General features: G+C 36.1%; 1 protein-coding gene, 4 long non-coding RNA genes and 2 pseudogenes across 5 annotated transcripts; 1 reads left to right on the forward strand and 6 right to left on the reverse strand.

The window, feature by feature from the left end:
* Positions 1-21,440: 21,440 nt before the first annotated feature.
* On the reverse strand, positions 21,441-23,234 carry LOC147548527 (uncharacterized). Its single transcript, XR_015238158.1, has 2 exons — positions 23,063-23,234; positions 21,441-21,748 (listed from the first exon to the last, which is right to left on the reverse strand). It is a non-coding gene; the product is annotated as an uncharacterized LOC147548527 (long non-coding RNA).
* Positions 23,235-29,995: 6,761 nt separating this feature from the next.
* On the reverse strand, positions 29,996-31,119 carry LOC147548528 (uncharacterized). The gene is made up of 2 exons (XR_015237765.1): positions 30,827-31,119; positions 29,996-30,315 (listed from the first exon to the last, which is right to left on the reverse strand). It is a non-coding gene; the product is annotated as an uncharacterized LOC147548528 (long non-coding RNA).
* A 7,004-nt stretch (positions 31,120-38,123) lies between these two features.
* LOC147548529 (uncharacterized) lies at positions 38,124-42,491 on the reverse strand (annotated as a pseudogene).
* Positions 42,492-46,287: 3,796 nt separating this feature from the next.
* Positions 46,288-47,100, forward strand: LOC147548530 (glyoxylate/hydroxypyruvate reductase HPR3 pseudogene; annotated as a pseudogene).
* A 2,339-nt stretch (positions 47,101-49,439) lies between these two features.
* Positions 49,440-49,859, reverse strand: LOC147548531 (putative NAC domain-containing protein 94). Its single transcript, XM_086668069.1, has one exon. It carries the CDS (start codon positions 49,857-49,859, stop codon positions 49,440-49,442), a length of 420 nt encoding a protein of 139 aa, XP_086524195.1.
* Positions 49,860-57,866: 8,007 nt separating this feature from the next.
* On the reverse strand, positions 57,867-58,693 carry LOC147548532 (uncharacterized). Its single transcript, XR_015237567.1, has 2 exons — positions 58,397-58,693; positions 57,867-58,266 (listed from the first exon to the last, which is right to left on the reverse strand). It is a non-coding gene; the product is annotated as an uncharacterized LOC147548532 (long non-coding RNA).
* Positions 58,694-63,215: 4,522 nt separating this feature from the next.
* Positions 63,216-64,314, reverse strand: LOC147548533 (uncharacterized). The gene is made up of 2 exons (XR_015237691.1): positions 64,045-64,314; positions 63,216-63,535 (listed from the first exon to the last, which is right to left on the reverse strand). It is a non-coding gene; the product is annotated as an uncharacterized LOC147548533 (long non-coding RNA).
* Between the last annotated feature and the right edge of the window lie 7,775 nt (positions 64,315-72,089).

Consider the following 72,089-nt stretch of genomic DNA (forward strand, 5'->3'; position numbering starts at 1 on the left):
CCTTTTTTTGTTGAAATTTTCAAAGCAATTAATAGAATAAAAAAAGTGTAACATTAAGTGTTTAAAATTCAAAATCTATTTAAAAAGATTAAGAGAAACCTGTAATACCTCTATTTTTTTATATATCAAATTGGGTAGAAATAACAAAACTCTAGGTCAGTTTGATTAAGATGAAATATGGGATAGAAAAGAGAGATGGTGCAGCCGCTCTTTAGTGAAAGAAGGATGCATAAAGAAGAAATTAAAAGAGATAGAGATAGAGTTCTCTAGAGAGAGAGAACAAGGCATGATTGTGGTCTTGAAGTCATCTGAGGCGAAAAGAGGTATATTTCCTATCTCCTAATTCTTTTGTAGGCTTTTTCAATTTATTCCGTGATAGGTTTAGTATTATTAATCACATAATTTCTACAAAGAACGATTAAATGGTTTAGATATTAGTTTTATCTAGAATTTCATAAAACATCTGTAAAGGATAGTATTTCGGGTCTAGATTAAAATTAAATCTGGTATTGATAGATGATGAATCTCGATGTGATTCTTATATGGTTGGAAAGGTATGTTTGTCTACTTTCTAGTAGTTCAAACGGTGCATTAATCAGAGTTCCGAGTGAGGAGTTATAATAGTTTTGGTACAAAGTATCAGAATAGTCCCTACTGTATTTCGCTCAAGATTAAAATTGAATCTGGTTCTGATAGATGATGAATTTCGGTGTGTTTCTTATATGGTTGAAAAGGTTTGTTCGTCTAATTACTAGTAGTTCAAACGGTGCATTAATAGGCGTTATAGTTATAATAGTTTTCGTACAAGGTGTCAGGACAGTCTCCAATGAACGAATTTATTGAGATAATTCACATGGTTTCCGTTCTTTAGTCAATGCATCTCCTAGGTAGATACCTTCTAATAGTGAGTCTATATTTATTAACCATTAATGTTCTTTGCTTGTTTGAGGTTGCGGTCAACGTGAGGATCTATTATGAGCATCATCCCTTCTGACTTGTCATGTGTTGTTGGCTTGAATTATTTGGTGAACTTGTTTGTAATTCTTTGTAAGAGTTAATACTTGTTGTGTATTGGCCTAAGATACCCGAACGATGGTTTGATGAATGTGTCTTTTGGCATAATATTTGTTCTACTTAAATGTCAAGTTTGGTTCTATAAATGTTTACCTTAGTTAAAAGCATGATATTTTATATCTGCTGGAATAAGAGGAAACATTATTGTAATATGAAGGTTAGTATTGAATTATACCTTGAAAATCTTGAAAACCTAATAATCAAGAACATAAATTATTAGTTTCTACAAGCGCGAGGTAAAACTCGTTGTATGATGTTAGTTGTCACAGTTGAATTTCCGATAATGACAATAATTGATATTCAATGCTTCCTTAATTAGGGACTGAGCTTGCCTACTCGGGACTTAGGTTTGGGGAAATCTACAGTAGTTGGGTTTTAACCCAGCTATTTTGTTTTTCAGGTATTGATTGTAAACTCATGGTAGGCGTTGCTCGTGGATCTAGTTTGAAGGTCTCAAATCTTCAATTTCAAGGTGGTTAGCTTGAGATTTGGGATTTAGGGCAACACAAAACATCCAAGCATTATGTAATTGTTCTTGCAACCCTTTCAAATCAATTGAAAAAATAATTTGCAAAACTTTTGCAAGGCACTGCAAGAAGTTTGCAAAGCACTGCAAGGTCATTGCAAGACTCTGCAAGGTGTTTGCAAGGTACTGCAAGGTATTGGCAAGCTAATGCATACTAAATAATTAACATATATGAGAACCCACTATCATAAAGGAAATCAACTTCCATATCACAATCATTCATCAAAATATTCACAAACAAATTCATTCATTTATCAAAATATTCACAACAAAAAACAAATTCAAAACGTATTTTTTCGACTTAGACCAAATTATTTATCATTTGAAAACACTTGAGCAACTATCTTTCCCCTAAGTTTCCTCATTTATTGTGGTTCATCCTCTATTTCTTGATTATCCTCACCTTTTGCAATATTCGAATTGAATAGGCATATGTACTACGCACAATCAACTCTATAAAGAAAAAGATAAGTAATTTAGCTAATAATCAATTCAACATATATTTTACAAGGTGTTTGCGAGACACTGTAAGGTGTTTGCAAGGCACTGCAAACTCATTCAAGCATTTCGTCAAACAGGTCTTGTGCATTATCTGTCCGACCGGATTTCAGCAAAACATCAAGAATGCATGGTATTGTAAATATGAGTTGTTTTTTATGAAAATTTGATTTCCTGAAACAAATTAACTTCAATTACATATAAGAAGGGATTTGAATCGACATAGATGTTGAATACAACAAAACATCGATCTAGAGATAGAAAAAAATAGATTTAAAGTTACTGAAATAAATCGAAAAGATCATTACAATAGCTCAAATGTGTAAGTTACTGAAACAAATCGATAGGTTGCCATGAACAATAGATGGTGTAGAACACTTTAATAAGAAGTAATTGATTACCTTTAATCATAAGAGAGATTGGTTCAAGTTGCAACGTCTCTGAGAAAGAAATAGGGAAATCGTCGGTTTTTTTCTACTTTTGGCTCAACACTCTTAATTATCTAACTTTTTTAGAGGACAAAACAGCCCCTTAACGTCTAACTTGCTCATTTTTTCTACTTTTCGTCTATAATCTTGTCCAAGGATGATCATAGTGCTTGAAAACTCCTTTGACCTTTTTATCTTCTATTTGACACTCTTAGGTGCAAAATCACCAAAATTTCCTTGGTGATATTTTCTTCCGATTTTACTCTTATTGTTCTTTTACCTCCTTCGCTCTCATTTGTTTCATATGGCCTTGTTCTTGATCTTTTATACTTTTGATTCCTGCCTTTCATGCTCATGTGATAGAAAAATGTAACTTTTTGTTTCGTTTTATTCCAAACTTGTGCTTAGCTTTTTTCTAGCACGTATTAAAAACATAAAAGTTATCAGAAAATCAACATGAAGTCGGACTAACTTGTCTAAGTTAAGTCAAATAAAGTTCACGTTTTCATGTCTCCTAAATTCAAAGACTTTTACTTTTAGGGTTGTCATCAAATGACAAATTCATACATAAAGGTGTGGTCATCCCAAATTCTTGTCGATAGTCTCGAAGACTCTTACGGGGTTGATTACCCTCATGCTCATAATCTCTAAAACCATGTTCATGACGAGTCTGACTGACTCTATACATCCGTCCATATTCACCCATGGTCATCCTAGGTCGGTCAGACTCAACTCGCCTATTCCTATCACTAGTCGTAACATTCCTATATAAATTTGAGTAGTTCTGATGACTTGTAGATGGTCGACTAGTGTTGGAAAGGGTTCGCATAAGGTCATTCTCATCAAATGACCAACTTGCGATGATCTCACAATGTTCAAGGATACTAACACACAATCACAAAATGGGAGCTAACACTTAAAGAACTAAACAATCACACACAAGTAAAAACGATGAGATAGAATGCGATACTATCGAGTGCTCCTCTCGTTTCGTTCGCCTTTCTTCGTAACTTCTCGAATCCTTCCAATTCCTTCGCTTTTATGTTTCTTTTTGGCTCTTTTCTCGAAACAGTACCTAAAAAAAATAAAAAGATAAGAAAGAAACTACAAAACAAACAAAACAAAAACGTCTAAGAAACAAATAACACAAGACTAATGAACAAAACAACAAACGCTATCCTAACTACTAAACCTATCCCCGACACCGGCGCCAAAAACTTGATGCACCCGAAAAGGTTGCACACCCAAGCGGAGGTATCAAGTAGTAACCGGTAAAACCGGAGTCGATCCAAGGATAGGAAGGTGATTTGGATAACGAAGGAGTCTCGTTCGCCGGCCTAGGTATCACTAGCTAACTTAGACTAAAAAGGAAAGGACAAGGGTAAATGGGGAGTTTAAAGATTGATTTAAGAGGGAATAATGAAAACAAACATCATAATCGGTTAAACCCGAGTCATCGAGGGTGTTGTCTAGTCACCTAACTATGTGAAGTGCATGACAAGACAAATGAAATTATGACTTAGACTACGATCGAAATTGAATACTTCGTTTCGTTTATTAACTATGCGAAGTGCTTGACAAGACACATAAAAATACGATCGAAACGATAATCGAAATGAATGAACATCAATTTGTAATCAACACATCAAATCATATTAAACATAATCACGAAGTCATCACATTTCATCTCATATAATCGACACACTAAAGTTAGCTAACATGGTGATTGAATAAGAAATGGAAAGAAAATGTTGAGAGAATCCCCCTTTTTCGATGTGGTTCGAGGCTAAGATAGTCGGAAAATATGAGTCTTTAAGGTTCAGCCGATCTCCCCTTAGCAAATTCTGGGTTCCCCAAAGCGACCACTATCATCTTCTCCATTTAGAACACAACCTCCATTAAAGCTAACCCTAGCTTTCTCTCTAGAAATTTCTTGTCCAAAATCAAATCAAACTACATGGGAAGCTAGCCAAGATGATGGGGAGCAAAAGCCCTAAGGTTTCTGGCCAAGAAGGTGGCCGGAAACCCTAGAAAACTCCGGCCAAAGACAAGAAGAAATCCGACCAACTGGTGAGATCCGGGCAAATGAGGTGCTGTCCGGCCTTGTACGCGCCTGCAGATGCGTCCCGGAGCATGTGAAGCTTCCCGTGGACGCGTCCTTGCTGCTGTGGAAGCTTCCTCATTATCCGGTATCTGCTGCTCCTGGATCGTGCTGTTCGCGCACAGCAGCTGCTGCAGCTCGCGCCTGCAGCAGCGTCCCGAGCTTGAGGAAGCTGCTCCTTCCATGCTTGCAGTCCCGTTCCGGCTGCCATCCCGAGTTGCTGCTGCGACTTGGCCGGCCTTGATGAAGGCCGGCCAAGCTTGGCCGGCTCCTCCTCTCTCTCTTGTTTTTCTCTCTCTATCAAACTTCCAACTCCAAGAATAAGAAACCCTAGAACCCCTCTCTAGCCTCCTTCTCTCTGCTCTTTCTTGCCTCTTTTTCCAAGGTAGAAGATGATGAATAGTAAACTCTAACTTGTGTTTACTACTCAAACCCTAAGGGCCCTTGACTTAGTCAACTTCTTTAGACTATGTTGACTTGGATCCATAAAGAGAGGGTGCTCATATAATTCTTCATTGTCATTCTTCTCTGGGCTTGTGTGGGCTTTGGGCTTGGTTTGGAAACCAAGAGGTGCCTCCATCCTTGTCTCTACATCTTCAAATTTTCACAAAGGACTAGAATACCCTCGGACTTCTTTCTTCCATATCTTCCCCGTCCGAACTCCGAATTGAATACCGTTTTCACCGTCGGACTCGTCATTGACTATACTTGTCATTTGATTTGCTTGAAGTTTTTTTCTCTCATTTTTGGCACATGAAATGATAGTGATAATTCGCTCCTTTTATTCCGAATCACACGCTTAACTCTAAAATAAGTACCTAACATGAAAAACACATAAAATGTTATTGATAACACTCGAAAAGGACTAATTAGTCTAAGTTAGGCTCTCCAAATGTGACATTGTAGTGTCACATCAAGATCCACAAACTTAAACATTGCTAGTCCTCAAGCAAATAAAACAAAATAAAAGCCTAACTCACTTTCGGAGGCATCCCGGTTGCATTTAGCGTATGCAACAAGCCTTTAAACCTCTAGGTTACCCCTAGAGGACGAATTTCGTCTCGTGAGGGTTTCCATAGATGACACCCACAAACATCGTGGTTTAAAATACACAAGGGTCCAAAATCCAAATAATAGATAAACATGGTTCATATAGTAAAGGGTTTAAGCATGTCAATGCATAATGAATCAAGTAAATAAGCTCTTGTAAAAGCTAAAGGCCCCTTCACTAATGATTTTACCCTAAAATGCAAGTGTCATACCATAATGAGAAACATCTATGTTCCGAAGTCACAACGCCTTGATTCCTAGTTTAGTACATTTCGCCTCGACTTCGGCCTCACGGGCATACACTCCAAATATGAAGTCACTCAAGAATGGTTCGCTCGTATGTGTGAGTGTTACCACTAACATGGACTCAACACATAAAAAGGGGTGAGGACAACATTTTGGAACGAATGATCTTCGAAAAGGAATTAGCCACTAAATAGAGTGGGGAAGCTCACTCGCCCTTCTCACCCATTCTACCCTCTAAGAATGCCTTCTAAAGGTTAACGGATACAAGAGATGGAATAATTGATGGTGGATTTTCGAGAATGTCGACCTCCTCATGATAGAACCTCTTAAGCATTTCCACATTCGTTTCTTGCTTCGAATACTTATTCATGAACACAAACATCAACACATATGTACAATCACATTACACACACAAAAAGAGCTAACACATGCTCAAACATAGTCATCAACCACTTTATTTCATTCTTGCTTTCTTTTTTCTTTCTTTTATTTTTTTTCCCCTTTTCTTTCTCATTCCTTTTTTTTTCATAACACAAAATCACACAAAACAACACCAAATACAACTCACACAATACTCTATTCGTGCAATCAATTTTTTTTTTCCTTTCATACTTGCTTTTGACATTCTTCATTCTTTTCTTCTCGGGATATAAGATGATGGATGATGATGATGGAGTATCCGCCTCCCTCTAGTTGACACTCTTATTGGGTTTCATGGACTACAAGGGCAAGGTTAATTCGCTATCCTAATGTCACTCTTAGTGACTAAGGAAGTTGAGCACACGAGATCAAATGAGCTCTTTTATAGTTACGAGGTTGAGTAGTTCTTCATTCTACTCGGAGTTAGCGCAGAAGAGTACACTCGAAGGACAATTTAGGCTTTGAGCTCTCACATGGGTTAAGTCTCCACTAATGACTACTCTAGGTCTCTTAGATATGTTTCTTCTTCACTAAGATGTTACTCCCATAGTATAACAGAAACACTCAAAGACTCGACTTTCATGCAAAGACCATTAGCAATCACAAAACCCATCAACTCGATACATATGCATCAACATTCTTAAAAACTATCACTATAATCACATACAAATCTACTCAAAATGTTCAAAAAATTTCAAATTTTGACTAATTTGAACCCTTTTGTCTTTAAAACCCATGGTCATGCATTGGTTATGGTCATATCTCGCATCCCCAAAATTAAAACTAACATTGTCCTCAATGTTCTAAGCATACACTCACCAAAAGATAAAGAGGCACATCAATTTAAAGAGAAGAGTGGAGAGATATTACCATAACCGAAGGAGATAAAGATGATACTACCAAGGCTCATGTATAAAGAGGTTCCAAGTTGATGTTAAGCTCTCGCGCCATCCCCAAACTTAGAACAAACCACGCCTTAGAAGTAAAACATATAAGAGATGCTCCTAAAATATCCAATAATATAATGAGAATGAAGCACATAAAAAGCATGACCATATAGAACTCTACCACTAACGCGGGTATACACGATTACATTGAGCTATGCAATTAGCCTTTGATTCTCTTGTTGTCACACAAGAGCACGAGTTATGTCTCGCGGAGGGTTTCCAGAGATGCTACCCACAAACATCAAGACCCATCTTAATCGGCTAACAATCATATAGTAAAAGCCGGAATATTTGGGGGTCAACCCAAAGAAAACTATATACAAATGCTAAAAGTCTCACAAAAATATTAAACCAACGAAGTGCATGTGAGACTAAAAGCGAAAAGAGACCATCCCCAAACTTAGTGGATGCACGGTTCACTAAGTACGCATAAATGCTAGGGGCGACGACTAAAAAGTCGTCAAAAGGATCGACATATAAGTGAAGGGTCAGGAAGTCGGTCGAAGGTAAAAAGTCAAACTCAAGCTTAGTGTATAAAACATCCACTAAGTCCCTAGGCATGCTAGGAAAGACATCCGTAGTGTCCCAAAAGGGGTCAACAACCGAGTCTGAGATCATGTGGAAAGTCGAACTAGACTCTAAGGGTAAGGCCATAGGCTCGGGGACCAAGTCAAGGTCCGTGGTTTCCTTAGGTAAATGGTCCGATAAACTATCCATTATATCTCTAACTACTATGTTATCGACGTCCTTAAAGGCATCGGGAGCCTCAAAGTTAGGCATAACACCTTCCATTCTACATAACCCATCCAGATAATCACAAGTGCTATAGATTGGAAAGTTCAAGATTGTGTGATTCCCAAGTTTGCTCGTAGAGCTATCATCCTGAACCTCAAAATCTAATGTAGTCGAATCATGGTGAGATGACAATGGTCGAGGGAGTGAGCAATGAGGGTCATCGGTCAATTCATGTTCATAATGTCTGTCAAGAGCTTCTTCGACATTTAACTTAAGACTAGAGTTAGGTGTATTACCCTCACCATCATTCATAGTCTCTTCTTGAGTTTGGGGTGCACAAACCCCTTCCTCGTCGACGATAGGCTCTGACTCAAGTCTATCAACAATTTTGAGAAGCCGTTTTGTGATCTCCGTTATATCTCGATAAAATCTAGTTTGGTACTCTAAAATTGCTTAAAGAGTGTCTTCAGTCATCTCCTCGTAATAAGGCACATGAGTATAACTAGACGAAGACTCTCACGGAACACGAATCATGGGACAATACTCGGTCAAATGGTCTAAGCTCGCACAAATAGCACAAACCGGGTTAATGGTCTCCAAGGTCCTTTCTTCACTACCTTCATGTATATACATAGACTCGACTCCTTGAGTGGAATCATCGAGTCGAAAATTGTCATCACTAAGTGAACCGTTCATATATGCTTGTCGATAGTCACGAAGACTTCGACGTGGTCGATCAATACTAATAGAACTACGGTCCTCATCAAATGACAAATTCATACATGAAGGTGTGGTCATCCCAAATTCTTGTCGATAGTCTCGAAGACTCTTACGGGGTTGATTACCCTCATGCTCATAATCTCTAAAACCATATTCATGACGAGTCTGACCGACTCCATACATCCGTCGATATTCACCCATGGTCATCCTAGGTATCACTAGCTAACTTAGACTAAAAAGGAAAGGACAAGGGTAAATGGGGAGTTTAAAGATTGATTTAAGAGGGAATAATGTAAACAAACATCATAATCGGTTAAACCCGAGTCATCGAGGGTGTTGTCTAGTCACCTAACTATGTGAAGTGCATGACAAGACAAATGAAATTATGACTTAGACTACGATCGAAATCGAATACTTCGTTTCGTCTATTAACTCTGCGAAGTGCTTGACAAGACACATAAAAATACGATCGAAACGATAATCGAAATGAATGAACATCAATTTGTAATCAAAACATCAAATCATATTAAACATAATCACAAAGTCATCACATTTCATCTCTTATAATCGACACACTAAAGTTAGCTAACATGGTGATTGAATAAGAAATGGAAAGAAAATGTTGAGAGAATCCCCCTTTTTCGATGTGGTTCGAGGCTAAGATAGTCGGAAAATATGAGTCTTTAAGATTCAGCCGATCTCCCCTTAGCAAATTCTGGGTTCCCTATAGCGACCACTATCATCTTCTCCATTTAGAACACAACCTCCATTAAAGCTAACCCTAGCTTTCTCTCTCTAGAAATTTCTTGTCCAAAATCAAATCAAACTACATGGGAAGCTAGCCAAGATGATGGGGAGCAAAAGCCCTAAGGTTTCTGGCCAAGAAGGTGGCCGGAAACCCTAGAAAACTCCGGCCAAAGACAAGAAGAAATCCGACCAACTGGTGAGATCCGGGCAAATGAGGTGCTGTCCGGCCTTGTACGCGCCTGCAGATGCGTCCCGGAGCATGTGAAGCTTCCCGTGGACGCGTCCTTGCTGCTGTGGAAGCTTCCTCATTATCCGGTATCTGCTGCTCCTGGATCGTGCTGTTCGCGCACAGCAGCTGCTGCAGCTCGCGCCTGCAGCAGCGTCCCGAGCTTGAGGAAGCTGCTCCTTCCATGCTTGCAGTCCCGTGCCGGCTGCCATCCTGAGTTGCTGCTGCGACTTGGCCGGCCTTGATGAAGGCCGGCCAAGCTTGGCCGGCTCCTCCTCTCTCTCTTGTTTTTCTCTCTCTATCAAGCTTCCAACTCCAAGAATAAGAAACCCTAGAACCCCTCTCTAGCCCCCTTCTCTCTTCCCTTTCTTGCCTCTTTTTCCAAGGTAGAAGATGATGAATAGTAAACACTAACTTGTGTTTACTACTCAAACCCTAAGGTCCCTTGACTTAGTCAACTTCTTTAGACTATGTTGACTTGGATCCATAAAGAGAGGGTGCTCATATAATTCTTCATTGTCATTCTTCTTTGGGCTTGTGTGGGCTTTGGGCTTGGTTTGGAAACCAAGAGGTGCCTCCATTCTTGTCTCTACATCTTCAAATTCTCACAAAGGACTAGAATACCCTCGGACTTCTTTCTTCTATATCTTCCCCGTCCAAACTCCGAATTGAATACCGTTTTCACCGTCAGACTCGTCATTGACTATACTTGTCATTTGATTTGCTTGAAGTCTTTTTCTCTCATTTTCGGCACATGAAATGATAGTGATAATTCGCTCATTTTATTCCGAATCACATGCTTAACTCCAAAATAAGTACCTAACATGAAAAACACATAAAATGTTATTGATAACACTCGAAAAGGACTAACTTGTTTAAGTTAGGCTCTCCAAATGTGACATTTTAGTGTCACATCAGGCCCCCACTTTTGTTAAAAGGCCTCCTCGCTAAAAGCGCCCCTCATATTAAGAAATTTGGTTATAGGGCCCCCTCTACAAATGAGCACCTCCTTCATCTATATTTGACCTAACGGCAAAGTTAACGCCGTTAGGTCGAACTTAACCCCAAGAACAGAATAGACCCTAAAACCAATTGACCTTCTCCTTCCCTTTCATTTTTACACTAAACTGAAACAAAGAAAATCTCTCTTTCTCTCTCTCTTTCTCTCTCTCACTCTCTCTCTCGCTCTCTCTCAAATCACCCAAACACAACACTGTCTCTCTCTTTCTCGATTTCTTCTCTCTCGGTTAGTATATATCTCTCTCTCTCTCTCTCTCTCTCTCTCTCTCTCTCCTTGTATCTCTCTCTCTCTCTATCCCTGTATCTCTTTGTAAATCAAACCAAGAAAATTCCTAGGTGATAATTTGTTTGACTTTTGAAATTAATGGCTTAAACACTTGGATAGATAGATTTGCAACAGAAGCCAACAAATTTCAGACCTAATTTGTAGTTCATTGCGTCTGGTAGTGGGAGAAAAGAGAGAGAGATAGAAAACCCCCAAATTTTTCAGGTAAACCATTCAATCTAACCTTTTTATGATTTTATTTAGTTGTTTTTTATTTTATGATGTGTGTTGTTATGATATTCATGATTTTTGTTCAATTTAGTGTGTGAAATTCATTAGAGTTAGTAAATTTATTGTTTGAAGGTCATCATAGGTCGCACCAAACCGCTAGGGTTCTTGGATATCAATACGGTGGGTTCGAACCGTTATTTGTGCCATTAATGGCTCGAGCCCACCGTATTTGGTTGTCACAAAGGTGGCAGTAGTACTGTGCAATATCAACGGCTCGAACCCACCAAAAATTTGCACAGTAGGTACTGTGCAATTATTCGGTGGGTGCGAGCCGTTAAATGTCAAAAATTCGGTCTTCACCCACGAAAATTTGCACAGTAAGTACTGTGCAATTACTCGGTGGGTGTGAGCCGTTAAATGTCAAAAATTCGGTCTTCACCCACCGAAATAATTGCACAGTAAGTACTGTGCAATTATTCGGTGGATGCGAGCCGTTAAATGCAAAAATTCGGTCTTCACCCACCGAAATATTGCACAGTACTTACTGTGCAATATTTCGGTGGCCTCGAGCCATTGTGTGCTCATAATTCGGCCCTAACCCACCGTTTTACATAAGTAGCTTCTTAATATCATTTTTTCCATGTTGTTTGACTTTATTTATATATCCTATTGTTACCTTTAGTCATGCCTAAACGTGTCGCACAAGCTGTAAGTGCGAGAAAGAGGAAGGAGGAAGTTAGGAAGAAGCAAAGGTTTGACGACTAGACGACTAAAGCAGGTTCATCTCAGCAGGTGACATATGCATGCCCAATTAAGGTCGCTGCAAGTTGATGATTATGGATCCCACACACAACTTCCACCTTCCACATGTCTCCATCTATCGGTATTCCTCGTAACTTGAAAGGACAATTGCATTTCTTATTACTCGTTTTCTCCTTTTGGTGGACGGTTCTTTTGTTTTGGGAATTATTTTTGCCTTAAGATCTGAACGATACTCTCCACTTCTTTCACATCGTAGTTCCATCTTCGGTTTTTTACAACGTATCCGTGCAGCCGACTTACCAATCATAACAACCATCTTGTTTTTTCCACCAATTTCCTTTGCCCATTTAACTAACTCGTCTCTCGTTTCAAACACTTGTTCAGTTTGAAAATACTCACTACATCAATGCTGACAAAACCTTCATATGGTTTATTTTCTTCTTTCTTATCTAGAACTTCAAGGTTGGGTTCTTCTTCTCCACATTCACGATCTCTAATTTTAAGGTTTCCAAATTCTGATGATGCTTCGTTTTCTTTGGCTGCATCATGGCACCTTTCTTGTGTATTAATACTTCCAAAATCCCAAGTGTCTGTAGTAATTTGAGATGGTAGTTGAGAAGCAGCCACAGCAGAAAAGTCCTACAAGAAAAAGATAATTTTTGTCAAAACGGCGGCTCATAATCGATATATGCTACTTTTACGGCCCGAGGCCCCCGTAGATTGGTCACACCTAATGGTGTCGTCCCGCCGTAATGTTGTACAGTAACATTATATGGCTGTGAAATTTAGATTTCAGCTACCTCGAACCAAAATGATATAACACCTATCGGTGGGACCAGACCGAAAAAACCCTTCGTGTTTAACACTCAAAAATTTTTCATACAACCAACTAGGGGTGGGAATCGGGCGGGTATGGGCGCCCACGGGTAAAAACACTTCGGACTCGGGCGAGTCGGGTAGATCTTCTCTTTGGCTATTAGGGTAGTCGGGTAGATCGGGCGGGTAATTTTTAATTTTCCTATGCCCAAAGCCTGCCCCACACCCGCTAAAGGAGTCGGGTTGTCGGGTAACGGGCGGCTCGGGTATCGGCCATAGTTCTTCATCCAAGTCTAAATCATTTTTTTATTTGTTTGTTTAGGGAATCACTTCATTTCTTCTTTCATATTTCAGTAGATTGTTAATGTTATATATATATGCTTGTATTTGGTTTTGTTTACAGATTTGTATTGGTCTTAGTTATAGATCTTGTATAGATAATCAGAAACTCATAGAGGAATGAGATAAAGAAAGAAAGATTAATTAGAGAGAAAGAAATGAAAGAAAGAGAAACACTAGCAGAGTACCGGAACGACAGAAAAAGAAGTGGAAAAGGCAGAAGTTTAGGGGGAACGCGGGGTATATATAATAGGGTAGTGGTGGAGTTATTAACCCTAGATCTAACGGATGAGTGATATCTTAGAGATCTCTCATCTAACGGCATACGTTCTCTCCACCTTATTGAAGATTTGAAGTGAATTTATTCTTTTAGGCTTCCTAATGGACCACAAATGGGCGGGTATATATAGGCACCAATCGGGTTTGCCCTATCGCACTCGGGTGTGGGCGGGAGGTCGGGCAAGGGGTTTTACCCATGCCCGCCCACCAAATTTTATCGGGCCGGGCTGGATCTACCCGCAACGGGTAGCGGGTGGCCGTGGTCAGTTATGGGCTCGGGTACCCATGGGCGGTTTCAGACTCGCGGGCAACATTCCCACCCTTACAACCAACGAATAAATCATATAACATGAAAAAATGTGTTAGGATATGTTCATATACCTCTTGGGAGACTGAATTTTGTCCAGAAACTGATGATTAAGGATCCTTTAATGTTTCTCCAAAATTTTTGGAACTTGGTTCATCCATGGTGGTATTCAACAATGAATATACATCGTAGCTTCAGATATGAGTGCAACAACAATGTGAGATTGTTGCACAACTGCGATGAACTTTCCCCGTTGATAATGGTTGCCGGTGATGTTGACAATTCCGGTGGAAGAAGAGGGAAGAAGAATATAAGAGAGGAATGTCTAGGGATTTGGGTTTTAGGATGATTTATCATTTTCACAACTAAATTCCTAATGTGGGTGAAATACATCTTTAAAGGGGGTTTGTTTCACCCATTCAAGGAGGGGGTCCTTTAACCAAGCTAAGTCAAAGGTCTTTTAGTAAGTCAATGAAACCATGGGGGGCCTTTTAACAAGAACGGGGGGCCTATAAAATCACCCACAACTGAATAATTCAGAATCGGACTTAAGCAAACTTTGTGCCTGAATTCACGAGTTTGACAAGAAAATCAACGATCATCAGATGTCCTTATATTGACGTCTTTAGGTCCCCCAAAACTGAGGAAAAAACTCAGCTAAGGGTCCGCTTTAAACATTCTAGACATTGTTTTTGTCTAGTCCGATGTTTGATCGTGAATTTCTTTCATCTTCCTTCCTCGAACCGCAACCATTCATCTTTTTTTCAGAACTTCCATTTTTTTATTTTAGGGATTTCAAATGAGAGGCTGAGCGCCAAAATTTGATTTTATATAGTAGATTTTGTGGTGGTCCTTTAAATTTGAAGTACCATAATGGGAAGTCAAAAAATCAAGGGTTATTTCCCTAGTGGCCCCCAACTTTGGGACCAGCTTCCCGCCTGGCCCCCTACTTTACGAGAAATACCCATATGGCCCCCTATTTCCGTTAACTTTAACTTTCCGTCACTCTCTCTCCTCCATCTCTTTTTCTCTCTCTGCCATGTCACGCCACATCATTTGTTATGCCACCTCATCACCTTCTCCGATAGAGGTCGTCGGCAGGCCAAATTTCTGGCCGGCGACCTTCAAACTAAAAAAAAAAATAAAAAAAAAAATATTTCTCTCCTCTCTCTCTCTCTCTAAGAACTCCGGCGAAGGAACCCTTCGCCGGAGTTCTTAGAGAGAGAGAGAGAGAGAGAGAAGAGAGATAAATTTTTTTTTTTTTTAGTTTAAAGGTCGCCGGCCGGAAATTTGGCCGGCCGGCGACCTCTATCGGAGAAGGTGATGAGGTGGCCTAACAGATGAGGTGGCGTGACATGGCAGAGAGAGAAAAAGAGATGGAGAAGAGAGAGTGACGGAAAGTTAAAGTTAACGGTAATAGGGGGACATATGGGTATTTATCGTAAAGTAGGGGGCCAGGCGGGAAGCTGGTCACAAAGTTGGGGGCCATTAGGGAAATGACCCAAAAATCAACGCCCCCCACATCATCATGCTGAGATCAATCCTTTTTGGTGATTTCTTGTAAATGATGTACTTAAGAATCTACTCACTTCCAACTTAAATTTTTTTTTATAATCTCATTTTTTTTTGTTAAAAAGTATACTGTTATTAAGTAATAAGAGTGTCATTACAATACAACTTCGAAATAAAATACGGAATTCTACTCCAAGATTATGATTTATGCTTCTTTCGAGCCCTCTTAGCGAGCTTATCCGCCGCAGCATTAAATTTCCTGCAAGAGAAATTGAATGTGACCCTATCTATCTTACGTTTGATTTCATTAATTTTCTGAATGTGAATGCAAGATTGCCATTGCACTACATGTTTACTGTTTTTGATGTTCTGGATGATATTGATATTATCACTTTCAATGATAATATGTTTATAGTTATGTTCAACCGCCCAAACCAGGCCATTCAGTATAGCTATAGCCTCACCTTCTTCGCTGTTTCTGCTCCTCGCAATGGAAGTGTGAGCTTCTATGAATTTAGAGTCTGAGTCATGAATAATCAGACTCGTACCAGTTATTTCATGAACATTCAAAAACGACGCATCTACGTTTATTTTCAACCAACCTTGTTTTGGTGGAATCCATTTAGTTTCCTCTGGTTTATTCTTATTAACATTCATGGGGTCATTTCTAGAGAAGTTTTGAATCATCTTAATAATATGAGAGAGATCATTTATTTCATGTTGAAAACAATGATCACATCTAATTTTCCAAATGATCCAAAGGATCGAAGCTAAAAGGTTCTGGTTATTCCGGTCGTTAAGAGGGGGTGTGTGCTCCCAAGAAAAGATCCAATCCGCCACATTAATGATATTTTCAGAGATGATGTTAAAATAGAACCATATATTTTTAGCTAAAGGACAGTGTAAGAGAGCATGCTCAATAGATTCAATTTCCACACAATTGGGGCAGTTCAGATTACCATCTATAAATTTTCCTATTCTTTTCCTAACTGGAAGGGTTTTAGTACAAATTTTCCATATAAAAGTTTGGATTCTCGGGATAGTCGGTAGCTTCCAGATGAATTTCCAGTTTGGGTTGAGGAGAGGAGGAGAATTCATACTGGTGGACAGGTATCTATACATAGAGTTGACCGTAAATCTACCCGATTTATTAAGCTTCCATTTCCTCAAGTCTTCCCCTTCTGCATCTATAGGTATTGCTTTAATTAAGTTTTGAGTCTGGGAATCGAAGAGTCTGGAAAGAACCTCCTCATTCCAATCATTATTATGAATGAGCTGTGCTACCCTAGTTATATTAGCTTCATTGCTAGGATTCAGGGGGGTATTAATCTCCGGAATCCAACTATCTTTCCAAATATTAATATTATTACCATTATGAACCTCACAGGTCAGAAAGTCCTCTATATGATACATGTGCTTCCTAATTGTATTCCAAGTCCAAGAGTGGTTGGGTTTGACTGGGCCCGGTGTATATGTAAGTGGAAAATACTTTGCTTTTAAGAACCGCACCCACATCGCATTAGGCTCAGCCTTTACCCTCCAAGCTAGTTTACTTAGCATAGCTTTGTTATCAAGCTCGGGAAGATGAATTCCCAGCCCTCCCAGTGCTTTGGGATGACAAATGGATGACCACGCTTTCATGCAAATGCCTCTGGACTTACCCCACCAGAACGACTTTTGTAAAGTCATAATGCGTTTGCTTACACCTTTAGGTATGGCGAAGCATTGCATTTGGTATCGGGGTACAGCAACAGCTATCGTCGCTATAACGATAGTGCGCCCAGCTTGAGAGAGGAATGAGTGATTCCAACTCTCTAGTTTTTTCCGGATCTGTTGAAGAATATCCTTAAACGCATTAGTTTTGTTAGCACCAATGAAAAGCTGCGCCCCCAGATATTTCTCCGAAGTAGATGCATTTCTAACTTTTAACAAGCGCATTATAAGTCGCTTTAATCTGGGATGTGAGTTTTTAGAGTAAAAAATTTTAGACTTCTTATAGTTAATCATCTGACCCGTTGACGCACAAAAGATTTAAAGGATGGTCTTGAGAATGTGAATGTTGTCGATGGAGCTTCGACCAAAGATAATGGAGTCATCCGCAAACAGGAGATGTGCGATGGTGAGGTCCGGGTGATTAGAAGGGAATTCTATGAAGGTCTCAGAGTCCCTATCTGCTACTAACATTCTGCTCAAGCCTTCCATAGCTAATGTAAAGAGAAAAGGCGAGAGAGGATCTCCTTGTCTAATGCCTCTGGACGGATGGAATGTTGGGCCCGGGCGACCATTAATGAGGACAGCCATAGATGAAGTAGATAGACAACTGTCAATCATCTTTATCCAATGCTCCGAGTACCCTAATTTCCTCAAGATGCTCGTAATAAAATTCCACTCAATCCTGTCAAAAGCTTTTGACATATCAAGCTTCAACCCAAAATATCCTGTTGCTCCTTTCAACTTTTTCATCGAGTGGATGATCTCCTGGCCTATGATAATATTGTCCGAAATTTGTCTACCCGGGATATAAGCTGCTTGAAACGGAGATATAATGTCTTTAAGGGTGTCTTTGAAGCTATCCGCTAAGATTTTTGTGATGATTTTGTAGGTTGTGTTGAGGAGACTAATAGGTCTATAGTCTGCTGGAGTCTGTGGAGAAGCGGTTTTAGGAATAAGACAAATATGAGTGTGGTTAGCTTCATTCGGAAGTGTCGCGTCAGTAAAAAACTGATGAACAAGAGAATGAATATCGGTACTAACAGTGTCCCAGTTAGCCTGAAAGAAGAAAGGAGGGTATCCATCCGGGCCCGGGGCTGCTTCCTTTTTGAGACCAGAAATGACCTTATTGATCTCATCTTCTTCCGGTATAGCGCTAAGCTTATAATTTTGCTGAGGCGAAATTGAAGGCTGAAAGAGATTAAGAATTTCCGGAGCGATAAAAGTATTCTCCGTGGTATTAATATGCATGAGATGAGATGTGAATATGGAGTTGATGCTATTAATATCTTCTTGCCATTCTCCATTATTATCTTTAATTGCCCTGATTTTGTTGTTACGATTTCTCTGAATGGCCTGAGAATGAAAGTATTTAGTGTTTTTATCCCCTACCGAAAGGAAATTATTTCTTGATTTTTCTTTCCAGAGACTCTCTTGACGCAGGTACAATTGCCCTAATTGCTCATACAGCTTCGCTAGCTCATCTTTATTGCTATTATTCTGAATACTCTCTGTGATGGTTTTGATATTTCTCTCAATGTTACCAAACACTTGTTTATTCCAGTGAGTAAGATGTCTACTTAACTTCTTTAGCTCTCCTTGAATATTCGTGGTTGAATTCCATTTGTCCGCTATGAAGTCATGGCAATCCGGGTGGTTCATCCAAGTTCTCAAGAATTTGAACGGCTTAGGCTTATTATTAATGTTATTATTCTCCCCCAACATGATAGGAAGGTGATCTGATCCAACTGAGTCTAGGTGCGTTAATCTACAGCACTGGTATGACGTCATCCAATTAAGATTAGATAGGGCTCTATCTAGTCTCTCTTGAATCAGATTCTCTCCATATTGCTTATTATTCCAGGTGTACGGATTTCCCTGATAACCCAAATCCATCAACTCCAACTGACTAATGATAGATAGAATACTCGACATATGGGAGTCTGATGCCTGTGAACCACCCTGCTTCTCTTGCATATCTAATATGTTATTGAGGTCTCCTATGACCAGCCAAGGCATTTCTGCATCTACCTCTAGGGTCTTCAGGTTTTTCCATGGTTTAAGCTTATTCTTATGATACGGGCAACCATAAAAGCCCGTGATAAAATAATGGTTATTGGAATTAGGATTAAAGATTTTGACGTGAATCATATTATTATCCGAATGCAAGATAGAAGTATTTAGGTGGTGCTTCCAGTACAGAACAAGACCACCGGCTTTATTAATCGGTTCTACGAAGTGACTACTATAGTGCTTATGAATTTTAATGCTCTTGTTGATAATATTAGCTCTGTTCTTAGTTTCTGCTAAGAAAATAAAATCGGGGTTGTGCCTCGTGATTAAAGTTAAAAGATGTTTTTTCTTTATGTACTGCCCTAGCCCTCGCACATTCCAGCTAAGTATAGTTGGGCAGGGGTTATGAGGATTAGTCATGTGGTCGAGAGGTATACAGGCACCCCTAGCAGGTGGCCCTACCCTCACGTCTAGTCTAAAGGCACTCCTCCTGCACAACCCTACTCGAAGAAGGTCTGAGCCTCAACTTACTCTAAAGGCACTCTCTTTTTACGACTGAAAGGTAAAGATTAATTCAACTAATCCCTAAATAACCAAGTAGAACCAAATGACAACAGTAATATTCTAAAACCAAATCCGAAACACATATAACTTAAAACAAGATGCAAATAATTAGACTAATTAACTACTAAACTTCTTAGATCACAAAATATTCAAGTTTCAACCTGATTAGATCAGGGAATTAACCACTCACATCAAACATATTAACGATGTGATGAACAAAACTACCAAAGGAGAAACAAAAAACAAACTTCACTAATCATGATATTAATTCCTGAACAAAAGACTAAGAACACACCAAACAAAAGATGAACATCAACCAGGTAAACTATTCCTTATCGCCCTCCTCCCTAGCCTCTGAAGAAGGATCAGGAGACGCCAGCATTGAATCAGCAAAGAGGTGCCTGCGTTTTTCTTCTGAACTGTCGATGGATTCCATTGGTGGGGAAAACCAGCTAGGAGGAATGGAAGAAGAGTGAAAAGACGACGACGAGGAATTTCCTGAATACCAACCCACTGGATTCTCTATCAAAGAATCCTCCTTACCCTTACCAAAAACCTGTGCTTTCCTGAGGTTGGATTTCCTACGGACATCATCTTCTATCTTGACCTCCATTAGTACGTCAAGATCCTTTCTTTTACCTTTCCCTTGAAATATCTCGTGAGGGGGATAGGAAGACCATTCATATCATTCATATTAACAGAAGGGACAACAGAAAGAGCCCAAGGATCAATAGGGTTCGGGACAGAGGGCTGAGTCTTCATAGGAGAGCCAAACACATGCAGTTGAGGCTTGACACAGGGGTTGGACGAGTGTTCAACTATCCTACACTTGTGACAAATAGCTTTAGGAAACTTGTAGTAGCTAAAATTAACAGGTTTACCTCTATCAGTGAAAATGGAATTGAGCTTTGCCAATAATGGGGTCCTAACGTCATACATGAACTGAATCCTGATAGTGGAGTTGGTGACTGTGCTAAAGTTCCTAGGCTGAATCTGGATGATGTATCCCATGCATGCAAATATGATATCTAGATCCTGTCTATTTTGGATCGAAGAGGGAAGCCCCGAAAAACTACACCACATGGGTTCTAGCATCAGCTGAGGGATCACCTCACCAAGTGGAAAATCGACCTCCAGCATCACTACCAGGAAACCTCTAATAATCCAAGGTCTACCTTGGTGAATCTCATTAAGGGCTGTGAGGTTACGAGGTTTAATAAGAAAGTGATTGAATCCAGTGGCAGAAGGACTGATCCTGCACTCTCTGAAAAAACGACTTTGACCTGACAAGTGCTTCCTAATGAAGCCAATCCCATAGTCGTATTTACAATAAAGTCTAGCTAAGAACCCTGAAGAAATCTCTAAAAGCTCTTTGTTTTCAGAGGGTTTGGGATAGCAAATTGTGAGGTTACCTCCTTCTGTAAGACTGAGTTGGATAGACATCTTATGGGATAGGTCATCAAGGTTTAGGAAGAAGGGTTGGTCGACATGAAAAGGAGAAAGTAGAGGTAGTTGAAGAAGATAGAGAAGCTCTCTCTCCAGGCAGTGATGATAATGAGAAGCAGAAAAGGACATGAGAACACTTTAAAGAAGATGATAAGACTTCCCTTTTTGCTTCTCTCAGACGATCTCTTCATCTTCTATTACACGTGTAAACCCGAGTGTTAACACTCGTCTAGAGAAGAGGGAGATCTTCTAGAGATCATCACCACTTGTAACTTAAGAGGGAGAACCCACCCAACTAGAATCCACTTCTAAGATCAGCAGGCACCGCGCACGCGAGGGAGAATTCGGAACGTTTACTCGGTTGAGTCGCTTAGTTATAACACATGTGAGAAATTCGAGAAAGATAAGACAGTTGTAAAATAGTTAAAGGGGGAGAAATGTTCAATTGCACCGATGGATGGAAAAACATGCCAATTCTAATTCATTGAAAATTTATTTTGTTCTTACATAAAACATATATTAACCCACTATACATGTACCACATATTTGCTACTTTTTACTGTATGTCTTTAATTTTGCAATTCTACTGTAGGGCAGCATGAATAACACATGCATTTTGGACGACGACGTCCTTCACACTTTCCAGTTGAAAACCCCTCAATTTCGCAAATAGACGCACAATTTTCTGTTACGTCACAAACTCCTACAAACCTCTTGCTTGCATGCCTACATTGCTTTGCTTCTACCAATTTGAACCCCATCTTTTCTGCAAATATATTAAATGCCTAAATTTAATGTAATTAATTTTGAAATATGATTAGATAAATTATGAAACATATGTTTTATTTATTCTTTTACAAAATTTAACAAGTATGGTTTAGATCAAAACCAGTGATGGATCCAAGATTTATATCAAAACCAGCGGCAGATCAAGGATTTATATCAAAACCAGCGACGGATCAAGGATTAAGATCAAAACTAGCGGCGGATCGAGGATTTTGTGCAAAAGTTATATACACAAACTTAAAAAATTGCAATTTGAGAGCACAATAATCAATAAAAGATAAATTATCAACACTAATACATTATATAATATATGGTATTATGGATGTAAATTAGATGAAGGGGGATTTAGGTAAGACAAAGTTCATGATAAGTTATAATAATAAGAAAAAAAATCTTTTCATAAGACTAGGTTTGGAGGAGGCAATTTCTAGTATGAAGTTGCTTCACTATATGTGTTAATTTCGGAAGAAATAATTTAATTTTTCTTTAAAGGCCGATGGGTATTTCAAATCTTTCCATCTTGAAAATCATTCTTCATAATATTTTGTTAGTCCCTACACTTCACTCGAATGTCCACAACTATTTGGTTAGTGAGTTCTGCATCTACTTTGAAAATCTGGAGGTCACAAATTTAATTCACGATAGAGGTTGAATTATTCATTTATTGAAATGTGTTAAATACTAATATAAAAGTAAAGGTCGAAATGACTTTCAGACCCCTACGATAGTTTTAACGGTCTTTACGACCCAAGAAGTCTTTGATGATGATAGTTATACCCCTTTTCAATTCATGATGTAGTTTCGAACAATTCATGAAGTTAAACAAATTACGATGATAATCATAGATTCAAGAAAAAGAAAAAAAGATGATAATCATAGAGAAAATAAAATATTAAAAAACAAACAACCGTAGAAAATAGACCAAAAAAAAAAAAAGAAAACAAGATTTGAACAAATGGAAGTATGAAAAATAACATTTAACATTTTCATCCTGTTTTGTATGTGAAAACCAAGTTAAATGGACACAAACAGAAGGACATAAACAGGAGGTAAACATTGTTGAACATTAGTGAGGAGTTCAAATTCCCCTGAAAACAAAAGAGAAAGTAAAAGGATTTGAACCTAAGATCTCTAATGTAGAAAAATATGATATGTGGGATTGCATCCTCACATTTCTCTAACATAAATTAAACCATAAAATACCAAAAACCATTTAGCTTAAATGCAGGATTTGTAGACGATAGTCAATTACTTAGGAGATCAATATGCAAGAAAGTTGGAGAGTTAAACAAACCATTGGTAGTCAAAAGAAGAAGCATCGAGATGACCAACAAAGTTGTGATTGCAGTTACACGGGTGTTGCGCTCCATTGAATAAGAGAAAGTGACAAAAGGTGAAAGTCGATACGTTTATAACCTGTCTCTTCCACAGTATATAGTGAAAATGACTTTGGGATATTCATATATATATAGGAAAGCTACAACTACAAAAGAATCCATTTTTATTAGGATTTGATTAAGATAATCTCTAATGTAAAACTCAAAAGATACTCCATTAGTCCTATACGTCAAATCTCATAGATTCTCATTCCACGTGGCAATATAGAGATCCTCTATTCTTTTTGTAGTTCCTATGTAAATCTTTAAAGTTGTTTGTTTACCTATCTCTAGAGTGTCCTTTTGAGATATCTCATTTTAAGAGCATCTCCAGTGCAAAACTAAAAAAAAATCTGTATTAGTCATGTGTCAAGTTGTAATTTAGATTCTCATCTTAGGTATCAAAATAGAGATCCTCAATTCTTTTGTGTCTCCAAGGCAAAACTCTAAACTTTTTTTATGTGACATAAGTTATTTTTGAAAAAGAAATATATTTTTTTTTTTTTTGAAAATACATTAAGACTCGATTACTATTGGTTTAAATTCAGATAGTCGTGAGTTGGACAATTAGAGATATCTCAAGAGGAAACTCTAGAAATAGAGTATCCTCTTGAGATACCTCTGTATCCTCTTGAGCATTACATTGAAGATATTTTTTAAGAAAAACTCTAAAAATCCTATGTGGCACTCAAATTTTTTTACGATTGAGTGTTATACATTCGAAATGCTCTCATTGCCGCCACATTATCTTGGAGATTTAGGTTGAGTTTTCCATTGGAGGGAAGTTTTAGGAAAAAAAACTTAAAAATCTATGTGGCACTTAGAGAGTCGAAGATTGATTGTTGCATTGGAGATGTTGTAAGGAATTAAGTCTCCACTGTTATTAGGCTATAATTACTTTAGAAAGATATTTATGTATTAATCTGGTTCTAATATTTTTTATTTTAGGTTAACATCTTATAATTGGACAATGGGTAAATAGAGCTGAACTTTAACCAGCTCATAAGCGAAAGAACTTGTAGCCTAGAGTATATGTAAGATGGACCCTTTTTATTCTAATTACATTGTTGAAACATTAACAAGTCTCTATTAAACATATTTATAACGATAATAATGACTTATGAAGGGTAGCACTTGAGGTTGAGTGATAATGTTGTTTCATGTGGTATCTGGATAGATATTCATGTCATTTACATGACTGTATGATTAGAGAATATGCATTGGATAACCCACCATGCGAGTTCTTCAAGGAGTTGAACGTCATAAAACTCTCATTGACAAGATTCAAGAGATTCTTACAAAACATAAGTACTCCACTCATCTTATGTAAGGAATGTCACACTATGATTTCGTCAAACGTTGCATCGTAAAATGAGGCTATAAAGATGGATATTGGGTAGGACATATAAACATAAATCTAAGTGGGAGAGCAAGAATGGATTATGTCGTCCTAATTGATTTCAAATAGCCGTGTTGGATTGAAACTATTGTTAAAAAGTTGTAAGATATTAGAATTCCTCTTTAGATTATCCCATAAATTATATAAATAGAATTTACCTTATTCAAGGATATTTGGTAGATCGTATTTCCGAACTTGTAGATTCTTTAGGAGAAGTTTTCTCCATGCGGGACTCTTCAACCCCAAGTTTAATAAATACTTAAGATTTTCACTGATTGAGATCTTTCATAGGATTCGAGATTAAGCTGGTAAAGCATCAGGCACGCTTCTACCCCCCCCCCCCCCCCCCCCCTCATGTTTTGGGATTGAGGTATAAGCCCCACTACACGAACCCCTTTATCTTCTCTTAAATCCCAAGACAGACCTGGTTGTATTTGTGTCGAGACAGGGCTTAAGCACTAAAGACGATCGTACCGACCCCCGCAGTTCTAGACTTGAGTGGCAAACCTCGTTCGAATTCAACCACCCTGTTGGATTCATACGGTTTGACCCATTGGGGTTTGGTATTTTGTTGACTTATTGATCGTAGTCAACTAAGGAGCATTTTTCGGATCATCAGTGTTCTTTTATCTCATTTTGCTCTCATTTGATTCCACATGATCTTCTTCTTGATCCTTTACACTTTTAATTTCTGCCTTTTACGCTCATGTGAGAGGAAAATGTAATGTTTTACTTGTTTTATTCCAGAAACTTAGCTTTTTTATGACACCTAGCACAAAAACACACAAGTTGTTAGAAAATCAACCTAAAATAGGATTAACTCGTCTAATTTAAGTGATATAAATTTGACATTTTCACGCCACATCCATCACCAGTAGGGTGTATATCTCCCAAATTCAACGACTTTTTCTTCCAGGGTTGTGAAGATACTTCACAATTGTGAAAGTGGTGGAGCCTTCGTCTGCAATATGAATTCCTTATAATGCTTTCGAAATGGTCTTCTAAACTAACTCGAACACTCCTAGCTTTGGACTTCGGAGTAGACACCCTCTGTTACCTTTTAATAGAAGAGAAGAAGTGAACATGGTGTTCCTTCATAGGTCACGATTACATGACCACGTGGCACAATCATGTTTTCCGCGACAGACCCTTAACCAAGTCAACCACCTATCGAGATGTTCAACATATCACCCTTTTAATCCACTCCTGGATTGGTCTTCACCTAAAAATAAAGTAGGGTACAGTTGCTTCTTGCGAAGAAGTGGAAAGTGCGACACTACGAATCCCAGATGCCTAATCGCCACGCCTCACGTGTGATTGCATGCGCGTGGTATAAAGCATACAAATGACCTTATTATTCTCTTACTCACTTCCTCAACAATAGGTAACTGGTTTAACATGGGGAACTTTTCTTCTTCTTTTTATAAGATGTGGGGAACTTCTTTCTTGTTTTTATATGATGTGAGACAATGTACAAGCTAAATTCTTTTAAGCAAATACTATGTAGTCCAAAATTTATACCCCGTATTATACCATAATAACTGACTCAAATAAAGTCGGAATATTACGCAGACCTTGTTTTTTGGGTTAACGAGTTTTGTGAGGCAAATCTAACAATCATGAGATTTCCTTCTAACGACACATTTATGTCCATCAAAACAGAGAAAAAACCTAGCTAAGGGTCCACTTTGAACATTCTAGACGTCTTTTGTGGTCTCGTCCGAGGTTTGATCATGAATTTCTGTCATCTTCCTTCCCCGTGCTGATGTCAAAAATTATCTTTTTGGAATGAATCAGGGATTGAGACTGTTAATTTGAATCCCGCTTTGCTCTTCACTCATTTCGCTAATGCCTTCTTCTAAGCAAGTTTATTATCTTTTATAGGTTGCTTTAACCGAATGTGGGAGGTGGTGTTGATGAGGTGGGTGAGATCCACCATATTGTGTTGAAACTTCTATTTCGTAGTCTGAAGATTTCAGGATTCGTCTTCGGGATTATCTTGTATGTCTAATTAATAGATTTTACTTTTTATCAAGAATATTTGATAGATCGGGTTTCCGATCTTGTAGATTCTTTAGGAGAAGTTTCCTCCTCGCAGGACTCATGATGCCCAAATTTAGAGGATGTTTAAGATCCTTACCAACTGAGATCTTTAACAGGATTCCAGGATTAGGTCGCTAAATTCCAGCATTATACACACTTCTACATCCCATGTTTCTGGATTGAGGTATCATCCCCACTCACGAGGACCCCCTAGTCTTCTCTTAAATTCCAAGGCAGACCTGGATGTTTTTCAGTCAGGGCAGGCCTTATACGCCTAGGACGTACCGACCCCCAGTTCTGGGCTTGAGATGCAGACCTCTTGTGGATTCAACATCCATGTTGACTTGATACAAGTTAACCCTGTTGGCCTTTTTGTCATTTTTTTGACTTATTGATCATAGTTTCCGAAATTTTATATTTTCCTAGTTTTAGCAGTTTTATAATTTTAGTTGCTTTAGGGAAAATTTTCTAGTTTTTAACAGTTTTCCAATTTTGGTTGTTTTTAGCCGTATTCAAAGTTCTAGTTAGATTAAAGTTTTAGTAATATTAGACTTCTATTATTTTAGGGTTTCAAGCCTATATATAGGCCTTTTATTTTCAGTGTTAAGGGTGCTTTGTTTATTGAATAAATTTTCGTTTGATTTAATCAATCATAGATGAGCGATCTCTATACCTTTAGTCTCTTGCCTACAACATGCTGCATCATACTTCCTAGTGAGTTCGACCAATTGATGTATGACGAGATCACTTATTAGGAGATCTTCATGGCCCCCTAGTAATGCGGGTCCCAGTTCAACTTCCACCACTTCGATTTTGGTCGCTGGAGCGATTCCTTCTCGAGGGGTTTTTAAGCTTTTGAACCGGCCCTACATCTTTTTCCTTCTCTCTTTAAGCTGCCCTAGTAATAGTTACATAGATTCTAAGTTGTTGTTGCTTTCAGGGTGAGGTGCGAATGCACTAACAGTAGTTGACAATAAGTTATGCGAAAGGGTCTTTAGTCTGCTTTTCAACCTCTCTAGATCTTTTCAGGGACACTACCTCTTCCCAACCCTTTGAGAGGTTTGCTTATAAAACTTCTAAAACTTTCAAATCTCGCAGTTTTTCATCTGTGAGACGTTTAACATGGGCAACTGAATTTTTGGCCCTGAGGCATTCTACCTCATTAGCTAGATCACAAGGGATTCATTTCTCATGAATTTCATCTCTGTTTGCTCCTCTTTCTCTCTTTACAATAACCGATATATCCCACGTCCCCCTCTCTCTTTATACTGTAATTTTTATCTATGTCTTCCATCGTTTCATTTCAAGAGATTGAGGAGATAAGAAATTCCAATCAATCTCTCTGGAATAAAGCTGTTCTCGCTCTCTCTCTCTAGAAAATATCTAGCTCTCCCAATCGATAATCACTCTCTCTAGCCAATATCTAACTCTAAATTAATTTCTCTATTTCTCAGTAACGATATCGTTCTTTCTCTATACAATCGATCACCTTCTTTCCTTCTCTGTTTCTAAATCTCTTTTGATCTCTCAATACGATTCAATCTTCTATTGTGAATATCTCAATCAGTTTCTCTCTCTAAATAATCTCTCCATCAATCTCTTTCGATCCTCTCTTATTTCTTTCTTTGGTATTCTGAAAGTCCCAACTTTCTTTCTCTATATACTTTTTCCTGAGATGAGAGAAAGGTAATGATAAGAAAAACTCCCAGAAATATGGGAACCACTCAATTATCAATGAGAGTTGTAAATGAGGGTGATAAAATACTTCTCCGGAGAGGGAAAGAAGTTACGACACATCGTTCGATTAGTCCACACGTCTCTGAAATGAAGTAAGCCGCTGGATATAAATGCACGCACAGGAGAAGTACGATGGCTCTTACGTTGGATAACACGAGATCATGCGCTCTTAAAGAATCCCGAAACACACCAGTGTCTGACTGAATATAGCCCGCATAAACTCGCAACCATTTGATTTGGTTTCTTTGTGCGCGTTACGTGTCGCTGGAAGATCTATGTTGACTTGATTTTGCCTCAAACTTTGACCTGCTCTAATTTTCTCATCCGGTCTCGAATCTGACTTCTGTTTTTGCCTGAGTTCGCCTTAGAAGACATTTTAGTAAGAGATCCAAACATTTCATCAAAATAACTTCTTGAAATGGATTAACTAGCTAATGTTAAAAGATTCAGATGTAACTTTTTTATGTCTCATCATCAATCATCTATATAGCACTAATTTACTGATGTCAAAATTTGTTTTTCTGAAATCAATCAAGGGGTTGAGACTGCTACTTCGAATCTCGCTTTGCTCCTATTGACCTTGGGTGAAACCAGCAAAGAACTCGGAAACCTCTTTGACGCTCAAGACAATCAGATTGCCCTCGGAAATAAATAATTGAGGATTGAGTGAACCCGCGTTTATGGAGTTGTGACTTACTCGTAGATTGAGAGCTTTTGTTCCCTTGTCTCGCTCATGCCTTCCTCGAAGCAAGTTGATTAACTTTTATAGGCTACTTTGACCGACTGTAGGGATACGGTGTTGATGAGGTAGCTGAGATCCATCGTATTGTATTGGAACTTCTATTCCGTAGTCTGAAGATGCCAAAATTCAATTTCGGGATTATTTTGTATGTCTGATTAATAAAAGTTACTTTTTATCATGCATGTTTGATAGATCGTGTTTCCGATCTTGTATATTCTTTAGGAGAAGTTTCCTCTTTGCAGGACTCTTGATGTCAAAGTTTAGTGAATATTTAAGATCTTCACCGACTCAGATCTTTGATAATATTTTGGGAATAAGTCGGTAGGCACGCTTATACCCCCCGTGTTACAGGATTGAGGTATCAACCACACAACGCGGACCCCCTAGTCTTCTCTTAAATCCCAGGGGCATACCTGGTTGTATTTGAGCCACGGCAGGGCTTAGGCATCTAAGACAATCGTTTCGACCCCCCATTTCTGGGCTTGAGAGGCAGACCTCTTTCGGATTCAACCTCCATGTTGACTTGATACGGATTGACCCGTTGGGTTTGTGGTCCTTTCTAACTTATTGACCGTAGTCAACTGATGACCATTTTTTGTATCATCTCTTCGAACGACGACCATTCATCTCTCTTCATAACTTCCCTTTTTTTATTTTAGGGATTTCAAATGGGAGCCCGGGAGCCAAAATGAGATTTCATATGGAAGAATTTGTGGTGTCTAACGTGGGATGTTCAATTTTAAACTACCACAATGGAAAGTCAAAAAATCAACACCACCGCATCAGTATGCTGACTGGTTATGGTGTTTGGTATGTGGCCCCTTATGGCAATTTAGCATTTGCATCTAACATCAATACCTTAAGGTGATTTTTGGTTAATGTTGTAAAGGACATATTCAATGCACAAGCATGTCTAGAAAAACCAATGGATGAAAAAACATGCCAATTCGAATTCATTCAACAAATTATTTTCTTCATACTTCAAACTATATTAACCCACCATACATGTACTACTTATTGCTACTCTTGACATTATATACATTTTTAGTTTTGCGATTCTACTGGAGGGCATCCTATATAACACACGCATTTTCGACGATGACGTCCTTCGCATTTTCCAGCTGAATATCCCTCAGTTTGACAAACAGCCTCACAATTGGCATCTATGCGGCAAACTCCTACAAACCTCTTGCTTGCATGCCTACATAGCTTTCTTTGTTGAGCTTCTACTAATTTGCACCCCATCTTTTCTGCAAATATTTCAAATAACATAAATTTTAGTATAAATTACTTAATTTTAGAAAATGTAATAAGCATGATTTAGATCAAAACTAGTGGCGGATCCAGAATTTTGAACAAAATTTATATTTCCAAGTTAAAAAAATTCAAGCACAATAATTAACAAAAAAAATTATCAACACAAATACATTATATAATATTATGGATGTATATTAAATTAAGGGCAGAGTCAAAATTTTACGAAAGAAAAGGTAAACCATTAGTTAAAACGGTAAGAAAAACAAAAATTGATTCATATGACTAGGTATGGAGGAGGCAATTTCTAGTATGAAATTGCTTGAGTATATATCTTAATTGTCGAAGAAATATATTAGTTTCCTTTTTAAAACCTAAGGATATTTTAAACTATCTTTCCATCTTGAAATTATAGGATCTCAAAATTTTATTCTCTTATATGAGAGGTCAACTTAGCTCAGTTATATATTTATATATATATAGAAAAAATAGGAAAATTAAACAAACCATTGGTAGTTATTAGAAGAAACACCAACACGGCCAACAAAGTTGTGATTGCAGTTACACGGGTGTTCCGCTCCATTGATTAAGAAAAAATGACAAAAGGTGAAAGTTGATACGTTTATACTTCGACTCTTCAAGTAGTATATTGTGAAAAAGACTTTGAAATATTCATATATATATAGAGGAGAGCTACAACTACAAGAATCCCTTTTTATTAGGATTTGCTGAAGAACATCTCTAATGCAAAACTCAAAAGATTTTCTGTTAGTCCTGTATGTCAAATCTCGTAGATTCTCATTTCTACATTGCAAAATAGAGATCTTTTATTTTTATTTTGTTTCCAATGGAAATCTCTAAAGTTGATTTGTTTATCCACGTGGCATGATTATTTTTGTAAATGGATGTTTAAGTACTTTGAAGATATGTCAAATCTCATATATTCGCATTCCTACGTGACAAAATAGAGATCTTTTATTTTTATTTTTATTTTTATTTTTATTTTGTTTTCAATGGAAATCTCTAAAACTGTTTTGTTTATCTATGGGCATGATTATTTTTGTAAATGGATGTTTAAGTACTTTGAAGATATATGAAGACTTGATTTCTACTTTTTAAAATTCAAAACCGATCAGTTGGACAATTACAGATATTCAAGATGAAACTTTATCTCTAAAGTTTCCTTTCGAGATATCTTTAGTTAAGAGCATCTTCAATGCAAAACTCAAAAAAAACTTTGTTTATCATGTCCATGTTTCAGTTGAGATTCTCATTCCTAGGTGAAAAAATAGAAATCATCAATTCTTTATCGAAACATTCAAAAGACACCCATTAGTCATACAAGTCAAATTTCATAGATTTTTCATTCCGACGTGGCAAAATAGAGATTTCTTTTGTGTTTCCAATGGGAATCTCTAAAATTGTTTTGTTTATCTATGTGGCTAAATGAATATTTCATTATTTTGAAGATATCTGGAAACTTATTTCTACTTTCTAAACTTTAAAAAATGATGGGTTGGACATTTACAGATATATCAAGATGATACTTTATCTAAAGTGTGCTTTTCAGATATCTTTATTCAAAAGCATCTCCATGAAAAACTCAAAAAAAATATCTATATATGTTAAGTTCCAATTGGGATTATCATTCTTAGGCGGCAAAAATAGAAATCCTCAATTCTTTTGTGTCTCCAATGCAAAAGTCTAAACTTGTTTTAGGTTCCATGGGGATAAGGCCCAAAATAAACCCAAAAAGGGATTAGTGTCTATCTTCCCACAGAAAGGGATTTTAGTCCTTTAGCATTTTGGACCCAATTACCCTCGTAGACATGAAATATCTTCCGACCCAATCCCTTTCAATTCCCGCCTAGATTTTAAAGAGTCAGACAACCCGAATCCATCTGACACAACAAAACACATACTTCAACCAACAAAACGTATACTTCAACCAACAAAATGCGTACTTCATCTCAGTTTCTCTCTTTAGAAACCGAGATGAAGCATCCCTCTCTCTCTCTCTCTCTCTAGATCTCTTAATATTTCTTGTTTCCTAAGCATACATTTCTGAAGGTTCATCAAACACATTGTAAAGTACAGCCGGAACCCTAAAAGTCAGAAATAAAACACCATCAATGATTCATCATCTACATGTTCAAGCTTCTTCTTCATCTTCAAGCTCCATTAACGATTGGTAATGGTTTATTAAGGTTTGTACCGTTCATCTTGAAGCTTTCTTTTTGTTTTCATTTGTATTGTTTCATCTTTAAGATTATGTTTCATCATCTTCATTTTTTTAAGGTTTCATCTTCAAACTTATGTTTCAGCGTCTGTACCATTTCACAAATTGTTTATTACAAAATACATTTTGTATCGTCCATTTCATACATTTTTTGTTCATAAACATGTTGTTTATTATGTTTTTTATTATGATTTTTCATATTGTGATTTAAAAATGAGATTTCCATTCACAATTATGTGCAATTTGATGTGTTATTATCCAGTAAAAAATATACTTTTGTAATACGTAACAAAATACATTTTTTAACCCAAAATGATGTGTTATTATCCAGTAAAAATACCAAAAACGAAAATGAAAGTTTATTAGCAGAAGAAATATATATGTTTTATGAGACATTTCCTATTTTAGTAGATAAATAATATTAATTGTTGATTGGATAATGTTGATTTCAGATAGCTAAATAAATTTTTTTTCTGCAGATTGTTGAAACAAGTTCTAAGAACAAAAAATAAATAAAGGGAATTCAATAAGAGGCCGCATGGTTGATGTGGTTGGAGAGCCTAAATTTATACCAGATCGCAAATTGAAAATGGAAAATATTTTGATATTTTTTCACTAACAAACAATATAATTTTGTTAACAAATACAATTTTTTATTGAAATATCTATTTTGCTTGAAGCAAATTGTGTTTTTCATCTACTTAAGTATGTTTTCATATACAAATGTTGTTTTGTAAACAACAAAAACTGTTATGTTATATTTTCAGTCAAACAACGATAAATTTTAAGTTGAAAAATATAAATTTTGTTAGCGGCAAAATGAGTATTTTCATCTGTCAAACATATATTGATTATGAAAAGTTATATAGAACATACACAATAATGAGAATAATTTGAAACATAATGTACTTTACTATTGCAATAATAAAAAGCGTCCATTGCATTTCAATGGTGCCCAACCATTGATTTCATTTCAACAGTGGCAACCATGAACTCGCCAACTACAGTCTTCTATTAGGGCAAACTGTAGTGTAGTCTTCCATGGCAAAAACTGCAGTGACACGCTTAAAATCATTCTTCACAAACTTGAAATCGTGACCGTGTTTATACTTTATCGAAGAAGGGCGCACCCAAATGCCTTCACACCTTAGAGTATAGATGACCAACGTGAGCGGAAATTTTATCGCAACCCTCAGATTTGAGAGTCGTCTTCTCTGCTGAGTTTGATGATTCTTTGGGATAATCCATGAGCATTATTGTAACTGACAATATAAAAATAAATTATTATGATAACAGAAAGCATGATGAGTACAAAATGAATTATGTATCATACAAAGAAATGTTGAATGAATTGCCCAATGTTTATGGTACATAAATTGTTTTTTGCTACACAAAATGAATTGTGTTAGTTATCTGTATCATAATGTTTATGGATACGAAATATATAACTTGTTAGTACATAATATGTTGTGTATCAAACGTACATTAAAATGTTTGTCAGAAATGATTCAGAATAAATAAGTGATTTATTATGAAACAATATGAGTTTCATTGTAAATTTAAGTTTGTTAAAGAACAAAACGTCTTTTGTTATATACAAAATATTTTGTGTATCATACATTTGTTAAGAAGTGTAATATGTTTGTAGATCTGACATGAATAGTTATCAAAAAATCTAAACAGAGACGGAATACGATGATGGAGAACAAAATGTGTTTTGTTATATACAAAATGTGTTATGCTCCATATAAAATATATTTGTTCCATACAAAATATGTTGTGTATCATAAATATGTTAGCTTCAAAATCTGTAAGTATCTCTGACATAAAAAAAAATCTTAACAGAGATCAAAAGAAGGAATAAGATGATAGAGAGATTGAGAAAAAGAACTGGACATGAAGATGATTATGAACATGAAGATTAATGAGAAATTTTAATAAAAAAATGTTATGCTTTATGTGAGAAACAAACAAAACTCCTCTGTGATAATGGATTTTGGATTTAAAAGATCATGATGATGGTGAATAAGAGGAAAAAAGCAGAACAAAATTCTGTAAAGTTACCTAAAAACATAAGAAGATGATGGAAACCTGATGGTATACCCTTGGAGAGAGAAAGTAAGGAGCTCGGCTAAAGATCTTTTGATGAAAACCGTGATGATGCGAAGAAGATGAAGATGATGAACGTAGAAGATGAAGATGATGAACGTAGAAGATGAAGATGATGAATGAAGAAGATAAAGGTGTTGAACTAGATTTTCTTTCCTTTTAGTTTAGGGTTTCTATTTTGAGAAAAAAGTTTCAGAGAGAGAAGATGGACTGCTAATTGGTTACAAGAGGAGAGAGAAAAAGAGAAAAAAATAAAAAGATTTTCTTTGGGATTGGTTTTGAAAAAGGCGTTGGATCTCTATATAAAAATGTTATAAAGGTATTAGAAAAAACATATATCATAGGGCTTTGTGTTTCGTATGGAAACTAGGAATAACAGGGCGGGGGAATGCCCTTTATGCAATGCAGAAAAGTAGACGAGGTATTCAGTTATTTAACTTTTCTTTGTTTTTTACACTTTATAGTTTTAACTTTTAAGACCAATACTCCGTAAAGATAAGTGTAGCGTTCTAGAGATATAAGATTTAACTAAAGTTATTAATGATTTTTAGACAACAAAATTATTTATTCCAAAAAAGATCTAGTTTTATTTTATAGATAGCTCAATGCAATGTTACTTTTTTTGACACATATGTGTTACTATAAATGTTTACAGATTATGACATAGTTTTTAAATGTAAGGAGTTTCAAGTCCAGTTGAATGGAGTCCCAAATGTTAAAGAAGAAAAATTAATTCAAACTCAAATTGGGTGTTACAGGGATAAGTATTGACTGTTTTCAATTTACAGAGACCAAATGCCTTATTATTTACCGAAACATATTTGAAATTTTCAGAAGGCGTGACAAATAATACATAAGCAAAAGGTTTATTCCCAAATAAGGGCTTTTTCCTAAACGGAAATCCAAAATTCGCAATTCATATATGGTTCGAGACGGTTAAATTTATTATTGCAATAAAAAAATAAAAGTATAAAATACACAAATCCGATTTTTCACATGAGAGTTATTGTACAAATGAACAACAAATCGCGCCTGAACATTCCTCATACGTTAATTTATTTGAATAAATAATATTAAATTCTCGAATAAATACAAACAAATTACTCCCTCCGTCCCATTTTGTTTGACCTTTTGGGAGATCCAACTTATTAAGGATTTTCATTTGTTACTTCCTAACTAAATGTATTTTCCTATATCACCCAAATTTACTTTAGAGTATTACAATGAAAACTACATTGGAACTAGTGTAGGACCAATAGAAATTTTTTATTAGTATTAAAAGTAAGGGTAGATTGGGAAACATCAATAAAACTAGTAATAAATAAGTCTTATTTAAAGTAAGTGGACAAACATTTTGGGACTTCCTTAAAAGGAATAACACTCAAACAAAATGGGACGGAGGGAGTAGTAATTTTAGTTTAGTTCACAAAATTAACTCGTTTAGAATCTAGAAAAAGAAGACAGAATACTGTGGCTTGTGAGAAGCTTTAGTGATAGAAAGAGAGAATGAAAAAGATTAAATACTTTGAAAGAGGAAAAAAAGACCTTTCACTGGATAGTTCTAAACTACTAGAAGAGCTCTATTAGAGGTTTAAATTAGGTAATTAAGTATTGAAGTTATTCAGTTATAACAGAGTTATTGTGAGAGTATTGAAATCCAAATGGTGGTCTATTCATTATCTAGGACCTAAGTAGTTGTCCTTGGGCATAAGGAGGTCGACATCTATTTCTCCTAGTCATATTGATGCCTAGAGTCACTAAGGCATAACGGGTGCGTCTGGCACAATGAGATCTAAATATGAAAAAATTCTTACGAACGAAAATTTGAATTAGTTCGAAAGAGTATCTAAAAGTTGTATAATAAACTAACGATTATGAAAATAAAAAAGTCAAAGAAGAAAAAAAAAAGAAAAATTAAAGAGATTTATAAGTCTATGGAAAGCCCCACTGAATATACTTATGTAGATGCTTATCAATTGATTCTAGATTCTTTTGATAGACATGTGCTAAATCGACATATATGCTTAGCTGAATGTAAAACATATTCCAGGAAACTCAGACCGACTTCAAGCTAATGTAATAAGACAACAATCTATTTCCGTCAAAGTAAGATCTGAACAAAATTGATCCATGTTAGTTTTTTTTCTAACAAGCCACTCAGCTATATTGCTCTTACAATAAATGTAGTTGATAAAAAAATTCAAATGAATAATAAAGAATATTTTCATCGTTATGAAGATAGAAAATTGTAAATTTGAGAATTTAAGAACCACATTGAACTATTCAAAGAATCTCAATACAAAAATTCACATGTGATCTGGATCTGATGACTTCTGTGAAGTTACCAAATCAAGTCAATATACATTCAACTATGTAATATAAGAAGTAAGTTGGTCAAAACTTTCTAAGCTGCTAATTCGAGATTTCAGTTCCAACTAATTTCAGGAAAACACTCTGCAAACATAAGTTCATCGAGTTATACTAATTAAGAAAAAATGTGGAATGAACTAGGGAATGATTTTTACATTTTTATTATGAACACCAACTTACCTCTCTTTTACTCATACTCTTACCTGGTCTCTTTCTTTTCAGCTTCAACCAGTTCTGAGTCCTCAATGTTTAAAGTCGAGTATCAAATCAACGCTCATCTTCATCAATTACCAGTAATAAAATCTTCATACAAAATTACAACACGACCTATTAATCTAGCTAACAAACTTGCAAAATAAAATGAAAACAGTAGCACAAATTAGAAAAACCCTTCTAAAGAAAGTACATGTGATTAATGGAGCAAGTAAAGGAGACCCCAACCTGTTTTTCCAAGTGTGTTACTAAAAGCTCCCAAGCTAGAGTTAGTGGGAGATAGATATAATTGCCGAAACAAATAAAAAAATGATTTCACCTAGCATCATAATAATAAATCAAATAACCAACAGGATACTCAAGAAGTGAATCTTTGAATATTCACTCGATCACTTCTATAGGATATCTTTTCTATCAGGAAGCCACGTCGTAGAGAAGGTTGAAGAACCTCTTAGTCTCTTTTGTGCCCAACTTTGAAGCATAAATTTTGCCTGGTATATTGCATTTGCGAACCATTTTTCCAATTTAGTCAAATTAAGCACATATCCTATAGTTGCACTGAGGATATGTGTTTTAACTTCACTTGAAAACAACAATACTACGATAAAGAAGTAGCTCAATTACAATTTCTATAACTCTATAATGTCAATATCCAATTTGGGTTCTGGTGTAGCTTCCACAATGATGATCATTCAATAAGAGTTTTTTTTTGAAAATTTTCCAAAACAAAAATGAGTATCTAACAAAATATTAGCAAAACGGCCAACTAAAAAGAAATAACTTTTTTTGTTGAACAGTCGTAACCCCTAAAAAACAGCAGAAGCTTACCTATAGAGATTTTTTTTATCTTTTTCTCTTACATAATTGATAATTTCATATTCGCAATATGTGAGGACCAACATCCTTTGACATGAAACCATCCAATATTCTTGATTCTTCTTCATCCACTTTTTCCTTCAATTTTTGAAAAGGTAAACTTAGGTCCTAATTTAAGAAAACACGAAATTATAACTAATGAAATCAAGAAAAAAGAAACAAAGTTGCATTTAAGTTACGGTTATTTCCCAAATGGCCCCCAACTTTGTGACCAGCTTCCTGCCTGGTCTCCTACTTTAGCAATAATTCCCATATGACCTCTTTTTTCCCGTCTTAGAGAGAAAAAGTATCCTATAATATATATCACCTCATGTGACAGAGAATTTGTTTTCGTTTTAAACTGCGTCGATTGGCTCCAGATATTACCATCAATATACCACGGAATTAAATATATAAATTTCGTTACAGTGTTATTTACATTTGTTTCAATGAAGTTGAAGCTGAAAAATCCAACGACTAATTATTTAATCAAAACATGTAGGAGAAAGGCAGAACATCAAATTGAAGGTAAAGTTTTTTACAAAATTAGAACCTAACCATTGATTCACCAATTTTCTTGTTGTGATTATATTTTATCACAACATAAACCCTTAGCAGAAACCTTATGTTAGTGTGAAGACACCAACTTTCCTTCTTCTTTTAGTTTGTGTCGAAACTCCTCGACCCCAACAAAATCAAACAAATTGAAAACAGGCAAACAAATGTCTCACATAGACATATGTGTAATTACAACAGATTTTTGATAAAAAATTACATAGACATATTTCTGTTATCCCTAGGATCTTGTTAACTGTTATCTTGATGTTCTGATAATCACTATAGTTCAATGAATGAGACATATCAATTTTGGTGGTATCTATCGTACTAAAAAATATGATGGAGTAAAATTAGTTGGTACTCACGAAAATAAATTATAATTATACAATTTTGAGCTACACAGTCTAACTTATGCAGTTGTGTTTGGAAAGTGTATCTAATTTCTTGAGGAATTTAGTTCCAACTAACTCTATCAAATTCCATAAAACCGTCTAATTCTACAAAACATGTTGGTTGGGTCTAGTTCTTCGAACAGGTTAGCCCAACTCTTTTGTAAAAGTGTTCACAGTCATTATGAACCAAGGTAAATAGCAGCATAACCAGATTATAAGCGATTTAACATAAACTTTATGCAATATTAAACTTGTACAATAGCAACATAAAATAGAGAATTTTGTCCAAAGAAATCAAGTTAGTTTTAATTAGTCGTAGAACATGAATGCTCCGAAAGAGTGATGGTTACGGGAAGCACATATACCCATCGAACCTTAGTTCTTGTCTTAAAGTTTCTTCCTGATGTAGATTTTGGCGGAAGCGTAAAGGAAGTAGAAATCATTAATAAGCTAAACAAGAAACGCCAAATAATTGAAAGATGACTGAAATAACTGTAAACAAAGAAGATGCAATTAAGAGTTTTTTATTTGATAATTCAATTGTGTGTTAAAAGACAGACTGGACTTCTCTTATATAGAGATTATACTTTCCTAGTTGGACTCAAATAAAGAAAGAAGATAACTACTAATAATACTTTCCTTGATTGCTAGGACTCTAAACATGGAAACCCTAAAGATTAAATTGGGAACTTATATTAATATAGGTTCTTGGCTGTTGGGCTCGTTGTTGGGTTGGCCGTGAGGCCCATTAGTGGGATGACCGCCATCATACTCCCCCTCCGTGGAACAACTTGTCCCTAAGTTGGCGTTGTCGTAAATCGGCTCATCCAGATAAAACGGGTATAAACGTCCAATAAGTTGCGACATCGTCCGTCGTCTTTTAGTTGGACGAAACAAAGCACATATACTACCTTCTTTGTTATTAGAAAAACGATGAATGTCGTCCTCCCATCCAAAACGTATAAGAAGGAGCGGTTAAGAACTTGAAAGTACCATATTCTACCATCTTTGAACAAAAGGAGGGAAAATACCACATCCTTCTTGATCAAATTATCCATGAAAACCATATAAGCTATTATATGAGTAGTGCAATCGATTTGACATTGTTCGTTAGCTATCAAGTTAAAATAATGATTTCGTTCCGTCATGGATTAAGAGTCTAGGCATCCAACGGACTCCATCTTTGTATTGAATATCCCAACATCGACCCGTTTTTCTTTTCTTAAACTTCACTCCAGCTTCTGTTAAGTCTGTAACACAATGGATTATCTCCATTCGACATTTATCGGGTACTTGATGGTTTGACCGACGTTTATTCCATATTCTTGGTATGGGTTGAGGACTTGTTCTTAATAAACTTCGACGAAAAACATCAATACAATGAAAACCACCATGTTCTTTTAATGGATCTAACATGTTTGAATGAGGATGCCAAAGAGATGACTCTAACTTAGATCTATCACTTTCTTTAAAGGTTCATCTGTGGGTGTTAATGGATCGAAAAATCGAATAATAAACTTTGCTACAAACCCTTTTTGATTTGGATCACCAATTTGAATAGCCAAAAGTTTAAAGATGAAAAGAGGAAGTTGATTTTCAAGCATTATTATGTTACATTGGATCGAATGCATAGTACTTCTCACGGCGAAAATAGGATAATTTCTCGAGTACCCAAGTTGCCTAAATCCTTCTGCAACTCCTCTGAAGAGCTCAAGAATGAAAATACCATCAAGAACCATCATTTCTGTACGTTTAAAAACTTGATGAAGAGATCTCCATTTATGTCTATTCATATCTTTAAGTTTCTTTCTGTCATGGTGATAAGGACCTAATGAAACAATTTGAGGTACATAAGCTTTGTTATCGTCGTCGTTTCTTAGACACCCATGGCTTGCGTGATATTTGACGTTCCAATAAACCTGTGAATCTATGTTCACTTCAACACCGACCCCGAATACTGTGTCTCCATCTTCCATTGCTATCTTTTCTCTCTCTTCATTCATCTTCAACCTTTCTAAGAATGGACTTGCATTCCCTACTGTTGCACCCATTTGTTTCAATTTCTTTTCATGTTGTGTACTCAATGTTGTATTGGACTCGAGAAATTCAGCTCCCACTTCAAGTTCAGAGTACTGTTTTGATTGGAAAGGCTCACCACCGTTATTATACGCAAAAGCCGTCGGAACAAACCGTTGTGCTAATCTTTTCACGCCTTGATGATGATAACTATCCACCATTATCTCCATTTTATTTTCCTCGAACGAATCCTTAAACCAATCATGTAAAGGACTATCCTTCACTACCTTAACAACAGGTCGATATCCTCCATAATTATCATAATCCATATGAACAACAACATTATTATCTTCTTCTCAGACGTTTTTCGATAGCTCTTTTTCGACATCGTGATATAAAGTACCACCACAAGCAACTTTAAGAACTTGTGACCCTCTACATATACCTAAATAAGGTATATTTCTTTCTAGACAAAGTTTAGCTGATCTTAACTCGATCGAATCTTTTTCACGATCAACTGCAGTGTCACGAACGTGCATTCGTCTACTTTCATCTAATTCTTTAGTAGATAGACCAGGCATTTCAGCTTCGTATAGTGATGGGTCGATATCTTCGCCAACAAAATCAGCGAATTTGTTCTTCCGAACAACACGTCTAGACACTATTAAAACACTTGGAAGTCGTTGGAACAAAACATCAATATGCTTAATTCGGCTTTCACGACGATAAACATAATCAGACCCACCTTTTCCAAGCTTCCTCGCGATCCTGAAACGGTTCTCATTGATCCATATATCACCACCTTGGATAATTTTAGGAGGAAGATGAACAGCTTTGGCAACAGACTTAGCGGTAATGAGGAGACCATTAAAGACCTTGATTAGTTTCGAGAAAGTTAAAGATCTGTGATTGAGTTTATAACTCTTGATTGCTGACTCGAAAACCTTATCAAAGACGTCGTTCTCGAAAATAGGTGATAGAGAAAGTGGTGACGTGGGAGATAATTGATGCGAAAATTTTTAGGATTCGAAACAAGAATTTCTTTTCTCGGAATTGTATATGAATCGAATAATTGGTCTGGACATGGTTTCTTCATATTACGAATAGAATTTATGTTTGATGAAGAAAAATTACCTCTTTCTTCTTCCTCGGCCATTGAGAGAATCTTGTCAAGAACTTCTTCAGCAACAATGGTGTTCGAGAGAATATGGGATGGTTGTCGTCTAGAATCAATTTGTGAGTCGGCATAAGATGAATACTCATCCAAAGGAAGGAAAGCATATCGAAAAATATTTTTCAGTTGATTCCAATCATCAATGAAGGGGATTCCTTGATCAACGAGATCTCCTTTGCATCTCGTTGAATTTGTCGTAGACTCTTTAAGATAAGTGTTGTTCAACGACAAAAACCTTATCTTCATCACTAACATCTTGGTTTATGAACCAATCTTCCAACTGTTGAATCCAAAAATCTATATGATATTGACCATCAAACATAGGGATTTTGGAAACGACATTAATTTTGTTTTGATCTTTTCGATCAACATAGAGTTGTTGTGAATCTCGAAAGGGATCCCAATCTAAACGTTGAAAAAAATTCTAGCATTCAAGGAGAGATGTATCCATGAAAAAAAATTCATCTTTCATTCCCAGATTCTTCAAGCTCTGAATACCAGTTGATGTAGATTTTGGCGGAAGCGTAAAAGAAGTAGAACTCATTAACGACAAATAATTTAAAGATAAACTGAAATAACTGTAAACAAAGAAGATGCAATTAAGGTTTTTTTATTTGATAATTCAATTGTGTGTTAAAAGATAGACTGGACTTCTCTTATATAGAGATTTTTTTTTTGAAAATTCGACTACGGTCTACGTTAGTCGTTACAAGGCATTGATTCATCATGGAGATGTAATGAGCACGATAACCGCCTAATATAAATTGAGAATGATGAGAATGAAAGAAGCTTAAAGCTCGACAACGAAGAGGCCTAAAGGCCGACAAATTATTACATTATTCATAGCCTAAATTACATAGGATAAATCTTGATGGCAACTGCTTCCACCGAGACTCGATCCCACGACCTCATGGTCTTAAGAGGGGTGTCCAACCGTTACACCAAAGGGTGGTGGATCTCTTATATAGAGATTATACTTTCCTAGTTGGACTCAAATAAAGAAAGAAGATAACTACTAATAATACTTTCCTTGATTGCTAGGACTCTAAACATGAAAACCCTAAATATTAAATTGAGAACTTATATTAATATAGGCTCTTGGCTGCTAGGCTCGTTGTTGGGTTGGCCGTGAGGCCCATTAGTGGGATGGCCGCCATCACTTCCATATTCTCCTTCATTTACAACAAGATTTACTGGTCCATTTGGAATGCTCAAGACGGTATACCAATTGTTTCTCCAGAATCAGTTTGTGTTACAAATGAAATCAATTGAAAGGTCAAACAAAACTCTTAAGCAGTAAGATTTACGACTTTTTTGTACCATTTGGAGGATCCAGATTCTGCTTATGGTAAGCAACCGAGCGAGAGGTAAGGCTACCGAGACCCTAATACGTGATTCATTGTTTGACCGACTAAGGGCACCAAACCTTGTTTTTCTCATCATAAATCCACACGCCATTAGAAATAATGAACTACTTATATATGTGATTTTTTGTACTTTCAAATTCTTTTCATGTATGGATTTTTTACAAACAATCAAAATTTAGTCTCTGTGTGATCCTAACCTTCATAAACCATCCATCATTGAAACAGTTATGGTGTAGTCTTCTCTTATTGAAACAGTATTTCTTTTACGATGTAGTCTTCTCCTAAGTCTAGGAGAATACTGTTACGGTCTAGTCTTCTCCTATTCAGTGAAACAAATGATTTAGAAGAATTAATTTATGATGACTTATTTTCTAAGAGTAGTATCATATTAGGAAACTGTTTACTATTGCCATTGATTTAGAAGCAGCTAATTTAAATAGACTTCTAATAGAATCAGGATAATAAGATGACTTATTTTCCAAGAGTAATATCATATTAGGAAACTGTATATATTGGAGAAGACCAACTTGCTTTTACAACCAAGCATTTCAAGCAAACTTCGACAAAACTTATAAGAGAAGAAGAAGAAGATAAGTTAACAGGAGAAGCAATAGAGCTCTTTTACAAATACTCTTGATTGTTGATAACCTGACTATGATTGTTGGTTTTGTTGTTTTAGGGCTCACGATTCTGTCTCTTTTCACGGTAAATTAATTTTATCTTCTTTCACTCATTCGTACGAGAAATTTAGTGGGGTGTATTAGTAACAAATCTATTAAATGAAATAACAAAAAGGTCTATCTTTGCGGACAAAAAAATCATTAAACTTCATGATGGTCCTCAACCAATTCACAAAGGATTTGCTTCAGAAATTTGGAATGAATTCTTCCAAACCAGTCAGTACTCCAGTTATCACAGGCAAGAAATTATCCAAACAAGATGGAGAACCTCTCTCTGATCCTCACTTGTTTTGAAGTCTTGTCGGTGCATTACAATACCTCACCATGACTAGGTCGGACACCTGTTATGCAGTTAACCAAGTATCAAAGTTCATGAAATCTCCTACGTCAATACATCTTATTGCAGCAAAAAGGGTTTTTCGATATCTAAAAGGATCGATCAATGAAGGTCTCTGTTCAGACGAGCTCTTTCTTCTCCTACTCTCGGATTCTCTGATGCTGACTGGGCTGGTTCCCCTGATGATCGTCGTTCAACGTCTGGTTCATGTGTCTTTCTTGGACCTAATTTAATCATATGGGGTTCAAAAACCCAACCAACAGTGGCTCGGTCTCCGACCGAAGCAGAGTATAGGCTTGTTGCCCACACCAGTGCAGATATAATTTGGCTTCAGAACTTATTAACTGAATTAGATATCTCTTTACCTTCTTCTTCTTCAATTGTTCACTGTGATAATATTAGTGCAGCTTACCTTGTTGTCGATACAATTCTTCATTCCAAAACAAGACATGCCGCCATTGATTTCCATTTTGTAAGAGAACAAGTTACCTTTGGGAAGTTACAAGTTCGATTTCTACCTGGAGATGGTCAAGTAGCTGATATATTTACAAAGGATCCCTCCACATCTCGATTTACTGATTTGAAGTTCAAGCTCTCTCTGGTTCAGACCGTTCGGCTTGAGGGTGGTGTTAAGACCAGGGGGGCCTAGTCCCAAAGCCACCAAAGTGGTCGCTTTGGGCCCCCAAGTGTTGATGGAAAAATGAGGCCCCAAGGTGCCGAACGAAATATATAAGTAACTAAACATTATATAGAACATATTTAGACTTAGCTTAGTTGGCAAACCTTTCTCTTGTAAGTAGAGAGGTCATGAGTTCGATCCCCACTATCCTCATAATCTTTTTTTGCTTCTTTTCAATCTCAACTAATTTATTTCATAGATATCATATTTAATTTTTTATTTTAATCAATTCTCTTGATCATGTTTTTTTCTTGAACTTTCTTGATCATCAATACAAATTAAATTGACTTTTACTTTTAGGAAGTAGTTTTTGTTATTAGTATGTTATTTTTGTTATTCATATGTTATTTTCGCTACATAATTGCGATTTAAGGTTTACAACATTTTGCAGTTATTTTATAAAAGGTTTTTTTTGTGGCAATTAAATTTTATCATATTCGGTCTTCCTTAAATATATCTATATTGATCACCGCCAAATGCTCATTGAACATATATTCATCTTCCCTCAGTTATTATCTTCCGGGTTTAATTTGGAGTAGTGTTTTTTCTAAGATTCTCAATACAATATATGCTCGAAAATACCAATAAAACAAATAGTTTTGTTTAAAATTTAATAAAAAAAAAAGGTTATGTCTAGTAAATAGTTGTCTTCATGGTTCTCCCTAATCTTCGCCAACCAGATCGCCAGAAAAGAAAAGTAATCTTCATGGTCCTCCCTAATCTTCAACAAAGAATCAAACTTCTCAAGGTAAGATATTGTTACCGAATAAATTTTGGTCTGCCTCTCTATAAAAGATTGTTTAGAGTATTATAGGTTTCCAACCCACATACTATAACATATACTTACTAAATTAAGTAACAAATGAATTCCCTCTTGAGCTTGACCTTCATTCCTTCCACTCACAGGCACTCACTTCCCAAGTTGAAGAAGAAGAAGATTCATTACCCACTGACCAGAAGGAATTCAACAAAATCAATAATGGCGGAACCCAATCACTTACCCAGAGTTTTCATTCTCAGACCATTCCCATTACTTCCTTCATTCCAAGTATCATTTTCTAAGAAATTTGAATCTTTAAAAGCATGGGATTTGTCTATTCCTTTGATTCAATTCTTAAATACCAACCATACCCAGATTCAATCCATTAAAGCCTTAATTTGTGCAGGTGGGGGTGTTCGAATCTCCTCAGAAATTCTCAACTTTTTGCCAAATCTTGGTTGTGTTTTAACTACCAGTGTTGGTCTTGATCATATTGACTTGTATGAGTGTCACCGGAGAGAGATTGTCGTCGATAATGCTGGTAATTTGTACTCTGAGGAAGTTGCTGATTTTTATTAGGTTGCATTATCTCATACAACTCAAGGAAGAAGAAACCATATTTTTCATACCCTTTTCATTCAAATGTCATTGATCTTGCAGAAAACAATGACATCCTCATAATATGTTGTGATTTAAACAAAGAAACCTTCCACATTTTAAACAAGGACGTATTATCGGCATTGGGCAAGAACGGAGTTATAATAAATGTAGGTAGAGGGGCTCTTATCGACGAGAAGGAATTAGTTCGGTGTTTAGTAGCACGAGAGATTGCAGGTGCTGGGCTTGATGTATTCGAGAATGAACCTCATGTTCCGAAAGAGCTATTTGAGTTGGAGAATGTTGTGTTAACTCCGCATAAAGCTATCTTAACTCTTGACTCAAGAATTGCCATAGATGACTTTGATAACAACAAATTTGGATGCTTTCTTCTCAAACAAACCTTTAATTTCTTTAGTCAAGAATGATTTATGAGACTCTATGTTTTAATCTAGGATTTATTTGTAGTTGTTTTTGTTAATTTTTCTATGGAATCGAAGCTCTAGTTATGAATGATTCCTTATGTTTCACATTTTCTACTTTATTTTCTTTCATCCGCATTGAAAAATCACGTCGAAGTTACTCTATGACATCCTTATCCTCCATAAATTGAATACATTTTTGATGTATTAAGACTTTATCAAATGATAATAGAAACCATAGATAGCCTATACACATTACTATCACTTGGAGTTGGCCCGATCCGATGACAGCGGCAAAATGTCAGGTTCAGGCAAAGAGTTGAGGAGTTGGCTCGTAAATCGTTTTTTGATGTTTTTACATTCTTTAACTAGGATAGCTTTGACTTAGAAATCCAAATTCTAGCTAGACATAATACAAAAATTTAAGATTCTTAATGCATAAAACTTGGTTGATGGCCGGTATATAAAGAACTGATGGCTCCAGCAGCTGCCTGCCTCGAAACCCTAACATTTGGATAGAAAGTACTGCTGTTGGGGTTCTTCTTGCAATCCGTCTTGATGTTGTTGTTGCTGCTGGGCTTCTTCTTGCAATCCATCCCGATGAGGTCTGGACAGCTCCCCTGGTTGTACTCCGTTATTGTTCAAGGAGTCATTGTGTTCAATGCCCAACAATGATGACAATTCTTTCATAAATTCATCATCTGATTCTATGTCATTCTTGTTCTTCAAGTCGGCGAAGTCCATGGGGATCATTAGATAATCAGAAACCATACCGTCCCCAAAAGACGGATCACTACCAACTTCATTATATACATCATCTTCGGGTTCTTGTGCCACTACATTAGTGTTGTTCAAGTAGTCATAGTCCATGGGGATCGTTTCATAAGCAGTGTGCGTCATGTCCTCGATTACTATTGTTGTTTAGTGGTGGCCAACGGGTTGTGTCGGCACGGAAACGGACCGGCACAACCCGTTTATAAGGCAACACGACACGGCACGGAACGTCACGTACTGTGTCGTGCCGACCCGTCACGGGTCAAGCGGGCCGTGGCGGGTCTGGAATTTTAAGCTCCCAGACCCGTCAACCACGACACATTAGGAACGGAAACACGACATGCCACGGTCTGTGGCGTTCCTAATCCGTTAGAAACGGGTACTTAATTTACAAAACATTATTGTTATTTTGTTGAAAGTAGTTGTTAATTGATAAAATTAATAGTTAATAAAATTATTAAGTAATAAAATAAACATAGATTCTAAAGTTTAAACAAAAATCACAACGTTTGACTTGAAAATTATTTAGTGCTTTCTTTTGTTAAGTTTGGCAACAGCTGGCCCATTAGCCACGACCCGGCACAGAAAACGGCTGGGAGCGCCACGGCAACGGCTGGGGCGTTGCCATGAGGCGTTTCTGTGCCAAGACCTTGTAGTCTAGGCACAACACGACACGGCACGACTCAAAACCGTGCTTGGCGTGGTTGTGGCGTGTCTAACACGCCACAATCGTCAAACGGGCCGTGCCAACTTGGTTATCTTCATTATCGTTCAAGCACTGCTGCTGGGGTTCTTCTGGCAATCCATCTTGATGTTGTTGCTGTTGCTGGGCTTCTTCTTGCAATCCATCCTCATGAGGTCTTAGCAGCTCCCCTGATTGTACTCCATTATTGTTCAAGTACTGCTGATGTGGTTCTTCTGGCGATCCATCTTGATGTTGTAGCTGCTGCTGGGCTTCTTCTTGCAATCCATCCTCAAGAGGTCTGAGAAGCTTCTCTGATTGTACTCCATTATTGTTCATGTAGTGATTCTGTTCAATACTCAAGAATCCATTTATAAATTCATCATCTGATTCTTGTGCTACTACATTATTATTGTTGTTCAAGTCGGTAAAGTCCATGGGGGTCATTTCAAAATCAACACCAATACCTTCCCAAAAAGACCGATAATTACCAACTTCATTATATACATTATCAGCGGGTTCTTGTGCTACTACTACATTAGTATTGTCCAAGTAGTCAAAGTTCATGGGGATCATTTCATAACCAGTGTGCGTCATGTCCTCCATTACTATTCCTGGTGATCTGTTAAGCCGAATTGGTTATCTTGAATAGGCTGCTGATATGCACTTATTACTTCTTCTACCGTTGATGTTGTCAACTCGGTTCCTCCTCTTGCAGTGTTGTTGTTGCTACTACTAATACCACCATCGCTAACTTTTCTTCGTATTTTACATAATACATAGCCATTGTTGTTGGGGAATGTATGAGGCAGTGAGTATTCATGCATAATCCATCTAATATTTGTCTTCCTTCTGTTGGAGTCAGGTTTTGATGAATTATTATTATTATTATTTGTCTATTCAAGTGAGAAGTTCTTCTTGATACCGATTTCCATATTTTTATCGTTGAAAATCAATTTACCTTTACTCTGGCCTTTCCATGTACATGTACCGACAGTTCTTGATGATCTGACAGACTTATTGGATTTCTTCTTAAGCTTTGTAAAGAAATACAGAACCTCGCCATAGTTTTCGTCAGTATGATTACCATGACCGTATTTGCTAGTATCCAAATTGTAGTTTTTGTGGCCATCTTGAGTTAACTTGTCAAATATGTCCCACGGTTCGGTTTCATAAACATCTCTTTCATGGATAAAAAAATCAGTAAAAGGTAATAAATTTTCTCCCAATACCTTCGTCTTTAGGTAGACTTCGATAAGTTCTCCATCAGTTGGGCAAAATCTACACCCTTTAAGTAGTATTCCTTCCACTTCCATTGTTTTTTTCCTTCTTCTTCTTCTTCTTCGAACTTGCTAATGAAATTCAAATTTCTTTCTTCACTTGATTCTTTCTTTCTCTTGGTTGACCTTGAAGATTCTGTCTTTCTCTTGGTTGACCTTGAAAAATACTAACTAGGACAAAGGTTATATATAGTGGTCAGCTGGGCTTGTAATTAGATTATTCTATTTTGTAATCATGAAATCAGGTAGTTAGAGATCTTTACAACTCCTCAAATAGTCAAAATTTTAGAAAGTTTCTAATTATTACTAGAGATTCTTAACAGAATAAGAGGCAGTAAATTATTTGCTGCGGACGTGTAGGCAGTTGTTATCCTCTTTATGTCTAACACTTTGGCATCTCTTTGTCTTAGTAGTCGTACTCAACACTTTTTGTCTTCTGAATATGTTGTTACATCATAAAATACTACTACTATTTGTATATATATATATATATATACTAGTAAATGTTAACTTTATGTTGCGTTTAAGAATTCTTTACTTATTAGATTTGTTTTCTATAAAGAAGTTAGAAACTGGAGAGAGAAAGAAGAGAGTTGGTAATGTATTATTAGTTTATATCTTTGGCTTGAGACGTATTAAGTCTTGAGAAGAGAGGAAAGAACATGTTAAATTATTTTTAACAAACAAGAAAAAACAAATTTTAACAAACAAGAAAAAAAAAACAAACACAAGTAAACAAAGTGAGTAGAAGAAACAAAAGAGACTTTAACATAGTATTACTATGGAAAACAAAAGAGAGAGAGAAAAAAGAAATAATAAGGGAAGTTGAATTGGATAACTTTACATTTGAGATAATTGAAGTCTTGTTGTCTTGATTTAAGCCTTTCACATGGGTTTTAGTTAAACACTAAGGGTTTTTTTAGAGAATGACCCCCATTTATTTAGCTATATTAGGGGACACCCCTAATAACATTTTCATTTAGGCCTTAACCCCCAAAGCTCATTGTCCGTTCAAATAGCAGTGAAGTAGTGGTCGTGTGAATCAAATGCTCGCCTACTGACCAAAATACCGCCGTTCTAATTTTTAGATATGGCCCCCATTTATTTAGTTATATTAGGACTACACCCCCAACGAAAATACTTTGTCCATTCGAATAGTTTATCCCGAGCCAATACCTTCCCATCTCACGATCGGTTGAATCACCCTAGTTACATGTCGAACCACTAACTCCGAGGTTCGCCCGTAGACTGGGGTCATGCTCAGCCCTAGCCAGAGGCCAGAGCTTGATCCAATCCACGAGTGACTCCGGTTGGTTCACCCTTGTTACGTTCTTTGTCTCATAAGTTTGAGTTCGGCTATAGATTGGGTCATACTCTCCCCGAGCTAGAGCCAATCAGCGAGTGATTCTGGCCGAGGTGTCACTTGTACTCCGATGATAGGGTGGATCGTGTCTTTACCAGTTCGAGGTAGTTGTACCCAAAAATTACTTGTATGGCTCAAGTTCAAGTTATAATATCCACCAAACAGAACCCAAAAAAGAATGAAAGAACAACTAGTAGTAGTTGTACCCAAAAATGGTGTAAGTGGTTTCAAAAGTCTCTGTTTTATAATTGTTTCTCACAAAAATATGATCTTGAATCTTTTAGTCATGTTTTAAGGAGTTGGTATCCATTTCTTAGACATGGGTTTCGAAGAAAAGATGACATCTTAGAAGATTTTGCTAGAGAAGAATTGAAATCTTGAATAGAATTAAAAGAAATTTAAGAAGAAAGAGAAGCAATCAAAGAAAAAGAAACCTACGATGAAATTCATCTATGTTAAATCGGTTTTCAGATTGTCCTTCAACAACTAACCAAGATTCAGAGCAAAAAGCAGAACCCAAGTTGACAATGAAGAAGAGCAAAAACAAGACATTGGTGAACTCCGGATTGAAACCAGAACCCATTTGCTTAGATTCAGCAGATCCACAAACTGAAGAAAAATCTGGATTTTATAGTGAAAATTTTAATAGTGGAAGCATCATTTACTCCAACAGAAGAAGAAGATACTACAGGTTGTGAAGTTGATGGTTGAGAGGAAGAAGATACTTGAGAAATAGGTGGTTGTGAAGCTCCAAGTGGTATTTTGGTTGGGGGCGTAGTCCTAATATAGCTAAATAAATGGGGGCCATATACTAAAAATAGAACGTGGATATTTTGGTCAATAGGCTAGTATGTGATTCGCACGACCACTACTTCACGGCTATTTGAACAGAAAATGAGCTTTGGGGGTTAACGCCTAAACGAAAATGTTTTTAGGGGTGTCCCCCTAATATAGCTAAATAAATGGGGGTTTTGCCTAAAAAACCCTAAAAACTAAGCATATTTTAGTGCATATCCAAATCATGGTTTTTCTAAACAATAGAAAAGGGTTAGATATGTCTCCCTTTTATTTTAGTTGAGGAACCCTTCTTATATAATTGTTTTATGTTTTTTCAATCTTTTTTAAATTATTTTTTGTTTATTAACTTCAATACATAAAAATTAGTCTGTTGTTCGCTAGTACAATAGATTTGTTGTACTTATAATGCAATGCCCCCCCCCCCCCCCAAGTTTAGTCATTGAAGACACAAATACAATCCATTACTGACCCTGCATGAACCCTTTTTGACTGTTTTAATCACTAACTCTAGTCCTATTAATCTTAAGTCATATTTCATTCAGGGATGGCTTAAACGTCTCCCGAGAAAATGGTGTAGGCACGGGACTACCACATATCCGGAAAGGTACCACATTTTAAGCAGAGGCCTTTAGCCCAACATAATTGACATCTTCACAAGTATTTGACATCTACGAAAATTGGATCTCAGAATTGTGAAGATATGAACGAGCATTAACATAATGTTGAAGATTTTAGTAAATGTTTTGAAGAAAATTTAAGGCGTAATAAGGCGAGATTTCAAACCAAAAGAATGTGCAATAAAAAACGACAACAGAATTAAATAACAATTAAGAAACTTATAAATTTCTCAATATCGATGAGTAGAGATAAACCTCCTGAAGTGCAGCCGTTTGCCCCTCCCCATACAACTTTTTTCACTTTCATTCGTTTCCTACACAAGAATTTATACTCAGTTTAACCCACAAAATTAGAATTTACTTAATTGCTAAAACTAACAAAGCAAAGAGTAACCCAGAAATCAAAATTTAAGAAACAAACCAAGGGACTACCTCTCTGTTTGTGTTCCAGCTTTCAGTCGTCTTATTATCATGGTCTCCTGAAATTACCTGCAAATTTCATGAAAATATTTCACTCAAAATACAACAAAAATGAAGAACGAGTGAGTCGAATGAGATTAGTAAACAGAAAAATACTAACTTAAGGCCAAGTGAATCTGTTGCATATCTCATCTCAAAGACCGTACATTTGACTCATCTTCTTCCTCATTGTTGTTATTGTTTCGCTTGATAGTGACATTTAGCAAAACTTTGTTCAGACCTTCCACGTTGTTTTCATGTTTCTCCATCTACAACTCTAGGATAAAGAAGATCGGGGAAACAATTACTAAGATCGAGAGAACGACATTTATACTTACTATAAAAGATATAACGCACTTCCACAACTGGATCTCGATACTCTTGTGTTATGTTCATCTCTCTTCACTTTCTTCTCATTTTCCCAATTATTTTACCATCTACTCATATTTTTAATCCTGTGTCACTCTTTATTCTACAAATTCATTACGTACCGGAGCAGGTCCGACAAATTACAACTTTTTGGCAAAGTGGAAGAAGTATAGTGATAACAAAAACTTCATGATAACAAAATCTTAAATTTCAGACAACATCGATGAAGGGGCTCGTTAGCCCTAGGTACCAGCGCCCTTATAAGTACTATTTTTCCAAATAAATTGAGATCAAAGAGAGAACATAGGTTATTCATGTAAAGATTAATGAAAGAGCTTAGAGAAGTAAAATGAATTCTAATTGTGTATAAGAATTTAGCTTACATCTAAACAATGAATTTTTTTGTTTTTTTTTTTTACTATTAAATATATAAAGTGGGAACAACTTTGACTGGATAGTGTTCATGAATGCAGATTCCTATTTTTTTATACCTAGAAATAATGCATACATTTTTTATTTGAGATTAAAAGTTCATTACAAACCCATAACATAATGTCATTGTGATAAAATTTTAATATTGCTTTTAAGTTTTAACATAGAAGGTGTATGATGAAGAGGTTGTTCATCTAACTAAACAGTAGATCATAGGGCTCATTTGATCCTACTTTTTAATCATTGCTCATCTTCTTCTCTTTTTAAGAACTAAACCTGTTTAAAAATGATAGACCTAATGATATTTTGAGAAGATGATCTGATGTCAGAGGAAGACTGGTAAATTGTTGTTAAGTTTAAAAAACGCAAACATAAAATATATATATATATATGTTGACTAAATCAACAATTCGAACTTGGGATGTAATGGATGGACACGACCAATTCACGCAGTTTAAATGACCGTAAATACCATGTTTTACATCTATTCAGTAAAACTCATTGTGCCATTCTGTTTTTGCTCCCAATTTAAAAGAAGAATCTTATGGCAGTTAAGTAAAATTCATTGAGGAATTTTGCCAAACAAGTTTGTGATGATAATTTAAATAAATCTTATGGCAATTTTTGTTGTCGAAAAAATCTTATGGCAATTACCAAGTAGAATACAAACAATGTAGGAGGAAAGGTAATAAAGATGTAAAATCAGCGAAAATAAAAACTATAATAATTTACAGATATTCAGTACAATACACTAAGTAATTTTATGAAATAGAACAAGACCTGGATTAGTCGAAGATGAAATGCTGGAACCACTTTCTTCCGATAACCAGAAATTTATTAATACACAGAGAAAGAAACAAATTAGAGAGAGGATTAGATGAAAAATTGAACAATTTAAACTAAAATAATTAGATTTACTGAGCGATTATGTAGAAATTTAAGCCAGAATATATATAGTGAGTTTGGGGGAAGCAAAATCTGAAATTGAAACCAAATTAATTAAATTTAGCCATTGAGAGAGGAGGTGAGAGAGATATCACATACAAATTGAAAGATGGACAGATAGAGGCTACGAGGGGTTAGATGGAAGGGTGAATGATTCAAGAGGTGCTAGTGGGGCCCATGTCATCTTGGTATGTCCTAGTCATCACATTCATATAACATTAATTTTATCCTAGCCATGATGTGTGCCTACCTGATTACTCCTAAAGTCAGGAGCTTCTCCATTTGTCTCGCGATTTCGGCTTGCTTGTTTGGTGTGAAATTCCTCTTCTTTTGTTTGACAGGTTTGCTTCATTCTCTAATGTTGAGTTTGTGAGTGATGATGTTGGGATCTATCCTGGGGACCTCATCTGTTCCGAAGGCGAAGATGTGGCGGTGCGCCTTTAGAAAGGAATCCAGCTCTTCCTCTTCGATCTTGGTTAGAGCGATGCCAACATATGTTACTTCGTTGGGCTTATCCCCGATCTGCACTGGTACCGTGAGGTCTGCCGTTTTCTCCACTTCCTCTTCCTCTTGGACCTTTCCTTTCTTGGGTTTTTCGACCCCGGTCGTCGGTTCTGTTAAGGAGGGTGGGTCCGCTGGGGTCACTGCTGGGAGACATGATCGTCTAGCAAGCTGGGAAAACTGTTAGTATTGACAGTGAACAAGAGGATTCGAGTTTTACCGAGTCGATGGTTTTGCTGGAGAATTCCCCTCCTTCTAGCGCCAAATGCTGATGTCAAAAAATGGCCTTCCGTTATATCAGCATGAAAAAGGGAGTTGATGCATGACAGCCTCCGTTATGATGGTATATTCTGTTATGTTAGGTAAGATTCCTGCGTTTAATCCTGCTTCAGCTCTGGCTCTCTGTTCCTTGTTCTTGCTCCTTGCTCATATTCCTTGCTCTTGCTCTAGTTTTCGTCCTCCAAGATCCTGTTCTCTAAGCTCTTGTTCGTCTGATTCCCGAGGGGGAAAAACTTGCAAAGGGTTCGTAAACCGCTCCGACGCTTAAGACAGTCAGGGTGCTTTTTGCAGTAAAAGAATGAATATTGATTGACCTTTTTTAGGGCTAGTTAGGGGAACTCTGGGTATTTCTTCCAAGGTTTCTGGGGGGTAGAAGACGATGTTCCCGATGTCTTGTGGAAGATGATGTGGGGGCCTTTTTTAGGCTTAAGAGGCGGTGGTCTTTTTCGTTGAGGGAAACTTTCCCTTTGTATTTATCTCGAATTCAGGATAGATGAAAGTTCCTAAGTTCAAGGATCTTCAATTGATATCCTGCAGATGTGATAGATCTTATGGGAGAAGTTTCTCCCTTAGACTTGTGGAGTCCAAACTTGCTTAAACACTTCAAGATCTGTTAGCCGACTAGGATCTTTAAGGTATTTCGGGATTAAGTCGGTAGGTTGCTAGTGCGCTTCTGCCCTCCAAGTTCTGGGTGTAAGGCATCAAATGAACCTACGTGGACCCCCCCCCCCCCCCTCATTCCTTCGGAGACCCCAGGGCTGATACGTTCATGTCGAGGGCGTGACAGGGCTGGTTTCCTCTAGCCGACCTCCCAGTTAGGGGAGTGTGTAACGGATCGTCAAGGGTTCAACGGTCATGCTGCCTTAAGCCGGGTTGACCCGTTGGACTTCAGGTCTGATCTTTCCTCTTCAGCCGTTAGTCAACGTCTGGACATTTTATGCATTATCAGTCCCGGGTCAATTTCGAAAAAAATTGGTTTGACTTTTAATGATTTCCAAAATAAATATTAAGAATAACCTGTTTTGGGCCTTCGGGTGGTCCGAAATAATTTCGATAAAATTTAGGTGGAACCAAGAGAAAAATCAGACTTTCGGCGGAAAAACCCCCACTCTAGTCAAGGCCCAAAAAATCTCGTCCCATGATCCTAGGCCGAACTCGGAATGGCCTGAGACAACCATTGGTCAAAGCGCTAAACCCTAAGGTCAAGGTGCAATGGCATGTGCGGAGCCACAGCCTAGGTAGTGTCTAGGTCCGGCCTAAGCACGGTTCGACTCTAGGCCAATAGCTTGGGTCGTGCCTAAGCACGGTCTGGCCGAGATCAGACGCGTCTAGGCGTAGGCCAGACGCATCTGAGTCTCAGTCTTGGGCTTTGGACGCGTCCTAGGCCTAAGCCAGGATGCTAGCCCACGCTCTAGACGCGTCCTAAACGTGACAAGGCCAAGGCCTAGCCTATCTGGACTTCTCGCCCAGCCGAGACGTCTTAGGCCGTCCCAGGCGTGTTTGGATGCGTTTGACCCATGCCAGAGGTCCTAGGCCATCTCGGTCTAAGACTGAGATGCCTAGGGCATCCTAGACGCGTCTGGTGGAAGCTTCTAGACGTGCGTACCATCTCGGACTTATCCGACACGGACTCGGTTTGACTTGGTCGCGTCCCAGACGCGACAAAGACCCGGGTTTTGCATGTTCCAGACTCCAAGTCCGGAACGGTCTCGGCCAGAAGGCCGAGACTAGCACGCGAATGGTCGGACGCTTCCTAGAAGTTGCAACTTCCAATTTATTTTTTTTTGTCTTGCGCTTCCGTAAGCTGCTGCTCTTTTGGTTTAGAAACTTCTAAAAAATCCATATTTGATTTTCATACAACTTCTAAAATTATTGAAATCAACTATTTTAAAAAACTTTTCAAAACCGAAATCAATCAAAATCGAATCTTTTGAAAACTTTTTCCAATCATCAATTTTGAAATCAACTTGAATAACTTTAAATGACGTTCAAAACTTGATCAAGTTGATGCGTAAAACACTTTTAGACATAACTATCTGTCTAAACAAGCATAGATTGGTCTGGAACTTAGTCAAAATTAGCTATGTGCAAGAAGCTCTGATAGCACTATTGGGTTATGTGGTCTTCTAGTGTTGGTAACGGAATCTCAGACATCTAATATGTCTAACACTAGTATCCCCAGGATCTAATGCATAAGTCAATGATGAACTAAGAGTTTTATTAGAAACAACAAAAAACAACACAAAAATTACAATAAATCACATCACGTAAACATGGAAATAATAAAATAAACGAAGTTTTATTAGAAACAACAAAAAACAACACAAAAATTACAATTGAAATGTTCTGGAGGAAGAACCTCAAAGACCATCAAACATACTACATTTAACCAATAAAGTACGTTGGACATTTAGAAAGAGAAATACTGTTCTCAAGAATTAATGCATAATTTATTCTTAGGACTTTTATTGCAATGACACAACACCAATGCCAACAAGATTAAACAATAGTTGGGTAATAATCCATTCGGAGTAAGCTCTTAGTGGTTGGGCGCAACTCATTGCTAAATGCAACATGATATTGATTCTCGAGATATGCCTCCAAGTCAGAATCACTAGCGAAGGTAGTCGTGAACACATACGTATAACCTTGGTTCATCTTTCCACTGAAATCCTTCCCCCTGTATAGTTTTAATCAATAATATATGTATTTACATATTTATTTTAGAGAGTTAAAAAGAACGAACAAAGTCATATATGTGTGTGTGTATATATATAGAGAGAGAGAAATGGAAAAGTGGATTGACATACCAAGCGAATTCTTTGATGATCTTAATATATTCTTTAAGATGAGCATATTTGAAGACCAGTTCGTCAATCTTCTCCTGAGTTGTTTCTGGTTTGAAATCCACGGCTAACATGTGCTTCACTACCCCCGACATCACTTTCTTCGATAGATAAATTCTTTTCTCTCCCTCTTATAACTATTAGTTCGATCTTCTCCAATTAACAATCTCTCTATCTCTATTTATTTTGAGAGGCTTAGACAACTGCATTTTATAGCATCACAAACTGCCAATGACCCTTTCAACAAAAAAAAAAACAAAATTGCCAATGACCTGGTAGTATATAATAATGTCGAGTCTTTTTTTTTTATTGAAAAAGACTTTAATTGCTTTAATCATTTTTTATTATTTAGCACAAAGAAGACTTCTTGAAGTCTATTTAAATGCACAACCAAGACTTTTTGAAGTCTATTTAAATGCACAACCAAGACTTTTTGAAGTCTATTTAAATACATTGTGCCAAATATATAGCGATAGATGAAAAGTTTTCATTTTGCAAGTTTCATAAGGTAATAATTTGAATAAATTCATTTCCATCCTCTAGGTCTTGGATTCCAAATTAAAAATACTTCATTAGCTTTCTAAAAAAATTACTGGACCAAATTAGTTAAAATATTTAGTTTAGGGTGGGCAGGTAGTCTTATCATGTACAACTCCAACTTGCGCCCAAATGATTCTACATCATATTTCATTGAATAGAAAACATGGAATTGTGTGTAACAAGAAAGTAGGACAATCTTTCAACAAAAAAAAAGAAACGAAAAAAGAAAATATGGCAATCCTAAACTAAATATTTTAGAGTTAATTCCGTTTTGGTCTCAATAGGTTTCTGACAGTTCAATTTAACTCCAAGGGCAAACAGTTTTTTTTTCCCGAATTACCCTTGGGGCCAAAATGGAACTAAAGCTAAAAAACTTTAAAATAATTAAAGCCACCTCACATCTCCCTCTTTCCTCCATTTCATCACATCTCTCCTCTACTTCATCTCTCACGCCACCTAATCACCTTCTCCGACGAAGGTTGGTAGCTGGCCAAACTTTTCGGCGACCTTTAAACTACGATTATTTTTTCTTTCTCTCTCTTCTTCTTTTGCCATCTGCCCTCTTCTTTTTTCCTGTCTCTTTTTTCTTCTCTCTCCCTGTCTTCTTTCCCTCACTTTCTGTCTCTAAACACTCCGATATAGGGGTTCTCCTTCTTCGAGATTTGGTTCGCCAGACCATTAAAGGTCTGGTCGGATATGCGAACCAGTCCTATGAAGGTACGAATAAGACCTTTAAATGTCTGATTAGATCTAACGAAATAGACCATGGAAGGTCTGGTTTGTCAGATCTGGTTTGTCAGATCTGGTTCTCATACCCTCAAGATCTGGCGAACAACATCTCCGGCGAAGAAGAGCCTCTCCGCCACATAGTGTAAAGATATAGCTGGAGAGAAGAAGAAGAAGGAGGAGGAAGAAGAGGAGGAGGAGGAGGGGGAAGGAGGAGGAGGAGGAGGAGGAGGAGGAGGAGGAGGAGGAGAAGAAGAAGGAAAAAGAAGAAGAAGAAGAAGGAATAATTTTTTTCTTTTTTTTTATAGTTTGAAGGTCGCAGGAAAACTTGGTCGGCCGGCGACCTTTGACAGAAAAGGTCGTGAGGTAGCGAGAGAGACTAAGTGGAGGAGGGAGGTGATGAAATGGGGGAGGTAGGGAGAGGTGACTTTAATCCTCTTAAAATTTTTGAGATTTAATTTCATTTTGGCCCCTAAGAGCACTTCCGGAAGAAGTTGAAAATTCTTTTTCCCTAAAATTCTTAATTCCGTTGGACATTCAGAAAGAAAAATACGGTTCTCAAGAATTAATCCACTGTATATATATATATATATATATATATATATATATATATATATATATATATATATACAAATATAGGCAAAGCCAATTGAAAATAATAAAAAATGATTAAAGCAATTTAAGTCGCCTTTAATAAAAAAAAAAAAACTCTACATTATTATATACAGTTGAAATTGATCAAAGAACTTGTTTTATTGCTTGATGGTTTACAAAACAAATATAAGACTCTATTTATAGAGTTACAATACTACTAGTTTCTAATTTTACTATTTCCTAATATCTTACTAGTTGCTAATAGTATATGCTAATATATTTACTAGTTCCTAATATTTTACTAGTTTCTAATATTTGATATTTCCTAATATCTCAATATAGAAACAATATTATATGGGATATAGTAACACAAAGAAATATATTTCAACATATACTACCTAAGGTGCTGTTTGTTTTTTTAAAATTTTCAGATGTTTGTTTTTTTTCTTTACCAAGATCTGAATTTTCTGCTGAATGGGCTTAAGGTCTGAAATGGGCTTAATAAGGTCCATTTTTTCAGACTTTAAACAAGTCTGGAAATAAATTGAGGAATCTGAAATATACAAAATGGCTTTTTTAGCCCTGTAAAATCGAAAAAATTACTTCTATCCCACCCACTTCACCTAGCCATCACCACCTCCACCTCTGACTGCACCACCACCGCCACCAATCGGACCACCATCGATCGGACCACCATCGATCGGACCACCGACCACACCACCAACCCCATCACCACCACTTTCTCCTTTCGTCTCTTTTTTTATCATCCAAACCCTAATTTCTTCTGTAATTGATCATGGTGATAGAGATATAAAAGATAATATTTCTCAAATCTTAATTTAAATCCAAGTTTCCTTTAAACCCTCTAACAGCAGATCGCACCAGCACAAACATATTCGGTTAAGGAAAAAGAGCAACAGAGAAAGAGAGATGGAGAGAGATCATCTCGGGGAGAGAGAGAGAGAGGAAAACTGAGAGAAATAGAGATGTACTTTACCCGTCGGAGCCATAGAGAGATTTCACCGAGAGAGAAAGAGAGTTCGCGGGGATTCACCGGAGAGGTTTCACGGACTAAGGGAGAAAGAGACTAGATGGGGAAAGAGAGACATTGCTGAGTATAGGGTTTTACTTTCTTTTTATTAGAGAGAGAGAGAAAACATTGGGTTTTGTGAAATTAGGTTTTTACGGGAAATTATTAAATAGGGGTATAAATGTAAAGTCGTTGATTCAGACTTAGAAATTCAGATTTCAAAAACAAACATCAAACTTAGAAAATAATTCGACTATTTCAGATTCAGCCAATTCAAATTCAGCCAATTCAGATTCAGACGTAAAAAAAAAACAAACAACAGCTAAGTCATTGACAATTTGTGATGCTACAAAATGCAGTTGTCTAAGTCACTCAAAATAAACCATCAACAAAATTGAGAAAGAGAGGTGGTTAACTGGAGAGATCGAACTAATAGATATAAGAGTGAGAGTTAGGAATTTATCTATTGAAGAAAGTGATGTCGGGGATGGGGAAGCACATGTTAGCCGTGGAATTCAAACCAGAAACAACTCAGGAGAAGATTGACGAACTGGTCTGAATTGATCAAAGAAAAAACTAAAGTCGCCTTTAATATGAACATATTTGAAGATCAATAGCTTGGGTTCAGCTGGTTTTGCTCTAGCCGACCTCCCAGTTAGGGGAGTGTGTAACGGATCGTCAAGGGTTCAGCGGTTACGCTGCCTTAAGTCGGGTTGACCCGTTGATGTCAAAATTTGTTTTTCTGAAATCAATCAAGGGGTTGAGACTGCTACTTCGAATCTCGCTTTGCTCCTATTGACCTCGGGTGAAACCGGCAAAGAACTCGGAAACCTCTTTGACGCTCAAGACAATCAGATTGCCCTCGGAAATAAATAATTGAGGATTGAGTGAACCCGCGTTTATGGAGTTGTGACTTACTCGTAGATTGAGAGCTTTTGTTCCCTTGTCTCGCTCATGCCTTCCTCGAAGCAAGTTGATTACCTTTTATAGGCTACTTTGACCGACTGTAGGGATACGGTGTTGATGAGGTAGCTGAGATCCATCGTATTGTATTGGAACTTCTATTCCGTAGTCTGAAGATGTAAAAATTCAACTTCGGGATTATTTTGTATGTCTGATTAATAAAAGTTACTTTTTATCATGCGTGTTTGATAGATCGTGTTTCCGATCTTGTATATTCTTTAGGAGAAGTTTCCTCTTTGCAGGACTCTTGATATCCAAGTTTAGTGAATATTTAAGATCCTCACCGACTCAGATCTTTGATAATATTTTGGGAATAAGTCGGTAGGCACGCTTATACCCCCCGTGTTACAGGATTGAGGTATCAACCACACTACGCGGACCCCCTAGTCTTCTCTTAAATCCCAGGGGCATACCTGGTTGTATTTGAGTCACGACAGGGCTTAGGCATCTAGGACAATCGTTTCGACCCCCCATTTCTGGGCTTGAGAGGCAGACCTCTTTCGGATTCAACCTCCATGTTGACTTGATATGGATTGACCCGTTGGGTTTGTGGTCCTTTCTAACTTATTGACCGTAGTCAACTGATGACCATTTTTTGTATCATCTCTTCGAACGACGACCATTCATCTCTCTTCATAACTTCCCTTTTTTTATTTTAGGGATTTCAAATGGGAGCTCGGGAGCCAAAATGAGATTTCATATGGAAGAATTTGTGGTGTCTAACATGGGATGTTCAATTTTAAACTACCACAATGGAAAGTCAAAAAATCAACACCACCGCACCAGTATGCTGACTGGTTATGGTGTTTGGTATGTGGCCCCTTATGGCAATTTAGCATTTGCATCTAACATCAATACCTTAAGGTGATTTTTGGTTAATGTTGTAAAGGACATATTCAATGCACAAGCATGTCTAGAAAAACCAATGGATGAAAAAACATGCCAATTCGAATTCATTCAACAAATTATTTTCTTCATACTTCAAACTATATTAACCCAGCATACATGTACTACTTATTGCTACTCTTGACATTATATACATTTTTAGTTTTGCGATTCTACTGGAGGGCAGCCTATATAACATACGCATTTTCGACGATGACGTCCTTCGCATTTTCCAGCTGAATATCCCTCAGTTTGGCAAACAGCCTCACAATTGGCATCTATGCGGCAAACTCCTACAAACCTCTTGCTTGCATGCCTACATAGCTTTCTTTGTTGAGCTTCTACTAATTTGAACCCCATCTTTTCTGCAAATATTTCAAATAACATAAATTTTAGTATAAATTACTTAATTTTAGAAAATGTAATAAGCATGATTTAGATCAAAACTAGTGGCGGATCCAGAATTTTGAACAAAAATTATATTTCCAAGTTAAAAAAATTCAAGCACAATAATTAACAAAAAAAATTATCAACACAAATACATTATATAATATTATGGATGTATATTAAATTAAGAGCAGAGTCAAAATTTTACGAAAGAAAAGGTAAACCATTAGTTAAAACGGTAAGAAAAACAAAAATTGATTCATATGACTAAGTTTGGAGGAGGCAATTTCTAGTATGAAATTGCTTGAGTATATATCTTAATTGTCGAAGAAATATATTAGTTTCCTTTTTAAAACCTAAGGATATTTTAAACTATCTTTCCATCTTGAAATTATAGGATCTCAAAATTTTATTCTCTTATATGAGAGGTCAACTTAGCTCAGTTATATACTTATATATATAGAAAAAATAGGAAAATTAAACAAACCATTGGTAGTTATTAGAAGAAGCACCAACACGGCCAACAAAGTTGTGATTGCAGTTACACGGGTGTTCCGCTCCATTGATTAAGAAAAAATGACAAAAGGTGAAAGTTGATACGTTTATACTTAGACTCTTCAACAGTATATTGTGAAAAAGACTTAGAAATATTCATATATATATATAGAGGAGAGCTACAACTACAAGAATCCCTTTTTATTAGGATTTGCTGAAGAACATCTCTAATGCAAAACTTAAAAGATTTTCTGTTAGTCCTGTATGTCAAATCTCGTAGATTCTCATTTCTACGTTGCAAAATAGAGATCTTTTATTTTTATTTTGTTTCCAATGGAAATCTCTAAAGTTGATTTGTTTATCCACGTGGCATGATTATTTTTGTAAATTGATGTTTAAGTACTTTGAAGATTCCTTCATCAAAAAAAAAAAGTACTTTGAAGATATGTCAAATCTCATATATTCGCATTCCTACGTGACAAAATAAAGATCTTTTATTTTTATTGTTATTTTTATTTTGTTTTCAATGGAAATCTCTAAAACTGTTTTGTTTATCTATGGGCATGATTATTTTTGTAAATGGATGTTTAAGTACTTTGAAGATATATGAAGACTTGATTTCTACTTTTTAAAATTCAAAACCGATCAGTTGGACAATTACAGATATTCAAGATGAAACTTCATCTCTAAAGTTTCCTTTCGAGATATCTTTAGTTAAGAGCATCTCCAATGCAAAATTCAAAAAAAACTTTGTTTATCATGTCCATTTTTCAGTTGAGATTCTCATTCCTAGGTGAAAAAAATAGAAATCATCAATTCTTTATCGAAACATTCAAAAGACACCCCATTAGTCATACATGTCAAATTTCATAGATTTTCAGTCCGACGTGACAAAATAGAGATTTCTTTTGTGTTTCCAATGGAAATCTCTAAAATTGTTTTGTTTATCTATGTGGCTAAATGAATATTTCATTATTTTGAAGATATCTGGAGACTTATTTCTACTTTCTAAACTTTAAAAAATTATGGGTTGGACATTTACAGATATATCAAGATGATACTTTATCTAAAGTGTGCTTTTCAGATATCTTTATTCAAGAGCATCTCCATGAAAAACTCAAAAAAAATATCAATTTATGTTAAGTTCCAATTGGGATTATCATTCTTAGGCGGCAAAAATAGAAATCCTCAATTCTTTTGTGTCTCCAATGCAAAAGTCTAAACTTGTTTTAGGTTCCATGGGGAATAAACCCAAAAAGGGATTAGAGTCCTATCTTTCCACAGAAAGGGATTTTAGTCCTTTAGCATTTTGGACCCAATTACCCTCGTAGACATGAAATATCACCCAATCCCTTTCAATTCCCGCCTAGATTTTAAAGAGTCAGACCCGAATCCATCTGACACAACAAAACACATACTTCAACCAACAAAACGTATACTTCAACCAACAAAATGCGTACTTCATCTCAGTTTCTCTCTTTAGAGACCGAGATGAAGCATCCCTCTCTCTCTCTCTCTAGATCTCTTAATATTTCTTGTTTCCTAAGCATACATTTCTGAAGGTTCATCAAACACATTGTAAAGCACAGCCGGAACCCTAAAAGTCAGAAATAAAACACCATCAATGATTCATCATCTACATCTTCAAGCTTCTTCTTCATCTTCAAGCTCCATTAACGATTGGTAATGGTTTATTAAGGTTTGTACCGTTCATCTTGAATCTTTCTTTTTGTTTTCATTTGTATTGTTTCATCTTTAAGATTATGTTTCATCATCTTCATTTTTATGTTTCATCATCTTCATTTTTTTAAGGTTTCATCTTCAAACTTATGTTTCAGCGTCTGTACCATTTCACAAATTGTTTATTACAAAATACATTTTGTATCGTCCTTTTCATACATTTTTTTTCATAAACATGTTGTTTATTATGTTTTTTATTATGATTTTTCATATTGTGATTTAAAAATGAGATTTCCATTCACAATTATGTGCAATTTGATGTGTTATTATCCAGTAAAAAATATACTTTTGTTATACGTAACAAAATACATTTTTGAACCCAAAATGATGTGTTATTATCCAGTAAAAATACCAAAAACGAAAATGAAAGTTTATTAGCAGAAGAAATATATATGTTTTATGAGACATTTCCTATTTGAGTAGATAAATAATATTAATTGTTGATTGGATAATGTTGATTTCAGATAGCTAAATAAATTTTTTTTCTGCAGATTGTTGGAACAAGTTCTAAGAACAAAAAATAAATAAAGGGAAGTCAATAGGAGGCCGCATGGTTGATGTGGTTGGAGAGCCTAAATTTATACCAGATCGCAAATTGAAAATGGAAAATATTTTGATATTTTTTCACTAACAAACAATATAATTTTGTTAACAAATACAATTTTTTATTGAAATATCTATTTTGCTTGAAGCAAATTGTGTTTTTCATCTACTTAAGTATGTTTTCATATACAAATGTTGTTTTGTAAACAACAAAAACTGTTATGTTATATTTTCAGTCAAACAACGATAAATTTTAAGTTGAAAAATATAAATTTTGTTAGCGGCAAAATGAGTATTTTCATCTGTCAAACATATATTGATTATGAAAAGTTATATAGAACATACACAATAATGAGAATAATTTGAAACATAATGTACTTTACTATTGCAATAATAAAAAGCGTCCATTGCATTTCAATGGTGCCCAACCATTGATTTCATTTCAACAGTGGCAACCATGAACTCGCCAACTACGGTCTTCTATTAGGGCAAACTGTAGTGTAGTCTTCCATGGCAAAAACTGCAGTGACACGCTTAAAATCATTCTTCACAAACTTGAAATCGTGACCGTGTTTATACTTTATCGAAGAAGGGCGCACCCAAATGCCTTCACACCTTAGAGTATAGATGACCAACGTGAGCGAAAATTTTATCGCAACCCTTAGATTTGAGAGTCGTCTTCTCTGCTGAGTTTGATGATTCTGTGAGATAATCCATGAGCATTATTGTAACTGACAATATAAAAATAAATTATTATGATAACAGAAAGCATGATGAGTACAAAATGAATTATGTATCATACAAAGAAATGTTGAATGAATTGCCCAATGTTTATGGTACATAAATTGTTTTTTGCTACACAAAATGAATTGTGTTAGTTGTCTGTATCATAATGTTTATGGATACGAAATATATAACTTATTAATACATAATATGTTGTGTATCAAACGTACATTAAAATGTTTGTCAGAAATGATTCAGAATAAATAAGTGACTTTTTATGAAACAAAATAAATAAGTGATTTTTTATGAAACAATATGAGTTTCATTGTAAATTTAAGTTTGTTAAAGAACAAAACGTCTTTTGTTATATACAAAATATTTTGTGTATCATACATTTGTTAAGAAGTGTAATATGTTTGTAGATCTGACATCAATAGTTATCAAAAAATCTAAACAGAGACGGAATACGATGGTGGAGAACAAAATGTGTTATGCTCCATATAAAATATATTTGTTCCATACAAAATATGTTGTGTATCATAAATATGTTAGCTTCAAAATCTGTAAGTATCTCTGACATAAAAAAAAAATCTTAACAGAGATCAAAAGAAGGAATAAGATGATAGAGAGATTGAGAAAAAGAACTGGACATGAAGATGATTATGAACATGAAGATTAATGAGAAATTTTAATAAAAAAATGTTATGCTTTATGTGAGAAACAAACAAAACTCCTCTGTGATAGTGGATTTTGGATTTAAAAGATCATGATGATGGTGAATAAGAGGAAAAAAGCAGAACAAAATTCTGTAAAGTTACCTAAAAACATAAGAAGATGATGGAAACCTGATGGTATACCCTTGGAGAGAGAAAGTAAGGAGCTCGGCTAAAGATCTTTTGATGAAAACCGTGATGATGCGAAGAAGATGAAGATGATGAACGTAGAAGATGAAGATGATGAAAGAAGAAGATAAAGGTGTTGAACTAGATTTTCTTTCCTTTTAGTTTAGGGTTTCTATTTTGAGAAAAAGTTTCAGAGAGAGAAGATGGACTGCTAATCGGTTACAAGAGGAGAGAGAAAAAGAGAAAAAAATAAATAGATTTTCTTTGGGATTGGTTTTGAAAAAGGCGTTGGATCTCTATATAAAAATGTTATAAAGGTATTAGAAAAAACATATATCACAGGGATTTGTGTTTCGTATGGAAACTAGGAATAACAGGGCGGGGGAATGCCCTTTATGCAATGCAGAAAAGTAGACGAGATATTCAATTATTTAACTTTTCTTTGTTTTTTACACTTTATAGTTTTAACTTTTGAGACCAATACTCCGTAAAGATAAGTGTAGCGTTCCAGAGATATAAGATTTAACTAAAGTTATTAATGATATTTAGACAACAAAATTATTTATTCCAAAAAAGATCTAGTTTTATTTTATAGATAGCTCAATGCAATGTTACTTTTTTTGACACATATGTGTTACTATAAATGTTTATAGATTATGACATAGTTTTTAAATGTAAGGAGTTTCAAGTCTAGTTGAATGGAGTCCCAAATGTTAAAGAAGAAAAATTAATTCAAACTCAAATTGGGTGTTACAGGGATAAGTATTGACTGTTTTCAATTTACAGAGACCAAACGACTTATTATTTACCGAAACATATTTGAGATTTTCAGAAGGCGTGACAAATAATACATAAGCAAAAGGTTTATTCCCAAATAAGGGCTTTTTCCTAAACGGAAATCCAAAATTCGCAATTCATATATGGTTCGAGACGTTTAAATTTATTATTGCAATAAAAAAAATAAAAGTATAAAATATACAAATCCGATTTTTCACATGAGAGTTATTGTACAAATGAACAACAAATCGCGCCTGAACATTCCTCATACGTTAATTTATTTGAATAAATAATATTAAATTCTCGAATAAACACAAACAAATTAGTCCCTCCGTCCCATTTTGTTTGACCTTTTGGGAGATCCAACTTATTAAGGATTTTCATTTGTTACTTCCTAACTAAATGTATTTTCCTATATCACCCAAATCTACTTTAGAGTATTACAATGAAAACTACATTGGAACTAGTGTAGGACCAATAGAAATTTTTTATTAGTATTAAAAGTAAGGGTAGATTGGGAAACATCAATAAAACTAGTAATAAATATGTCTTATTTAAAGTAAGTGGACAAACATTTTGGGACTTCCTTAAAAGGAATAACACTCAAACAAAATGGGACGGAGGGAGTAGTAATTTTAGTTTAGTTCACAAAATTAACTCGTTTAGAATCTAGAAAAAGAAGACAGAATACTGTGGCTTCTGAGAAGCTTTAGTGATAGAAAGAGAGAATGAAAAAGATTAAATACTTTGAAAGAGGAAAAAAAGACCTTTCACTGGATAGTCCTAAACTACCAGAAGAGCTCTATTAGAGGTTTAAATTAGGTAATTAAGTATTGAAGTTATTCAGTTATAACAGAGTTATTGTGAGAGTATTGAAATCCAAATGGTGGTCCTATTCATTATCTAGGACCTAAGTAGTTGTCCTTGGGCATAAGGAGGTCGACATCTATTTCTCCTAGTCATATTGATGCCTAGAGTCACTAAGGCATAACGGGTGCGTCTGGCACAATGAGATCTAAATATGAAAAAATTCTTACGAACGAAAATTTGAATTAGTTCGAAAGAGTATCTAAAAGTTGTATAATAAACTAACAATTATGAAAATAAAAAAGTGAAAGAAGAAAAAAAAAGAAAAATTAAAGAGATTTATAAGTCTATAGAAAGCCCCACTGAATATACGAACCAGTCCTTTGAAGGTATGAATAAGACCTTTAAAGGTCTGGTTAGATCTAACGAAATAGACCTTGGAAGGTCTGGTTTGTCAGATTAGGTTCTCATACCCTCAAGATCTGGCGAACAACATCTCCGGCAAAGAAGAGCCCTTCCGCCACAGAGTGTAAAGATATAGCTGGAGAGAAGAAGAAGAAGAACAAGGAGGAGGAGGAGGAGGAAGAGGAGGAGGAGGAGGAGGAGGAGGAGGAGGAGGAGGAGGAGGAGGAGGAGGAGGAGGAGGAGGAAGAGGAGGAGGAGGAAGAAGAAGAAGAAGAAGAAGAAGAAGAAGAATGAGAGAGGGAAGAAAAATAAGAAGAAGAAGGAAAAAGAAGAGGAGAGAGAAGGAATAATTTTTTCTTTTTTTGTTTATAGTTTGAAGGTCGCAGGAAAACTTGGTCGCCTGGCGACCTTTGACGAAGAAGGTGGTGAGGTGGCGAGATAGACTAAGTGGAGGAGAGAGGTAATGAAATGGGGGAGGGAAGGAGATCTGACTTTAATCTTTCTTAAAGTTTTTGAGATTTAATTCCATTTTGGCCGCTAAGAGCACTTCCTGAAGAAGTTGAAAATGGTTTTTCCCTCAAATTCTTAATTCCGTTGGACATTCAGAAAGAAAAATACGGTTCTCAAAAATTAATCCACTGTGTATATATATATATATATATATATATATGTAAAACCAAATGAAAATAATAAAAAATGATTAAAGTAATTAAAGGCGCCTTTAATAAAAAAAAGACTTGACATTATTATATACAGTTGAAATTGATCTAAGAACTTGTTTTATTGCTTGATGGTTTACAAAAGAAATATAAGACTCTATTTATAGAATTGCAATACTACTAGTTTCTAATTTTACTAGTTCCGAATATCTTATAAGTTTCTAATAGTAATTTTACTAGTTCCTAATATCTTACTAGTTAGAAAAGAAATATAAGACTCTATTTATAGAATTGCAATACTACTAGTTTCTAATTTTACTAGTTCCAAATATCTTACTAGTTTCTAATAGTATATGCTAATATATTTACTAGTTCATAATATCTTACTAGTTTCTAATATTTAATATATCCTATTATCTCAATATAGAAACAATATTATATGAGATATAGTAACACAAAGAAAGATATTTCAAGGTGCTGTTTGTTTTTTTAAAATTTTCAGATCTGAAATCTGAATTGGGGTCCAATTCAGATTTTAGATGTTTGTTATTTTTTCTTTACGAATATCTGAAAGTTCTGTTGAATGGGCTTGAGATCTGAAATGGGCTGAATAAAGCCCATTTTTTCAGACTTTAAACAAGTCTGAAAATAAATTGAGGAATCTGAAATATACAAAATGACTTCTTTAGCCCTGTAAAATCTAAAAAATTACTTCTATCCCCACCCTCTTCACCTAGCCATCACCACATCACCACCTCCACCTTTGGCTGCACCACCACCACCACTACCAATCGCACCACCACCGATCGGCCGACCACACCACCAACCCCAGCACCACGACTTTCTCCTTCCTTCTCTTTTTCGATCATCCTAACCCTAATTTCTTCTGTAATTGATCATGGTGATGGAGATATAAAAGATAATATTTCTCAAATCTTAATTCAAATCCAAGTTTCCTTTAAACTCTGTAACAGATCTGACGAAACCCTCTAACAGCAGATCGCACCACCACAAACATATTTGGTTAAAGAAAAAAGAGGAACAGAGAAAGGGAGATGGAGAGAGATCTTGCCGGGGAGAGAGAGAGAGAGGACAACTGAGAGAAAGAGAGATGGACTTTACACGCCAGAGCCATAGAGAGATTTCACCGAGAGAGAAAGAGAGTTCACGGGGATTCGCCAGAGAGGTTTCACGGACTAAGGGAAAAAGAGACGAGATGGGGAAAGAGACATTGTTGAGTTTAGGGTTATGCTTTCTTTTAATAGAGAGAGAGAAAGCATTGGGTTTTGTGAAATTAGGTTTTTACGGGAAATTATTAATTGTTGGTATAAATGTAAAATCGTTGATTCAGACTTAGAAAATCAGATTTAAAAAACAAACATCAAACTTACAAAATAATTCAGCTATTTCTGTTTCAGCCAATTCAAATTCAGCCAATTCAGATTCCGACGTAAAAAAAAACAAACAACAGCTAAGTCATTGACAATTTGTGATGCTATAAAATGCAGTTGTCTAAGTCTCTCAAAATAAATAGAGAAAGA

The sequence above is a fragment of the Eschscholzia californica genome, unplaced genomic scaffold (genome assembly GCF_041429995.1).
Source record: "Eschscholzia californica isolate CP2 unplaced genomic scaffold, dmEscCali1.0.p SCAF_3, whole genome shotgun sequence".
Classification (NCBI taxonomy): Eukaryota; Viridiplantae; Streptophyta; class Magnoliopsida; order Ranunculales; family Papaveraceae; genus Eschscholzia; species Eschscholzia californica.

What these genes read in the sequence shown, in the direction of transcription:
- LOC147548531 (XM_086668069.1), bottom strand. Translation starts at nt 49,859, where the DNA reads ATGGAAGTGGAAGGAATACTACTTAAAGGGTGTAGATTTTGCCCAACT.